The sequence below is a fragment of the Salmo salar genome, chromosome ssa23, assembly GCF_905237065.1.
Source record: "Salmo salar chromosome ssa23, Ssal_v3.1, whole genome shotgun sequence".
NCBI classification, from domain to species: Eukaryota; Metazoa; Chordata; class Actinopteri; order Salmoniformes; family Salmonidae; genus Salmo; species Salmo salar.
This window is the reverse complement of record NC_059464.1, coordinates 3,945,903-4,009,675: the sequence shown is the minus strand read 5'-3', so window position 1 is coordinate 4,009,675 and position 63,773 is coordinate 3,945,903. Positions and strand designations below refer to the sequence as shown.

The 63,773-nt window shown below is 44.3% G+C and overlaps 1 protein-coding gene and 1 long non-coding RNA gene across 2 annotated transcripts; one reads left to right on the top strand and one right to left on the bottom strand.

Moving 5' to 3' along the window:
- Positions 1 to 5,660: 5,660 nt before the first annotated feature.
- Positions 5,661 to 37,123, bottom strand: LOC106583932 (rho guanine nucleotide exchange factor 18-like). Its single transcript, XM_045705889.1, has 15 exons — positions 36,714 to 37,123; positions 35,818 to 35,930; positions 33,580 to 33,720; positions 33,021 to 33,271; positions 21,379 to 21,501; positions 21,052 to 21,169; positions 17,212 to 17,466; positions 17,029 to 17,105; positions 12,385 to 12,563; positions 10,856 to 10,926; positions 10,464 to 10,649; positions 7,814 to 7,935; positions 6,521 to 6,568; positions 6,105 to 6,290; positions 5,661 to 5,876 (listed from the first exon to the last, which is right to left on the bottom strand). Exons 1-15 carry the CDS (start codon positions 37,121 to 37,123, stop codon positions 5,661 to 5,663), a joined length of 2,496 nt encoding a protein of 831 aa, XP_045561845.1.
- Positions 37,124 to 49,022: 11,899 nt separating this feature from the next.
- LOC123729849 (uncharacterized) lies at positions 49,023 to 51,502 on the top strand. Its single transcript, XR_006761519.1, has 2 exons — positions 49,023 to 51,240; positions 51,338 to 51,502. It is a non-coding gene; the product is annotated as an uncharacterized lncRNA (long non-coding RNA).
- The last annotated feature ends 12,271 nt before the right edge of the window (positions 51,503 to 63,773 follow it).

Sequence of the window (63,773 nt, the reverse complement as noted above, 5' to 3'; positions counted from 1 at the left end):
TGGCGACTAGTATGAAGCGAGGGCCAGCCAACGAGAGTGTACAGGTCGCAGTGGTGGGTAGTATATGGGGCTTTGGTGACAAAATGGACGGCACTGTGATAGACTGCATCCAATTTGTTGAGTAGTGTGTTGGAGGCTATTTTATAAATGACATCGCTGAAGTCGAGGATCGGTAGGATGGTCAGTTTTACGAGGGTATGTTTGGTAGCATGAGTGAAGGATGCTTTGTTGCGATTCAGGAAGCCGATTCTAGATTTCATTTTGGATTGGAGATGCTTAATGTGAGTCTGGAAGGAGAGTTTACAGTCTAACCAGACACCTAGGTAGTTGTAGTTATCCACATATTCTAAGTCAGAAGCGTCCAGAGTAGTGATGCTGGACGGGCGGGCAGGTGCGGGCAGCGATTGGTTGAAGAGCATACATTTAGTTTTACTTGCATTTAAGAGCAGTTGGAGGCCACGGAAGGAGAGTTGTATGGCATTGAAGCTTGTCTGGAGGTTAGTTACCACAGTGTCCAAAGAAGGGCCAGAAGTATACAGAATGGTGTCGTCTCCGTAGAAGTGGATCAGAGAATCACCAGCAGCAAGAGCGACATCATTGATGTATACAGGGAAGAGAGTTGGCCCGAGAATTGAACCCTGTTGCACCCCCATAGAGACTGCCAGAGGTCCGGACAACAGGCCCTCTGATTTGAACTCTATCAGAGAAGTAGTTGGTGAACCAGGCGAGGCAGTCATTTGAGAAACCAAGGCTGTTCAGTCTGCCTATAAGAATGTGGTGATTGACAGAGTCGAAAGCCTTGGCCAGGTCGATGAATACGGCTGCACAGTAATGTCTCTTATCGATGGCGGTTATGATATCGTTTAGGACCTTGAGCGTGGCTGAGGTGCACCCATGACCAGCTCTGAAACCAGATTGCATAGCGGAGTAGGTACGGTGGGATTCAAAATGGTCAGTAATCTGTTTGTTAACTTGGCTTTCAAAGACCTTAGAAAGGCAGGGTAAGATAGGTATAGGTCTGTAGCAGTTTGGGTCTAGAGTGTCTCCCCCTTTGAAGAGGGGGATGATCGCGGCAGCTTTCCAATCTTTGGGAATCTCAGACGATACGAAAGAGGTTGAACAGGCTAGTAATAGGGGTTGCAACAATTTTGGCAGATCATTTTAGAAAGAGAGGTTCCAGATTGTCTAGCCTGGCTGATTTGTAGGGGTCCAGATTTTGCAGCTCTTTCAGAACATCAGCTATCTGGATTTGGGTGAAGGAGAAATGGGGGAGGCTTTGGCGAGTTGCTGTGGGGGGGTGCAGGGCAGTTGACCGGGGTAGGGGTAGCCAAGCATGGCCAGCCACAGAAAAATGCTTATTGAAATTCTAAATTATAGTGGATTTATTGGTGGTGACAGTGTTTCCTAGCCTCAGTGCATTGGGCAGCTGGGAGGAGGTGCTCTTATTCTCCATGGACTTTACAGTGTCCCAGAACTTTATTGAGTTTGTGCTACAGGATGCAAATTTCTGTTTCAAAAAGCTAGCCTTAGCTTTCCTAACTGCCTGTGTATATTGGTTCCTAACTTCCCTGAAAAGTTGCATATCACGGGGGCTATTCGATGCTAATGCAGTACGCCACAGGATGGTTTTGTGCTGGTCAAGGGCAGTCAAGTCTGGAGTGAACCAAGGGCTATATCTGTTCCTGGTTTTAAATGTATTAATTTATTTAAGATGGTGAGGAAGGCACTTTTAAAGAATAACCAGGCATCCTCTACTGACGGGATGAGGTCAATATCCTTCCAGGATAACCGGGCCAGGTCAATTAGAAAGATCATGCTCTGAGTACACATCCTGGTAATCTGTCTGGCCCCACGGCCTTGTGAATGTTGACCTGTTTAAAGGTCTTGCTCACATTGGATATGGAGAGCGTGATCACAAAGTCGTCCGGAACAGCTGGTGCTCTCATGCATGCTTCAGTGTTGCTGGCCTCGAAGCGAGCATAAAAGGCATTTAGCCCGTCTGGTAGGCTCACGTCACTGGGCAGCTTGCGGCTGGGTTTCCCCTTTGTAGTCCGTAATAGTTTGCAAGCCCAGCCACATCCGACGAGTGTCAGAGCCGGTGTGGTAGGATTCAATCTTAGCCCTGTATTGACGCTTTGCCTGATGGTTGATGGTTTGTCTGAGGGCATAGCGGGATTTCTTATAAGTGTCCAGATTAGTGTCCCGCTCCTTGAAACGGCAGCTCTAACCTTTAGCTCAGAGAGGATGTTGCCTGTAATCCATGGCTTCTGGTTGGGATATGTATGGTCACTGTGGGGACGACGACATCGATGCACTTACTGATGAAGCAGGTGACTGAGGTGGTTTACTCCTCAATGCCATTGTACGAATCCCGGAATATATTTCAGTCTGTGCTAGCAAAACAGTCCTGTAGCGTAGCATCCGCGTCATCTGACCACTTCCGTATTGAGCAAGTCACTGGTACTTCCTGCTTTAGTTTTTGCTTGTAAGCAGGAATCAGGGGATAGAATTATGGTCAGATTATCCAACTGGATTGCGAGGGAGAGCTTTGTAGGCGTCTCTGTGTGTGGAGTAAAGGTGGTGTAGAGTTTTTTTTCCCTCTGGTTGTGACATGCTGGTAGAAATGAGGTAAAACAGGTTTAAATTTGCCTGCATTAAAGTCCACGGCCACTAGGAGCGCCGCTTCTGGATGAGCATGTTCTTGTTTGCTTTTGGCCTTACACAGCTCGTTGAGTGTGGTCTTAGTGCCAGCATCGGTTTGTGGTGGTAAATATATGGCTACGAAAAATATAGATGAAATCTCTCTTGGTAGATAGTGTGGCCTACAGCTTTTTATTTTATTTATTTAACTAGGCAAGTCAGTTAAGTACAAATTCAGACAGACCCAAGTCCTTTCTCCTGCACAGTAACACATTGTTCAGAGCCTCTAGCTCAGGGCTGATGATTTTCCATATAATCTTTAGCTGATGCCAGGAAGTTGAGGGAGGGAGGGAGGGCAGGGAAAGTACAAGGGGGGTGAGGGAGAAAGGCCAGGTAGGGCAGAGAGGAAGGGAGGGGGATGAGGGAAGGAGGGCCAGGAGAGAGGAAGGAAGGTGAGGGAGGGCAGAGAGAGGCAGGTGTTAAAGCAACAAAAAAATACCATGACTGAAATTTAAGTCGATCTCAGATTGATTGTCTGCGGGGCCAAGTTGTCCTCACCTTTCATGTAAAAAAGTAATGACCATAATGGTTTTTGGGAAAGATGATAATTGTTATTATGTTTTAATAAAAAATCATAAAAAATGTACCCCGTTTTCTCCCCAATTTCATGGTATCCAATTGGTAGTTACAGTCTTGTCTCAACGCTACAACTCCCGTACGGACTCGGGAGAGGCGAAGGTCGAGAGCCGTGCATCCTCCAAAACACAACCCAACCAAGCCGCACTGCTTCTTGACACAATGCCCACTTAACCCGGAAGCCAGCGGCACCAATGTGTCAGAAGAAAAACAGTGCACCTGGCAACCATACACTGCGCCCGGCCCGCCACAGGAGTCGCTAGTGCACGATGGGAGAAGGACATCCCTACCGGCCAAACCCTCCTCTAACACGGACGACGCTGGGCCCATTGTGCGCCGCCCCATGGGTCTCCCGGTCGCAGCAGGCTGCGACAGAGCCTGGACTCAAACCCAGAATCTCTAGTGGCACAGCTAGCACTGTGATGCAGTGCCTTAGACCACTGTGCCACTCGGGAGGCCAGAGGAGAATTTTGTACATGTATTAAACTGTGAGTTTGACTAATTCCAGTCCTCTTGCTTAGGGGTTCCGGGGTCCTCGCCAGGATCATTTCTATGTAGAAGGACTTTTTGAAAGGACATTCTTCTCCAAATTGTATGAAAATAAAATTATGCTGACATATAATTTTCACCTCCAGAAATTAGTCCAATAACATATAGGTAAAAATGATGTTATTTTAACATATTGGACCATGCATATAACCCATGCATGTTCTATATCAGGAACTCAGTTGGGGTCTCAACTTACTGCTGAGTTAGAACAACAGAATACACAAGGTGCAATTTCCAAATTGGGTTGTGCATCAACAGTTTGCCTCTTGTTATGTCAGTCACTGACAGCCCATGTCAGCAAAAATGTTTTAGATTGGTAAGTTATTTTTTTATTTATCCCTTATTTTACCAGGTAAGTTGACTAAGAACACACACATTTACAACAACGACCTGGGGAATAGTTACAGAGTAGCGGAGGCGGGATGAATGAGTCAATTGGAAGCTGGAGATGATTAGGTGGCCATGAAGGTATGAGGGCCAGACTGGGAATTTAGCCAAGACACAGGGGTTAACACCCCTACTCTTATGATAAGTGCCATGGGATCTTTAGTGACTACAGAGAGTCAGGACACCCGTTTAATGTCCCAAACCAAAAGAAGGCACCCTACACAGGGTAATGTCTCCAATCACTGCCCAGGGGCATTGGGATATTTTTTTGACAAGAGAAAAGAACACCTCCTACAGGCCTCCATCACCACTTCTAGCAGCATCTGGTCTCCCATCCAGGGACCGACCAGGACCAATCCTACTTAGCTTCAAAGGCAAGCCAGCACTGGGATGCAGGATGGTATGCTGCTATCTAAACTTGCAGTAATCATGGTCGAATTACCAACCGGGGGGCCCCCATTGACTTTGTTAGTCACTCTCACTCTGATATATTAAAAACTGGAAAAAAATGTGGCGAATTGCAGCAAACTTGCTTTAAAACTGCAACATTACGGACGACGACACAATTTGACTTACAGTGATTCAGATTTTTTTGTAGCCCCCACCCCCATCAATGTTGCCCATACTATCAAATCCTGGAAGTGAGGGAGGAGACTGAGGGAGGGCAGGGAGGAGGTGAGGGAGGGCCAGGGGATGAGGGAGGGAGGGCATGGAGAGAGGGAGGGGGGTGAGGGCAGTGAGGGAGGGAGTCAGGGAAGGCAGGGGTGTGAGGGAGGGAAGGAGGAGCATGGTAATGGCTGAAGCACTTTAACCTGTCCCTCTCATACGACAGCAGTCTGGACATGCCTTATCTTTCCCAGGCATGAAATACACATTCACAACCACAATATCTGTGTGCCCTGTTCTGCTGTTGGCACAGGGAGAGGGTAAAGTGAACACTGAAACACAGAAGAAGTGTTTTCTTTGCTGGATGGGGTAAGAGGTGAGGGGGAAGAGAGAAGAGGGAAGTGTGAACTTCCAAAATGGCAGATCAGGGCCAACCACTCTTTTTAGGTTATGGCTTGGTGAATTTGGTTTTGTTCACTTGGTAGGTCACCAGACAACTTCAAAAGCTTTCATTGGGAACCACAATTGAGTTGTAGGGTTGAGCCATGTAAGCCATGTGCAGGTATGGATAGCACCGCAATTCACACGGATCTAGGGTATAAGTGTGTGTATGCGTGTGATTGTGTGTGTGTGTATGCGTGTGATTGTGTGTATGTGTTGGGGCGGCAGGTAGCCTAGTGGTTAGAGCGTTGGGCCAGTAACCAAAAGGTTGCTGGATCGAATCCCCAAGCTCACAAGGTAAAAATCTGTTGTTCTGCCCCAGAACACTGTTCTCCGGTAGGCCGGCATTGTAAGTAAGAATTCTTAACTGACTTGCCAGGTTAAATAAAATAAAAACATTGTCACCCACCTCGATTGTCTTGCTCCAGGCGTTCCTTCTTCACGTCGCGGGTCAACTCCCTCAGTCTCTCCAGATCCTGTTGGTACATCTCCCTCTGTCTCTCCAGCTCCTCTCTCTTCTCCTCCAGCCTCCTGCTCTCATCCTCTCTCTGCCTCAGCCTGTCCTCTGCGGCCTCTGCCTGCAACCGGTGGCACTCCCGCTCCCTCTCCCAACGAGCCTGGGTAGAAACAAGATTCAACTTGACTAAATGCAGACTGGAATAATACTGCATTAAGTAAAAGTCATAGGGTGAGTTTGAGGTCATCTTGTTTTGGTGGGAATTATCACGATCTTATTAATGTAGTTCCCTTTTACTAGTATTATGAGATTTAATGATCTAGATAGTGCAATAGTAATGAAGACGACCTGGAGGGCGACCATAAATCTAATTTTGACTGTGTCCCACCTGCTCCTGTCGGTGCAGTAATAGCAACTTGTGGAAGCTGGCCAGCTCCTCCCTCTGCAGGGCCAGCGTCCTCTGTTTCTCCTGCTCCAGGAGCACGTTGCCACGGTGACCGCCGGGGAAGGAGGCACGCTCAGTGAGGGAGGTGCGCTGCAGCTTGATGTGGCTGTCTTGCTGGGTTATGATGGCCTAAAGGGGGGAGACCGGTGGAGAGGAGGAGATACGTGGGTCAACTTCTGGAAAGCATGAGGCTTGTGGTCACAGTGTGTGGAAGACTGATTGTTCATGGCCCAGTCACACACAGACACACACAGGGCTGGAGCAGAGCCACATGCTGGTATGAGCATGTAAGTGGATGTGGAGAGGTAGTTACTGAGGGTATCTAGGGAAACATGAGTGAGTAGTGTTGTTTTGTTCACTTGCAGGCTGTAGAGTCTCTGAGACAGCATCAACACCAGGTCAAAGAACTAGGGAGACTAGTTCTTTAAACTCTAGGTTTAAACACTATGGGACTGTACACCTGTGAGAGTATGCAGGTCATGGAAGAACTGGGACATTTCCAGCTTTCAGGAATTGTGTACAGATCCTTGTGACATGGGGCCGTGCATTATCAAGCTAAAACATGAGGTGATGGCAGCGGTTGAATGGCACGACAATGGGCCTCAGGATCTCATCACAGTATCTCTGTGCATTCAAATTGCCATCGATAAAATGCAATTGTGTTTGTTGTCCGTAGCTTATGCCTGCTCATACCATAACCCCACCATGACATCAGCAAACCACTCGCCAACACAACGCCATACACGCTGTCTGCCATCTGCCCGGTACAGTTTAAACCGGGATTCAGCTGTTAAGAGCACACCTCTCCAGCGTGCCAGTGGCCACCAAAGCCGAACTGCAGTCAGGTCAAGACCCTGGTGAGGACGCTGAGCACGCAGACGAGCTTTCCCTAAACTTTTTCTGACAGTTTGTGCAGATATTCTTTGGTTGTGCAAACCCACAGTTTCATCAGCTGTCCGGGTGGCTGGTCTCAGATGATCCTGCAACCAGATGTGGAGATCCTGGGCTAAGGTGGTTACACGTGGTCTGCGGTTGTGAGGCTGGTTGGACTTACTGCCAAATTCGCTAAAACGACGTTGGATGCGGCTTATGGTGAGAAATTAACATTTAATTTACTGGCAACAGCTCTGCTGGACATTCCTGCAGTCAGTTTGCCAATTGCACACTCCCCCAAAACTTGAGACATCTGTGGCATTGTGTTGTGTGACCAAACTGCACATTTTAGAGTGGTATTTTATTGTCCCCAGCACAAGGTGCACCTGTGTAATGATCATGCTGTTTAATCAGCTTCTTGATATGCCACACATGTCAGGTGGATGGATTACTCTTTCATTACTAAGTAATGACAGCATAAAGTAGCTTTTGTTCTGTCCCCATTCAGAATAATGGGTCATCTAATCTATTTATCTGGAAATACTGGTACAGTTTGCTACCTAACTAACCGTTCAGGTTGAGAGTAGCCCTGAAGAACATTTCTGAATGACCTGGTGTGATGCTCTTATCACTGTTTAGTCAACATAAGCTACACTGGACAGGGAGTGTGTTGCCCTGGTCACCCTGGAACTTAAGTTGTGGCTGTCTGTCCTTTCAAGACATTTTCTCATCCATTTTTGCTGTGTTTGTTAACGTGAGTGAGTATGTGTGTGACCCACCGGTGGCTGCTCCAGGGCCTGGCTGGCCTGAATCTCCTTGAGCTGGGTGTCAGAGCGGGCTCTCTGGCTCCTGTCTCTGGCCTTGTCCCCTCCACTGTAGTTCTTCTTCTTCACACTGCCTTCTAACACCACAAACACACCACATACACACACACACACACACACTTGGATACACTATGGGAATTAGGGCTGGGACGATACCAGTATTGCAATAATCGTTAGCATCGTGGCAAGGAAACATAACACAAAGCGCACTTAACTTCTTTAGGAAAATAGCCCTAATGTTGGAAACAAACATCCTTATGATGACATCCCAAGTCACATTTAAGCTATAGCACACAATATTTTCTGGTATTGCATCAGCCCTAATGGGAATACAATGGTGATAGTGCACATGTAGACCAGGGCAGGCAGGTGGAGGGGACTTACTCTTCTGAAGGTTCTCCACTGGAGAGCGCGAGCGAGATGGAGGCAGGTAGAAAGAAAGATTAATAATGATGTTTTAAGAAAGAACAAGAGTAATGAGGACGAAGCTAACCCTACTATTTTTACAGTTGGGTACAGTTGCAATCTGTAATATAATGTTTTTTTTGGGGGGTGATGCCTGTTTTGTATGTTATTTTGGCATTAATACGTGTCACATATCAGTTTGCAAACAACGTCAATTTTTGGGGGGGTTAATAAAGCTGCATAAATGCTCCAAAATGCAGGTGTTTCAGCCTAGCTCAGTGCTTTCTGTGGTGATGGGGCAAGCCAGCGGAAAATACGGAGTGTAGGGGTTGGTAATGTTCTCTAGTTGCGCTGTGATTGGCTCAGTGTTCTGTCACTCAAGGGGACACTACGTCACTGACAAATCTAAGGGTAGAGCTCGAAAAGTCAATCACCTTGGGTGCTGCCATAGAGTTACATTAGAAGTGCCCATCCACGAAGGCTCAAGGTCATTGGCCACACATAAAATGATGTCAAATCACATTATATCTACAGCAGCTTTGATTGATCATGTCAACATCATATTTCAAAATCTTAGCTAGCAAGCTAGCAGTCATCATCATGAATCAGGTCGACAATCTACTGGCAAATCCTTTTTAATCCTTGTCATATGAAGAGAAATAATGAAGAGAAATTATAGATAAAACGTATCGGTATTCATCGGACACTGGACAAACATTACACAACAAGTTGGAAATTGCAAATTCAACAATGAGTGGTATGGAAGGAATCAGTGGCTAACTGCAAGCATTGTAAAGCAATCACTAGCCTGCTATTCAGTGGAGTGATGTGTGGTCCCAAGTCTTGGTTTAAGGGTCTCTTTTCCAAGCTTATAGGGATAAATATTCAACATTGGCCATGGTGTCAATCCAGCATGACTTCTGTCGGGCTCAAAACAGATGGAATCTCAGAACTGGAAAATCTGATTTCAGTGAGTTCAAGACAACTGGGAACCCGGGAAAAAAAACGGGCTCCGACTGGGAAAATACGTTTTGAACGGTCATCCAACTTGGAATTGCAAGTCAGGAACTAGGGCCTCTTTCTAGAGCTCTGACCTGAAGATCACTGACGTCATTCACGATTCAACCTTGTTTTTTTCCCAGAGTTCCCAGTTGTCTTGAAAGCACCATAAATCCAAAGAATGGCGGACTTTGATAACAAAGTTTGAGGACAAAATTTGCCCACGTACAACTGCCGCGCCACCTTCCTGAGTCCAAAAATGTCTTGTATGCTGCTGCATAAATTATGTAATATGCCAGGGATATATGTATACTGTAGCTAAGAAAGTAATACTAAGTGTATGTTGTGTAATAAGCTGTTAGTAGCCGATGTGCCTCACCCTAATAATTTGGTCCCGTTTCCCCTCCTAATTTCACCTACTGTTTTGACTTGGTGGTGCACATGTAGCCTATAGCCTGTTTTAGAGAAATGTAATCATTGAATATTATAAGAGCTTTCACTGTCTGCTTATATGCCCCCTTTATTTATCATACGGTTCTGACTTGGTGTACAGGGAGAATACTGTAAGAAGGCCCATGCACTTGAATTCTGTCGCTGTACATTTCAAAAGTGCTGAACAAATAATTATATTGACTACATCCGTCCTAGCTCGCTCATTAATGTCTTAATCGAAATTACGGATTGCCTCTTATCCGCTCCTCGTACCCTTAAGCCATAGTTTGTACATCTCAATTGTCAGTAGAAACCACATTTCTTTAAGCAAGTCAGCCATATCAGCAGTTTTTTTTTAAAGGCAGTAAATGAGGCTGAATTAACTGTTTTGCTGCCAGACAAGGCTCTGCTGGTAGCCAGGTGTAGCAGTGGTAAAGACTGCTGTTGGGACAGCTTTATTTATGTCCTAACAGTGTTTGGCCACCGTTTGTCACAGTTATAGTGCAATTAATGTATTGTTTAGTGTTGTGTAGTGGGTTTGCTGGCATGCATCTCAAAAGTAATTTTTTTTTTGTTTGCCCCACCAAGTTTTACATGCTAAAACTGCCACTGGTTGGGTGTCTGTATGTAACAAACTAATCTAATCAAAGTCTGAATGATTTGTGAATTACATTAATAATTTGTTGTCTTGTGTTGGATCAAAAACCTATACACTATAACAAAAGCCAGTGTATTGTATTCTGTACTGCACATGTTGTGTCTGTTGTACCTTCAGTGATGGTTCCCTTGAGCAGCGTCTCCCCCTGGTGGAGGTCTGAGGCGTCACCACGCAGCAGCAGATGGGAGCGTGAGGCCATATCCTCAAGACCAGCCACGGACTCTGCCATGTCTGCAAACAGCTGCAGCTTCTCTGTCAGACCTGCCACGATCTGGCCATCCTTCTGGCTCAGACTATCTGGGAGAGGAGAGAGGGACAGAAGAATAGAGTTCTCAATGATCAGATTCACCTAAATAAATGGAATACAAGGAAGATAAACATTGAGCAAATGTGAATGTTGTTGACTGGTGCATGAGCAAACCCTTATGGCCTAGCATCGACATTACACTACTTTACAAAGATAGGTGGTCTGTCTGACTGTCTGACGTTCCGTCGTTAGTTACCTTGGAACTCTTTGAATTTGGCGGCTCGAGCCTCCTCCTCCTCACTGAAGAGCCTCTCTGTGTGTCGACAACTAAGAGAGAGAGAACAGAGAGAAGAGAGAGGAGAATGAAGAAAGGAGAATAGAGAGAGGAAAAGAGTTAGCAAAAGAAAGAGCGAGTAAGAGTGAGAGCAAGAGGGAGTGAGAGAGAATGAAAAAGGGAGCAAGACAGACATACACTGAGAGTAAAAAACATTAGGAACACCTTCCTAATATTGAGTACCCCTTTGCCCACAGAACAGCCTCAATTCGTTGGGGCATGGACTACAAAGTGCTGAAAGTGTTGCACATGGATGATGGCCCATGGTGACTCCAATTCTTCCCACAGTTGTGTCAAGTTAGCTGGATGTCCTTTGGGTGGGGGACCATTCTTGATACTCACAGGAAAATGTTGAGTGTGAAAAACTCAGCAGCGTTGCAGTTCTTGACACAAACCGGTGTGCCTGGCACCTACTACCATACAACGTTCAAAGCCATTTACAGTTGAAGTCGGAAGTTTACATACCCCTTAGCCAAATACATTTAAACTCAGTTTCACAATTCCTGACATTTAATCCTAGTAACAATTCCCTGTCTTAGGTCAGTTAGGATCATTTTGTGTGTGTGTGTGTGTGTGTGTGTGTGTGTGTGTGTGTGTGTGTGTGCGCGCGTGTGTGTGTGTGAGACCCGTGTTCTGAAGGATCATGCCATCTCACCGGTTTTGACTAGATGGGATGCCGCTAATGTCAGAAGTGACTTTTCGCAGCAGATAAGGAGAATTAACATAGCAGGTTAGGAAAAATTCTCTCCAACGGGACTCGAATATGCAAGTTTTGACATCACACTGACATTAAGTACATTCCTTCTAGACATGACCCATCTCACAAACCATCCTATAACCCTGCGGACACATCCCCTCTCCTGCCAACTCACCACACCTGAACTCATTCTACTAATCACCCTTCCTCTCCCATTTCTCTGGCCAGCTTGTTTTACCTCTGTGTTTGTGGTGGGATGGGGCAGCACAATTCCTTTGCCTTTTGTTGGGAGTGAGATGACTAAAGTAAGTACATTATATTGTGTAGCAGTAATTGTACTGTAGAACCCATGTATATTTATGTTGTTTGCAAGCTCATAGTTTGACCTAATGTCTGCACTGGCCTAGTATGTTTTCTGTAGCATAACAAGTAATAGCCTTTGTTAGTCCTAACTTGAGTATTGGTGTATTGCTGGTGTAGCCTACTTTATATACTAATGTTATTAGTATATAATAACACATAGCACTGGTCAGACACTTATGCTAATGTAGTCTGCCCTTTGGTATTCCTTTCAGACCTACCACCTATATCACCCATTCCATAGCTCTATCCTAAAACAACCAGAACTGGGAAACCTAACCTTTGACCGTCCTTCCTGCATTCTTATAGATGCACCACAGTGTCACCATCACTCCTCAACCTAGCTTAAGATACAGTCCACCCTAGTCCTTTTCTTTAACCTGTGTGTGTGTACCTCTCCACTGCCTGGCGGAGGTGTGTCATCCAGGTTTTGCGCTCCTCCTTGGAGGCGGTGTGGATCTCGTACATCTCAGGCTCATTGGGGGAGGCACAGATTAGGAACATGGCCTTCTCTTCGTGGGCCACCTCCCTCACAATCAACTTCTGGAGGGAGATCACTGATGGCTTGTTGTCCTGAGGGAGATACAGAAGGCAGCTCAAAGTCAAATTGAAAGAAAATTACAACAGAAAGCTAAGGGAAAGGGGGATACCTAGTCAGTTGTACAACTGAATGCCTTCAACTGAAATGTGTCTACACATTTAACCCAACCCCTCAATCAGAGAGGTGCGGAGGGCTGCCTCAATCGACATCCACGTCTTCGGGGAACAATGGGTTAACTGCCTTGCTCAGGGGCAGAACGACAGATTTTTACCTTGTCAGCTTGGGGATTTGATCCAAACACACCTGACTCCAATTATAAACTAATCATGATCTTCAGTTTAGAATGCAATTAGTTTAATCAGCTGTGTTTGCTAGGGATGGGGAGTATGACACCACTCTGGCCGGCGAAGACTGGAGTTGCCCATCCCTCTTTCTAGACAGATATACAGACGACTGCTGTATTTACAGTGAGGGAAAAAAGTATTTGATCCCCTGCTGATTTTGTACATTTGCCCACTGACAAAGAAATGATCAGTCTATAATTTTAATGGTAGGTTTATTTTAACAGTGAGAGACAGATTAACAACAAAAATCCAGAAAAACGCATGTCAAAAATGTTATAAATTGATTTGCATTTTATTGAGGGAAATAATATTTGACCCCCTCTCAATCAGAAAGATTTCTGGCTCCCAGGTGTCTTTTATACAGGTAACGAGCTGAGATTAGGAGCACACTCTTAAAGGGAGTGCTCCTAATCTCAGTTTGTTACCTGTATAAAGACACCTGTCCACAGAAGCAATCAATCAGATTCCAAACTCTCCACCATGGCCAAGACCAAAGAGCTCTCCAAGGATGTCAGGGACAAGATTGTAGACCTACACAAGGCTGGAATGGGCTACAAGACCATCGCCAAGCAGCTTGGTGAGAAGGTGACAACAGTTGGTGCGATTATTCGCAAATGGAAGAAACACAAAATAACTGTCAATCTCCCTCGGCCTGGGGCTCCATACAAGATCTCACCTCGTGGAGTTGCAATGATCATGAGAACGGTGAGGAATCAGCCCAGAACTACACGGGAGGATCTTGTCAATGATCTCAAGGCAGCTGGGACCATAGTCACCAAGAAAACAATTGGTAACACACTACGCCGTGAAGGTCTGAAATCCTGCAGCGCCCGCAAGGTCCCCCTGCTCAAAAAAGCACATATACATGCCCGTCTGAAGTTTGCCAATGAACATCTGAATGATTCAGAGGACAACTGGGTGAAAGTGTTGTGGTCAGATGAGACCAAAATGGAGCTCTTTGGCATCAACTCAACTCGCCGTGTTTGGAGGAGGAGGAATGCTGCCTATGACCCCAAGAACACCATCCCCACCGTCAAACATGGAGGTGGAAACATTATGCTTTGGGCGTGTTTTTCTGCTAAGGGGACAGGACAACTTTACCGCATCAAAGGGACGATGGACGGGGCCATGTACCATCAAATCTTGGGTGGGAACCTCCTTCCCTCAGCCAGGGCATTGAAAATGGGTCGTGGATGGGTATTCCAGCATGACATTGACCCAAAACACACGGCCAAGGCAACAAAGGAGTGGCTCAAGAAAAAGCACATTAAGGTCCTGGAGTGGCCTAGCCAGTCTCCAGACATTTATCCCATAGAAAATCTGTGGAGGGAGCTGAAGGTTCGAGTTGCCAAACGTCAGCCTCGAAACCTTAATGACTTGGAGAAGATCTGCAAAGAGGAGTGGGACAAAATCCCTCCTGAGATGTGTGCAAACCTGGTGGCCAACTACAAGAAACATCTGACCTCTGTGATTTCCAACAAGGGTTTTGCCACCAAGTACTAAGTCATGTTTTGCAGAGGGGAGTATTTACTATTATATTATTATTATTATTATATTATTATTATTATATTATTAGTGGTAGTATTTATATAGTATTTACTTATTTCCCTCATTAAAATGCAAATCAATTTATAAAATTTTTGACATGCGTTTTTCTGGATTTTTGTTGTTGTTACTCTGTCTCTCACTGTTCAAATAAACCTACCATTAAAATTATAGACTGATTATTTCTTTGTCAGTGGGCAAACTTACAAAACCAGCAGGGGATCAAATACTTTTTTCCCTCACTGTATACTGAACAAAAGTAAAAACGCAACATGTAAAGTGTTGATCCCATGTTTCATGAGCTGATATAAAAATATCCTAGGAATGTTTCATATTTACAAAAAGCTTATTTATATAAAAAAAATCACATTTGTTTACATCAATGTTAGTGAGCATTTCTCCTTTGCCAAGATAATCCATCCACCTAACATTTGTGGCATATCAAGAAGCTTACTAAACAGCATGATCATTACACAGGTGCAGCTTGTGCTGGGGACAATAGAAGGCCACTCTAAAATGTGCAGTTTTGTCATACAACACAATGCCACAGATGTCTCAAGTTGAGGGAGCGTGCAATCAGCATGCTGACTGCAGGAATGTCCACCGTAGCTGTTGCCAGAGATTGAACTTCTTAAGGCTAGGCGTCCCGCTAACGGGACAACATCCGGTGAAACTGGAGGGCACGCAATTCAAATAAATTATGGATATTAAACATTTAGGTACATATCGGTTGAAAGCTTAAATTCTTGTTAATCTACCTGCACTGTCTGATTTGCAGTAGACTTTACAGTGAAAGCATGCGATTGTTTGAGGACGGCGCCTCACATCAAAATATTTTTCCACCGGCACTGGTTTCATAAATTCACAAATAGCGACTAAATATTCACTTACTTTTTGAAAATCTTCCTCTGATTTGTCATCCAAAGGGTCCCAGCTATAACATGTAGTGTCGTTTTGTTAGGTAAAATCCTTCTTTACATCCCAAAAAGTCTGTTTAGTTGGCGCCATTGATTTGAGTAATCCACTCGTTCAACATGCCAAGATAGGAATCTGAAAATCTAGCCCTAAACTTTGTTTCAACAAGTCAAAATATGTTTCTATTTAATCCTCAGATACCCTAAAATGTAATTAAACTATAATATTTCATACGGAAAGAAGTTTGTTCAATAGGAAAGCAATATTAGCAGGTGCATGTCCTCTTCATCGCACGCGCACGTACACGAATTTCCAAGTCTGTGTTCCTTTAGTAAAAAGCATTACTCTTACTCGTTTTGGAAGAAACAAGCCTGAAACCTTGAACAAATACTACTGACACCCAGTGGAAGCCATAGGAATTGCATACTGGGAGATAGATTTAATTATTTCCTTATATGTTCCATTGTAAGAGCATGGGCTCTCCAAAAAAAAATCTGGTTGGTTTTTCTTTGAATTTTCTCCTCCCATATCTATTGTGTTATAGTCTCCTACATTATTTTAACATTTCTACAAACTTCAAAGTGTTTTCCAATGGTACCAATTATATGCATATCCTGGCTTCAGGGCCTGAGCAACAGGCCTACTTTGCTTACTTTGGGCACGTCAGTCAGGTGGAAATTGAGAGACAAAAGGACCCTAGCCTGAAGAAGTTCTCTACCATAAGCAGCCTCCGTCATTTTAGAGAATTTGGCAGTACGTCCAACTGGCCTCAGAACCGCAGACCCCAAGTAAACACGCCAGCCCAGGACCTCCACATTCGGCTTCTTCACCTGCAGGATCGTTTCAGACCAGCCACCCGGATTGCTAATGAAACTGTAGGTTTCCACAACCAAATAAATTCTGCACAAACTGTCTTAGTGAAGCTCATCTGCGTGCTCGTCGTCCTCACCAGGGTCTTGGCCTGACTGCAGTTTGGTATCGTAACCGACTTCAGTGAGCAAATGCTCACCTTCGATGGCCACTGGCACGCTGGAGAAGTGTGCTCTTCATGGATGAATCCCAGTTCCAACTGTACCGGGCAGATGGCAGCCAGCGTGTATGGCGTTATGTGGGTGAGTGGTTTTCTGATGTCAACGTTGTGAACAGATTGCCCCATGGTGGCAGTAGGGACAAGGAACACAGTTGCATTTTATCAATGGTAATTTGAATGCACAGAGAAACCATGACGAGATCCTGAATTCCTGCTCTGGATTGATGTATACGTTAGTGTGTTCCAGTCCTAGCCAATATCCAGAAACTTCGCACAGCCATTGAAGAAGAGTGGACGACATTCCACAGACCACAATCAACAGCCTAATCAGCTCTATGCGAAGGAGATGTGTCGCACTGCATGAGACAAATGGTGGTCACACCAGATACTGACTGGTTTTCTGATCTGTAACCAACAGATGCATATCTGTATTCCCAGTCATGTGAAATCCATAGATTAGGGCCTGATGAATTTACTTCAATTGACTGATTTCCTTATATGAATTGTAACTCAGTAAAACCTTTGAAATTGTTGCGTTTATTTTTGTTCAGTATAACTTTCTGTCGAGTTAGTATGCCATATTTGTCAGTGTTTTCCAGAGTGGCAAAACTCAAGTTAGTTATGTTACATGGTGAAATTAACTGACAAAAATTATCGTCTCACCACAGTAGAGAAGACATATCTCTGGTCTTTCTCTTGGAGTAACAACAGGACATCTGACAGCAGCACAGCGAGAATATCTGAAATGAAAGGAGTTTCATTTTTAGACCTGTGTGAGATCAATGCAGACAGAAGAGGTCACTTCAGACTACGGAGATGCAGCCTGAGGAGAGGTAATCCTGTTACCTTTGAGTCTGCCAGAGGCAGCCTTGTGGTTGACGGTCCCATCGTGCAGCAGCCTGCGTCTGCCCAGGGCCAGGTCCTCTCCGCGGAACACATGGCCATCTTTGATCTTGCCCAGAGACTTGGGCTCCATCTTGTGGGCGATGTCTCGGAGGCGCGAGGCCTTCTGATGGAGGTTGACCAGGGCATCAACCTGGACGATGCAGTCTTTGATCAGACCCAGAGACCTCGTCAGCTCCTCATGCTCCTCTGTGCCCACTGGAGGGAGGAAAGAAAAGACCCAGGTCAACTTCAGACACACTGGGTCGATTGCAACGAACGGGCAAAACTTAACATGGTTGAGGCTGTTCTGAGGGCAGAAGGCGGTGCAACTCAATATTAGGAAGGTGTTCCTAATGTTTTTTTACTGTCAGTGTGTGTGTGTCTCTCTCTTCTCTATACTCTTTCTCTGTTTTCCACACACAGGTTCTTTGGGGAGTGGGGGGCGTGTGGTGCAACTGTATTAGGAAGGTGTTCCTAATGTTTGGTATACTCAGTGCTAAAAATCATCTCCTCATGAACCATGCGTCAGATTCACTCCAGATTTTGTATTTTGACTTATGATTGCACATAAAGGAAGATACTGTAGTTCCTACATGCTTGCTTTGTTATCCAACTGATATTGTGTCCTGTCATCTTGTGATCCACGTGCTGCTCGCAGCTATATTTGTATTACTTATTGTTAATACTGTCTTTGGTGTGATTATCAATGCACAAGCACCTTTTAACCCACTCCTATCCGCGGAGGCTCCGCAGAGGAGGAAGTGTAGGACCATCCTCCTCAGTGAATCTCAGAACTTAAAAGTCAAATGTTTCAAAAGTTCTCCTTTTTAGAAAAAACTATACTAAATATATTCACGTCACCAAATAATTGATTAAAATGCCCTGTTTTGCAAGGAAGGTCTAGAGTAGCCTCAACAGCACTCAGTAGGGAAGCACCATGGTATAGCCGGAGGACAGCTAGTTTCCATTCTCCTCTAGGTACACTGCCTTCAATACAAAACCTAAGAGGCTCATGGTTCTCAGCCCCTTCTATAGACTTACAAAGTAATTATCCTCTTCAGGATCGGACCCGTGTTTTCAATTTTAGCCTAAAATTACATATACAAATCTAACTGACTGTAACTCAGGCCCTGAAGCAAGGATATGCATAGTCTTGGTACCACTTGAAAGGAAACACTTTGAAGTTTGTGGAAATGTGAAAGGAATGTAGGAGAACACAATAGACCTGGTAAAAGATAATACAAGAAAAAACAACCGTTCGGTTTTTTGTTTTATTTTGTAAAATCTTTGAAATGCAAGAGAAAGTCCATGTATTATTCCAGTGCAGTTACAATTTAGATTTTGGCCACTAGATGGAGGCAGTGGATGTGCAAAGTTTTAGACTGAACCATTGCATTTCTGTTCAAAATGTTGTATCAAGACTGCCCAAATGTGCCTAATATGTTTATTAATAACTTTTCATGTTCAAAACTGTGCACTCTCCTCAAACAATAGCATGGTATTCTTTCACTGTAATAGCTACTGTAAATGGGACACTGCAGTTAGATTAACAAGAATGTAAGCTTTCTGCCAATATCAGATATGTCTGTCCTGGGACATTTTCTCTTTACTTACAAGCTCATGCGAATCGCATTAGCCTATGTTAGCTCAACGTCCCCTGGGGACCCACCGATCCTGAATAAGTTATCCCTCTAGAGTCTGACGGGGAAGGGGGTTCTAAGCTAACATATGCACTTTAAAAAAAAAAAAGATGGTCATACCAAGGACTATTTAGCTATTTGATTTGACATTTTAAGACCCCTTAAGTTATCAAAAAAATGTATTAAATTATTGGATGAAACATTGAATTTGGCATCATGCTATTAGCCAATAGAAACGCATTGAATAACAGATTCACTACGTGGAACAACAGTCCCATATCTGAGAGCTATAGTATTTTTTGTACATGTATTTATCCCATTATTTTCGGCACTAAACTATCTCCATATACTTCCATTCATTAATTATTATTTTTTTTTACTGGTACCGGGGACCTTCAGACGAGGCTTGTGGGTGTCCTAGAACCAAAACGGAGAACGCCATCCTGTACTTTGTAGGCCAAACCGTTTGAACACTACAGGCGTTTTTGTGAGAAGACCAGATTTTTGGGATGTCTCATGGTCTGACAAACACCGCTCTAGCACTGCCATCGGCAGATGCGGTGGATTGAGACGCAACCCATACAAAAAAAACATGTAGTATAAATGGATGGATTTAAAAATATATATATATATTATGTTAATCAAATTCACACTGGGGTGTGGAAATCGTAGTCTAAGAGTTATGGAGCACAAAATCAGTGGCCCGTGATGGTTGCAACTGAGATCAGCTGAGCGGGTGATATTTATTTTTTCATTAAAGGTTTAATGATTACCTTGTTAGTACGCTGGCCAGTGTTCATTGCAATAGGCCATCTCTGAACGTTAGGGAGAAATAATGCTATTCTTTCTATTCCAACAGTCTTTGAAGTTCCTGTCACAAAGACCTTAAGTTGAGGCTAGCGGAACGCCTCGCCAATATCCAATGGAAGAGCGTGGCGTGAAATACAAAAACCTCAAAAATGCAATAATTTCAATTTTTCAAACATACGACTACTTTACACCATTTTAAAGATAAGACTCTCGTTAATCTAACAGCATTGTCCGATTTCAAAAAGGCATTATGGCCCCTTTTCCACAGTGAAATAGGCTATAAAAAGCTGTGCTGTTATTCGACATTTTTATTGTGAGCCCTCCTAATTTGCGTGGATGAAATTTGGACACCCAATCTATAGGCTTCTGTAAGGCTTAACCTGCCGAGTTGATGTATGGGCTTTAGAATGTTTAATTAAAGTCTATGCCTGGGCTTTTCTCCGTTTTATTTTACAATTTGTATCATGTTAAATATTAGCCACCGTCAGTAATATCCACATACATTTATCACTGTCACTTTAGTGTTCATTTTCTTCCATTTGAAACTTAGATTTTGCATAATTCCATGCCGTTTACCTTTCATTCCTGAGGGTCGCTAGCATTAGTGGATCATATTAGGCTAACGAAACGTTGTGCAATAATTTGGGACATGGAGCCTATTTTAATCATTATGCAACCGAGCCCATACGTAGCAGGTCAAACCTGGAGCATGGTTCACAACGACTGTACCGTTGTCATACAGTTCCATGATAAGTGAGAATTAGGTTAGATTTATAGGACTACACTCATTATGCATTTGGCAGCATTGCCTTTAAATTGTTTAACTTGGGTCAAATGTTTCAGGTAGCCTTCCACAAGCTTCCCACAATAAGTTGGGCGAATTTTGGCCCATTCCTCCTGGCAGAGCTGGTGTAACTGAGTCAGGTTTGTAGGCCTCCTTGCTCGCACACGCTTTTTCAGTGCTGCCCACAAATTTTCTATACGATTGAGGTCAGGGCTTTGTGATGGCCACTCCAATACCTTGACTTTGTTGTCCTTAAGCCATTTTGCCACAACTTTGGAAGTATGTTTGGGGTCATTGTCCATTTGGAAGACCCATTTGCGACCAAGCTTTAACTTCCTGACTGATGTCTTGAGATGTTGCTTTAATATTTCCACATCATTTTCCCCCCTCATGATGCCATCTATTTTGTGAAGTGCCCCCCCCCGGTTGAATGAAATGTATTCAGAGTGCAAGGTAGTCACACCTGCAGAGCACGTTACGCGACTGAATAATGTAAGTCTGAATACCAAATACTGAGAAGTGGGTAGGAAAGACATAAATTCCTAAGTCGGGATCGGGTCTCCTTACCTTCTGTGTTCTGCAAAATGCGTTCCACCAGCACTGGGTACTTCGTGATGCGTTGTGTCACCAGGAGAATACACTCTGTCACTCCTAATCTTCTCACAATGGAAAAATTGTTGATTTTCTGGAAGAAAAAGCTACATATTCTATACACAGTTCATAGACCATGTAGTGTAATCTGTAAATATTTCTGGATACATACAACTGCTGAATGTGGATAAAGTCTCATATCTTCTTAAATGGCCCACTGTCATTAATGTTCCTTTAAGTTAGCACATAGTGGATTGGACAGGATTTGTCAATGTCTCTATTATCGTAGAACCAAAAACTTACCCGTATGAGGTTTTGGAACTTCTTGTTGTGTAGCTGCTCCTTGTAATAGCTGACAGCCTCTGTGTGGCGGCTACAGAAATCACCATAGCTCTCCTTCATCCGCTCCCCTATCTCACCTGAAAACTGGAGAGGAGACAAGGATGAGAACAGTCTCAGTATTGTTAGTCTTCCCGGGCTCCTCTGATCACCTTTCACTGACAAGTTTTTAATTGTAGGCATTTTTTATAGAGAGGGAGACAGATAGTAGGGGCATAGACTGAGTGGCCGAGACGGGACTCGAACCCCCAACGGCAGGGGAGCATATGCGATCCGGAGTTGGCAGCTCAGGCTTTGTTTACACAGGCAGCCAATTCTGATATTTTGCCACCAATTGGTCTTTGACAAACGATCAGACAACTTGCACATAATTGGGAAAAAGATCAGAATTGGGTACCTGTGTCAACATAGCCTTTGACCACTACACCAGACTCCGGCACTTTCTGACAGGTTCACTGAGTGCACAAAACATTAGGAACACCTTACTAATACACTGCTCAAAAAAATAAAGGGAACACTTAAACAACACAATGTAACTCCAAGTCAATCTCACTTCTGTGAAATCAAACTGTCCACTTAGGAAGCAACACTGATTGACAATAAATTTCACATGCTGTTGTGCAAATGGAATAGACAACAGGTGGAAATTATAGGCAATTAGCAAGACACCCCCAATAAAGGAGTGGTTCTGCAGGTGGGGACCACAGACCACTTCTCAGTTCCTATGCTTCCTGGCTGATGTTTTGGTCACTTTTGAATGCTGGCGGTGCTTTCACTCTAGTGGTAGCATGAGACGGAGTCTACAACCCACACAAGTGGCTCAGGTAGTGCAGCTCATCCAGGATGGCACATCAATGTGAGCTGTGGCAAGAAGGTTTGCTGTGTCTGCCAGCGTAGTGTCCAGAGCATGGAGGCGCTACCAGGAGACAGACCAGTACATCAGGAGACGTGGAGGAGGCCGTAGGAGGGCAACAACCCAGCAGCAGGACCGCACCTCCGCCTTTGTGCAAGGAGGAGCAGGAGAAGCACTGCCAGAGCCCTGCAAAATGACCTCCAGCAGGCCACAAATGTGCATGTGTCTGCTCAAACGGTCAGAAACAGACTCCATGAGGGTGGTATGAGGGCCCGACGTCCACAGGTGGGGGTTGTGCTTACAGCCCAACACCGTGCAGGACGTTTGGCATTTGCCAGAGAACACCAAGATTGGCAAATTCGCCACTGGCAACCTGTGCTCTTCACAGATGAAAGCAGGTTCACACTGAGCACATGTGACAGACGTGACAGAGTCTGGAGACGCCGTGGAGAACGTTCTGCTGCCTGCAACATCCTCCAGCATGACCGGTTTGGCGGTGGGTCAGTCATGGTGTGGGGTGGCATTTCTTTGGGGGGCCGCACAGCCCTCCATGTGCTCGCCAGAGGTAGCCTGACTGCCATTAGGTACCGAGATGAGATCCTCAGACCCCTTGTGAGACCATATGCTGGTGCCGTTGGCCCTGGGTTCCTCCTAATGCAAGACAATGCTAGATCTCATGTGGCTGGAGTGTGTCAGCAGTTCCTGCAAGAGGAAGGCATTGATGCTATGGACTGGCCCGCCCGTTCCCCAGACCTGAATCCAATTGAGCACATCTGGGACATCATGCCTCGCTCCATCCACCAACGCCACGTTGCACCACAGACTGTCCAGGAGTTGGCGGATGCTTTAGTCCAGGTCTGGGAGGAGATCCCTCAGGAGACCATCCGCCACCTCATCAGGAGCATGCCCAGGCGTTGTAGGGAGGTCATACAGGCACGTGGAGGCCACACACACACTACTGAGCCTCATTTTGACTTGTTTTAAGGACATTACATCAAAGTTGGATCAGCCTGTAGTGTGGTTTTCCACTTTAATTTTGAGTGGGACTCCAAATCCAGACCTCCATGGGTTGATAAATTGGATTTCCATTGATTATTTTTTGGTGATTTTGTTGTCAGCACATTCAACTATGTAAAGAAAAAAATATTTAATAAGATTATTTCTTTCATTCAGATCTAGGATGTGTTGTTTAAGTGTTCCCTTTATTTTTTTGAGCAGTATATTAAATTGCATCCCTTTTGCCCTTAGAACAGCCTCAATTTGTTGGGGCATAGAGTAGAGGTGTTGAAAGCATTCCACAGGGATTGTGGCCCATGTTGACTCCAATGCTTCCCACAGTTGTGTGAAGTTGGCTGGATGTCCTTAGGGCGGTGGACTATTATTGATACACACAGGTAACTGTGCATGAAAAACACAGCAGTGTTGCAGTTCTTGGTACCCTCAAACCGGTGAGCCTGGCACCTACTACCATAACCCATTCAAAGGCACTTAATTCTATTGTGTTGCCCATTCACCCTCTAAAAATGGCACACATACACAATCCATCTCTCAATTGTCTCAAAGCTTTAAAATCCTTCTTTAACCTCCCCTTCCTCTACACTGACTGAAGTTGATTTAACAAGTGATATAAATAAGGGATCATAGCTTTAACCTGGATTCACCTATTAAGTCTGTGTTTTTAAGGTTTTGTATACTCAGTGTATATCTTATTTTCACTTATAAAAGGGAAGGAGGCAGAGAGTGGAAGACAGTTATGTGGGAAAATTACTAACTTTGTTCTGTCTGTTTCTGATGTTAGAAGAAGCCAGAGTTTTTCCTCTTGTTTCTGAGTAACTTAGTCACGCAGCCAAAGACAGTGCTATCTGAGAGTGACCAGTTTTTGGTCCATCCTGTTCCTTTTTTATCTTTCAAGGGCACAGCTGTGTGGAGATACTAAGAGAACAGAGCCTAGCTTGAGAAGCAGCGACAATTCTATCAGCAGAAAGGAGTAACAAAACTGGTGTTATGACTTGTTTGTAGGCTCTCTCACACCTGCTAAACTGCCACGTAGACAAAGGTTATAGAAGTTGAGACCCAACTCTTGTCGGTTGGCTCTTAGCGCTGCACTGTTGAGTGGACTGTTATCTGCTCCAGATTTGCAAATAGTATAATAAAAAGTTGTTATTTTGAAGAATCTGCAGTCTCTTCCTTTCTGGTTAGAATTTCCACGACAATTCTTGGCGACTAGGATGGGATGGCTAACTCCGCTTGCTGATCGTTCCCGGAGACACAGAGGTTAATTGTGCACAGGGGCTACGTTAGGTGTGGCTCAGGGAGCCCACACCCCACTAAAAGGAGCAGAAGGGACCCCGCCTCGAACCCGGCAGAGAGCGTCAGTGGACGGATACGCCATCCCGAACAGACAAAATACATTTAAGGGTGAGACAGATTTTCTTTCAAACATCATAGAAAATCCTGTTCTGGGAACAGGTTGTGCACATGTCACATCCTGACCAGTATAAGGGTTAATTGTTATGGTAGTTTGGTCAGGACGTGGCAGAGGGTATTTGTTTTATGTGGTTCGGGGTGGTGTGTTTGTTGAAGGGCGTTTGATTTCTTATTTCCGGGTTTTGGTTTATGTTCTATGTTTAGTCGAGTGAGTGTATTTCTATGTTAGGTTAATGGGGGGGTTGGGACTCTCAATTGGAGACAGGTGCTTCCTCGTTGCCTCTGATTGAGAGTCCTATATATGGGTAATTGTTTGGTGTAGGTTTTGTGGGAGATTGTTTCTTGTCTAGCGTGTATGAGCCTGAGAAAACTGTTCGGTGATCGTGAGTTCGTTTTGTTATTTTGGTGTCCATTTTGAGTCTAATAAAAGTTCAAGATGAGCAACCACATACCTGCTGCATTTTGGTCCTCCTTTCCCGACGACAACTGTGACAGCACATTAGGTCTTTGTTGGAGCAAAGACACCCCTAGCTTTAAACTTTGTTGTAGAGTTATTTCTGATAGGGGAAGTCCTAGAATATTTAATTAGGAACTCTGTTGGAACAGATATCATTAATTAAAGGAGAAATTCTGGGACGAGTTGCCCTGTTGGAGCAGGGACATCTCTGACTAGGATCCTTGTAGGAGCAGGGATAACCTGGTCAGAGATGGGTGAGTTGTCACTGTGTGTGAAGAAGACCTTGTCTTAGTGACAAAGGAGGGCTCTACTGTGTGTGGAGAAAACCCTGTTTTATAAGAGGTATTCCCGGGTAAATGAGCATTAGTTGGCAAAGTACTTAATTAATATTAATTGATATGCCATGGTTTGCAATCATCAGATGTAAATGCATGAGTTATGTGGTTCTAGGACAGGGAAAGTAGCCACCCTTTGCCTTGATGACAGCTTTGCACACTCTTGGCATTCTCTCAACCATCTTCACCGGGAATGCTTTTCCAACAGTCTTGAAGGAGATCCCACATATGCTGAGCACTTGTTGGCTGCTTTTCCTTCACTCTGCGGTCCGACTCATCCCAAACCATCTCAATTTGGTTGAGGTCGGGTTTGTGGAGGACAGGTCATCTGATGCAGCACTCCACTCTCCTCCTTGGTAAATAGCCTTATACACAGCCTGGAGGTGTCACGTCCTGACCAGTATAAGGGTTATTTGTTATTGTAGTTTGGTCAGGACGTGGCAGAGGGTATTTGTTTTATGTGGTTCGGGGTGGTGTTTTTGGTAGAAGGGTATTTTATTTATGTATTCCGGGGTTTTGGGGCACTGTTCCTTATTTATGTATTTCTGTTTAGTCTAGTCAGTTGTATTTCTATGTTTAGGTTAATGGGGCATTGGACTCTCAATTGGAGGCAGGTGCTTTCTCGTTGCCTCTGATTGAGAGTCCTATATATGGGTATGTGTTTGGTTTAGTGTTTGTGGGAGATTGTCTCTTGTTTTGCGTGTGTGAGACTTACAAGACTGTTTGGTTGTTCGTGAGTTCTTCGTCGTTTGTTATTTTGGTGTTTTCAATAAATATCAAGATGAGCATCCACATTCCTGCTGCGTTTTGGTCCTCCTTTCCCGACGACAACCGTGACAGGAGGTGTGTTGAGTCATTGTGCTGTTGAAAAACAAATGATAGTCTCACAAAGACACGGCGGTTGGAACCAAAAATCTCAAATTTTTAGATAATGTCCACTGCCAGTCTAATGTATTGGCCCAAGCAAGTCTCTTCTTCTTATTGGTGTCCTTTGGTAGTGGTTTCTTTGCAGAAATTTGACCATGAAGGCCTGATTCACACAATCTCCTCTGAACAGTTGATGTCTGTTACTTGAACTCTGAATAATTTATTTGGGCTGCAATTTCTGAGGCTGGTAACTCTAATGAACGTATCCTCTGCAGCAGAGGTAACTCTGGGTCTTCCATTCCTGTGGCGGTCCTCATGAGAGCCTGTTTCATCATAGCACTTGATGGTTTTTGAGACTGGATTGACTGGCCTTCATGTCTTAAAGTAGTGATGGACTGTTGTTTCTCTTTGCTTATTTGAGATGTTCTTGCCATAATATGGACTTCGCCGTATTTGGCAAAAGACCATCTTCTCTATACCCCCATCTACCTTGTCACAACACAACTGATTGGCTCAAACGCATTAAGAAATAAAGTAATTCCACAAATTAACTTTTAAGAAGGCACACCTGTTAATTGAATTACTACCTCATGAAACTGGTTGAGAGAATACCAAGAGTGTGCAAAGCTGTCATCAAGGCAAAGTGTGGCTACTTGGAAGAATCTCAAATATAAACAGATCAAAATACATTTTAATACTTTTGTTACTACATGATTCCATATGTGTTATTTCATAGTTTTGATATTTTTACTATTATTCTACAATGTAGAAAATAGTAAACATAAAGAAAAACCCTTAAATGAGCAGGTGTTCTAAAACTTTTGACCGGTAGTGTACTTAGGGAAATAATTGGTTATGTGCATAAAACACATACAACATTTTGTATAGGGGGAAATACTATATGGGTACAGAATTCTAAATTACATAAAGACATATACAAATATTTTGATGGTGAAGAAATTCCCCCTTTGAGTTAACCCATAATTTATTTTAAGAAAGGAAGAAGTTCGTAACTAAATATTATTTGTTTTGTGTTTGAATAGACAAAGTTTCACAATGGGAGCCAAGAGAAGCAGGGGAGAAACTTGTCTGCCTGACCCGCTGGTAAGGTAATGGTGGATAAGTGGGGCAGGGACATTCTGGAACAGGTCCCGCTCTGGCACAAGCTAGCAGACTTTCCCTTGAAAAGTACATTAAGTGAAGTTTTGCTAGCAGAATGTAGAAAGAAGTTACAGGACTTAGAAGAAACCAAGAAAGGCAAGGCAAGTAGAATAGACTGGGATGATTTTAAGAAATGGGAAAGAGAAGCAGAGAAGGGCAGACAAGAAAGTTAAAGGAATAATGGTGAATGATAAGAAAAGGAGAAACAATGACTATCCACCTCCCTATTATACCTATGATTCCACTGCACCAGCACCCGCCCTGGTTGTCCAACAGCAGCCTGCTCAGCCGCCTTCCCCACCGCAGCTCTACCCCGAAACAAGACCTGATACGACTGAAGGACTGTCAGACCCCTAAGAGACAGCCCCAGAGCAGTAGGAATCTGTTCTACACACCACCTACAATGACTCCCATTTCACTAGAGGACTAAAGGCATAGATTGGAGAACTGTTTCCGCAAACACAGTGGCATCAGAACAGCAACCGATGACTACAACAGCCTCTTGAAGGCTGCCCTAATGAATGGACTTTTGCCAGCCCTTGGTAAACAGGTTAAGATGACCTGCATTGGCTGGGAAACTACTACCCTACAGACGGTCATTGAACACTGTAAACGCGCTGAGAGGCAGCAACTGTCTCAAGAAGATAAGACGAAACAGAGCATGGAAAAGGAGGAATGCACAGCTGGCATTCTCAAAGACAGGGCCAGCAGGCCCAGGGACGACCTCCAAAACGATTGACAGAGAGGAAAAGGAAGAGGTAGAAGAGGAGGGGGAGACGGTGCGGACGGTCCGGACGACAGCAACCATATTGCTATAATTGTGGAAAGAGTGGACATTTTGCAAAAGACTGCAAGAACGGATCGGGAGGGGGAGGTAACTGGTGAACAGGACCGCCACTGAAAACGACCCTTTACAACCCACACAGAGGCTGACGCGAGGATGAGACAGTTGACTAGAGGTTGACCGATTATGATTTTTCAATGCCAATACCGATTTATTGGCGGACCAAAAAAGCCGATACCGATTTTTAATAATAATGACAATTACAACAATACTGAATTAACTTTTATTTTAACTTAATATAATACATAAATAAAATCAATTTAGTCTCAAATAAATAATGAAACCTGTTCAATTTGGTTTAAATAATGCAAAAACACAGTGTTGGAGAAGAAAGTAAAAATGCAATACGTGCCATGTAAAGAAAAGCTAACGTTTAAGTTCCTTGCTCAGAACATATGAAAGCTGGTGGTTCCTTTTAACATGAGTCTTCAATATTCCCAGTTAAGAAGTTTTAAGTTGTAGATATTACAGGAATTATAGGACTATTTCTCTCTATACCATTTGTATTTCATATACCTTTTGACTATTGGATGTTCTCATAGGCACTATAGTATTGCCAGCCTAATCTCAGGAGTTCATAGGCTTGAAGTCATAAACAGTGCTGTGCTTCAAGCATTGCAAAGAGCTGCTGGCAAATGCAGTAAAGTGCTGTTTGAATGAATGCTTACCAGCCTGCTGCTGCCTACCACCGCTCAGTCAGACTGCTCTATCAAATATCAAATCATAGACTTAATTATAATATAATAAACACACAGATACGAGCCTTAGGTCATTAATATGGTCAAATCCGGAAACTATCATTTTGAAAACAAAACGTTTATTCTTTCAGTGAAATACGGAACCGTTCCGTATTTTATCTAACGGGTGGCATCCCTAAGTTTAAATATTGCTGTTACATTGCACAACCTTCAATGTTATGTCATAATTATGTACAATTCCGGCAAATTAATGACGGTCCTTGTTAGGAAGAAATGGTCTTCACACAGTTTGCAATGAGCCAGGCGGCCCAAACTGCTGCATATACCCTGACTCTGCTTGCACAGAACACAAGAGAAGTGACACAATTTACCTAGTTTAAAGAAATTCATGTTAGCAGGTAATATTAACTAAATATGCAGGTTCAAAAAAATATACTTGTGTATTGATTTTAAGAAAGGCATTGATGTTCATGGTTAGGTACACATTGCTTTTTTTTTCTTCGAATCCGCTTGTTAAATCATCACCCGTTTGGCGAAGTAGGCTGTGATTCGATGATAAATTAACAGGCACCTCATCGATTATAGGCAACGCAGGACAAGCTAGATAACTACACATGGTTGATGATATTATTAGTTTAACTAGTGATTATCTTAAGATTGTTTTTTATAAGTTTAATGCTAGCTAGCAACTTACCTTGGCTCTTTGCTGCACTCGCGTAACAGGTTGTCAGCCTGCCAAACAGTCTCCTCGTGGAGTGCAATGTAATCGGCGTCCAAAAATGCCGATTTACCGAATGTTATGAAAACTTGAAATCGGCCCTAATTAACCGGCCATGCCAATTAATCGGTCGACCTCTACAGTTGACACCCCTGGACAGCATTCAAAGATTATTTCAAGCCCCCGTAAGGAGCCAACGGTTCGTCTCTTCGTCAACGGTGAGTCAATTGAATTTCTAGTAGATACTGGCACTGCAATGTGTCACGTTCTGACCAGTATGAGGGTTATTTTGTTAGTGTAGGCTGGACAGGACGTGGCAGAGGGTATTTGGTTTATGTGGTTCGGGGTGTGTGTATTATGTAGAGGGTAGTTGATTTATGTATTCCGGGGTTTTTTGGTCACTGCTCTGTTAGTTTATGTTCTTTCTAGTTAGTCTGTTTCTATGTTTAGTTAATTGGGGTGTAGACTCTCAATTGAAGGCAGGTGTTGTCTAGTTGCCTTTGATTGAGAGTCCTATATATTAGGGTGTGTTTGTGTTTGTAAGTTGTGGGAGGTTGTCACTTGAATTTCTGTCTTGTGCCTTCAAGTCTGTCTTCGTCGTCCATCGTTTTGTTTTGTTTGTAGTAGTGTTTTCATTAAAGTTAATTATGAGCACTCAACCCGCTGCGCCTTGGTGCATTCCTGACGACCGTCGTTACAGAACCTCCCACCAAATCCGGATCAAGCAGTGGAGGAAGGAGCAACAGGTGGACTTATTGGAGCAAAGGGAATTTGAGTTGGACCAACGGGAGAAATGGACATGGGAACAGATTATGGCCGGAGAGGGCCCATGGAAAAATGGAGCGAAGACCGGGAACGCTACAGGGGAACACGACTAGCCATTAAGCCGGAGAGGCAGCCCCAATCATTTTTTTTGGGGGGGGGGGGGGGCACACGGGTAGTTTGGCAGGGCCAGGATTGAGAAGCAAGCCAAATCCCCGTGCTTATTGGGGGCAGCCTAGTATTAGTCAGGTCCCGTGCGTTGGAGTGAGGTGCACGGCGTTGAGGCCTAGTATTCACAGGCCGGTGTGCGCAGTACCTGCGCCCCTCATTTGTCAGGGGAAAGCGGGCATCCAGCCACGAAGGGTGGAGCCAGTACTGCGCTCAAGACCGCCAGTGCGCCTTCACGGTCCAATATATCCTGTTCCCGCTCCACGCACTAGCCCTAAGGTGTGTGTTTAAAGCTGGCATATCCAGTACCAGCACCACGCACCAGGCTTCCAGTGCGTCAGCCCAGTCCAGTACGTCCTGTTCCCGCTCCACGCACTAGCCCTAAGGTGTGTGTTTCCAGGCTGGCATATCCAGTACCAGCACCACGCACCAGGCTTCCAGTGCGTCAGCCCAGTCCAGTACGTCTTGTTCCCGCTCCACGCACTAGCCCTAAGGTGTGTGTTTTCAGGCTGGCATATCCAGTACCAGCACCACGCACTAGGCTTCCAGTGCGTCAGCCCAGTCCAGTATGTCCTGTTCCCGCTCCATGCACTAGCCCTAAGGTGTGGGTTTCCAGGCTGGCATATCCAGTACCAGCACCACGCACCAGGCTTCAGTGCGTCAGCCCAGTCCAGCACGTCCTGTCCATGTTCCTCGTACTAGCCATGTGGTGCGTGTCCTTAGTCTGGCACGTCCTAAGCCAGCCCCACGCACCAGAGCTTCCGACGACAGTGCCCCGGAGAGAGACGGCCCACTGTTCGGAACCAGGTGAGACGGCCCACTGTTCAGAGCCGAGTGAGTCTGGCTACAGTCCAGAACCAAGTGAGTCTGTCTACAGTCCAGAGCTCCTAGAGTCTTCCTACAGTCCAGAGCTCCTAGAGTCACCCTACAGTCCAGAGCTCCTAGAGTCACCCTACAGTCCAGAGCTCCTAGAGTCACCCTACAGTCCAGAGCTCCTAGAGTCACCCTACAGTCCGGGGTCGACAGAGAGGGACATCACTGTAGAGACACTTTATGAGGGGAGTGAGCCAGGGGTGGAGTGGGGTCTGCGTCCGGCTCCTGAGCCACCTCCTGAGGGGGGAGTATTGGGGTTGGGGGGGGGGTGTTGCAGGAACACCGTGGGTGACGGTGGCCACCCTCACTTCCCTCCCATGTACTTTTGGGGATTTATTAGTGTTTTGGGGGTTATTTGTTGTTGTTTTTTTGTGTGTGAGGTGCATCCGGGGTCTGCACCTTTGGGGGGGGGGGGGGGGGTAATGTCACGTTCTGTCCAGTATGAGGGTTATTTTGTTAGTGTAGGCTGGTCAGGACGTGGCAGAGGGTATTTGGTTTATGTGGTTCGGGGTGTGTATATTATGTAGAGGGTAGTTGATTTATGTATTCCAGGGTTTTTTGGTCACTGCTCTGTTAGTCTGTTCTTTCTAGTTAGTCTGTTTCTATGTTTAGTTAATTGGGGTGTGGACTCTCAATTGAAGGCAGGTGTTGTCTAGTTGCCTTTGATTGAGAGTCCTATATATTAGGGTGTGTTTGTGTTTGTAATTTGTGGGAGGTTGTCACTTGAATTGCTGTCTTGTGCCTTCAAGTCTGTCTTCGTCGTCCATCGTTTTGTTTTGTTTGTAGTAGTGTTTTCATTAAAGTTAATTATGAGCACTCAACCCGCTGCGCCTTGGTCCATTCCTGACGACCGTCGTTACACAATGTCTGTCTTAAATTCTAAAACTGTCCAATCCTCCCATGTGAAATGAATCACTCTTGTTTCTGAGTAACTTGGTCATGCGGCCAAAGACAAAGGGCCATCTGAGAGTGACCAGATTTTGGTCCATCCTGTTCTTTTCGTATCTTTCAAAGGGCACAGCTGTGTGGAGATATTAAGAGAACAGAGGCTAGCTTGAGCAGCATCACCTAGATATTAGCTAGAAAGGATTAACAAAACTGCATGTAATGTTCCCATCACGCTCTCAAACACCTGCTAAACTGCCATGTAGACAAACGTTATAAAAGCTGAGACCCAACTCTTGTTCGTTGGGCTCTTGACGCTGCACCATTGGGTGGATTGTTAATTGCTCCAGATGATCAAGTCTTGTAATAAAGTTGTTGTTTGAATAATCTAGTCTTTCTCTTCCTTTTGATTCGAATTTCCAGTCAAGGTAATTGGGATACAGCATCGGAATTTATTTTTCTTTACCTGCAAATACGGGAAAACTACAAGTCACTGTGTATGTAAGAGAGAGTGAATTAGAGAAAGTGTGTGTAACACTGTGTGTGTGGTGTCTCTACCTGTGTGGTGAGGATGTCAGCGAGTCTCTGTATGTTGTAGTTCTTGTCGCTGCCGGGCTGCGTGGCGTCTCGGCGCCGCTCTTTGAGGTGGGACAGGAAGTGTGTGTGTAGCTCCAGTAGGTTCTCCAGCCGCGGGAACAGACAGTCCAGACGCCGCTCATCCATCTGAAGGTGCTCTTTCAGCTCCCTCACGTACACACGCAACATGATCTTCAGGGTCCGTACGTGATGCATCTCTGTCTGCATCAACTCTGTTGGGACAAATAGACAGAATGACTGACAGACAGACAGGGGGTTCAACATCTAATTAGCCTTTTACAGGAATTTGCTTTTCATCCACCGGACTCCTTTATTGATTGTAGAGCCAGACAGAGATGGATGGAACAATTGACATTCAAAAAGAGTTGAGCTTCTCCCTTCTCATAATTCACCTTCTAATCCTCAACTTAACCACAGGTATAACTACAAAAACACATTGAAAGCCTACATAAAACACGACAAATATAACAAGATGTATAAGGCATCAAAATACAACAAAGATAGTGTATGACAAACTGACCGTAGATGACGTCCTGTCTCTTGACCATCTCCTTGGTGTGTTTCTTCAGGTACTGTTGGTCCACAGCCAGGCTCCATGACTCCACATCCAAGTCCTGGGCATCTGACTCCAGATCAGCTTGAACCGCAGAGTAGTATGCATCTGGGGGAGGGGCATGGAACAGGTTGAGGTTGAGGCTGGCTGCAGCAATGTGACTGTATGCTTGTGTAGCACAACTCCAATGTATTTCTAATGCATTCAATAGGTGATGTTCGTTAACCTCTCTGGGCTAGGCGGGACGAATTCGTCCCACCTACGCAACAGCCAGTGTAATCCAGTGGCGCGATTTTCAAATACCTTAAAAATCCTATTACTTCAATTTTTCAAACATATGACTATTTTACAGCTATTTAAAGACAAGACTCTCGTTAATCTAACCACACTGTCCGATTTCAAAAAGGCTTTACAACGAAAGCAAAACATTAGATTATGTCAGCAGAGTACCCAGCCAGAAATAATCAGACACCCATTTTTCAAGCTAGCATATAATGTCACAAAAACCCAGAAGACAGCTAAATGCAGCACTAACCTTTGATGATCTTCATCAGATGACAACCCTAGGACATTATGTTATACAATACATGTATGTTTTGTTCAATCAAGTTCATATTTATATCAAAAAACAGCTTTTTACATTAGCATGTGACGTTCAGAACTAGCATACTTCCGGGGAATTTACTAACAATTTACTAAATTACTCACGATAAACGTTCACAAAAAGCATAACAATTATTTTAAGAATTATAGATACAGAACTCCTCTATGCACTCGATATGTCCGATTTTAAAATAGCTTTTTGGTGAAAGCACATTTTGCAATATTCTAAGTACATAGCCCAGCCATCACGGGCTAGCTATTTAGACACCCGGCAAGTTTAGCCTTCACCAAAATCAGATTTACTATAACAAAAATGTTATTACCTTTGTTGTCTTCATCAGAATGCACTCCCAGGACTTCTACTTCAATAACAAATGTTGGTTTGGTCCCAAATAATCCATCGTTATATCCAAATAGCGGCGTTTTGTTCGTGCGTTCCAGACACTATCCGAAATGGTAAATCAGGGTTACGAGCATGGCGCAATTCGTGACAAAAAAAATCTAAATATTCCATTACCGTACTTCGAAGCATGTCAACCGCTGTTTAAAATCAATTTTTATGCAATTTATCTCGTAAAAAAGCAATAATATTCCGACCGGGAATCTCCTTTTCGGTAAACAGAGGAAAAAACAGAAAGACGGGGGCGGCCAGTGCACACGCCTAAGCCCACTGTCCCTTGATCGGCCACTTGAGAAAGGCGATAATGTGTTTCAGCCTGGGGCTGGAATGACGACATTCAGGTTTTTCCCGGGCTCTGGGAGCCTATTGGAGCCGTGGGAAGTGTCACGTTACCGCAGAGATCTTAAGTTTTGGAAAGAGATGTCAAAGAAAGCCAATAAATGGTCAGACAGGCCACTTCCTGTAAAGGAATCTCTCAGGTTTTGACCTGCCATTTGAGTTCTGTTATACTCACAGACACCATTCAAACAGTTTTAGAAACTTTGGAGTGTTTTCTATCCAAAGCCAATAATTATATGCATATTCTAGTTACTGGGCAGGAGTAGTAACCAGATTAAATCGGGTACGTTTTTTATCCAGCCGTGTCAATACTGCCCCCTAGCCCTAATTAAAGTCACATCACATGGTTTAGCAATATGTGCAATTAAATGCTAAAATAATAATTCTACGCTACGACCACTAACACATACTGATCTCCCGTAGTCGGGTTGGATGACTGTTTCTGTCTTGCTACTGTAGCAGCACTAGCTACATCACTGCTAGACAACCTGGGATAATCATGCAGTCTCTTCCACACATTCCAGCTTAATGAAACTGGGTGAGGTCCGATCTCTCTCCCAACAGCCCACGCTCTCTATATGCCAGCCATATAACCCGTCTCATAACCTAGGATAACAACAGGGTTGCATGACCTTCCTCCTGGAGAGCTACCCTCCTGAAGGCTTTCTCTCCAACCCTAATCTTGCACACCTGATTCTACTAATTGGCTCCTCGATAGGACTTTGATTAGCTGAATTGTGTTAGTTACAACAGGGTTGGAGCAAAAGCCTGCACACTCAGTAGTGGTTGTCCACTCCGGCTGTACGGTACTCGCTCTCATGTATCTAAGCTCTAAAGAGCAGCTCCCTCCCTAACCCACTCACCCTCTACGATGATGGAGTCAGTGGTGGAAGGGGTCAGGGACACCGCATACTCGTTGAAGCGCTTGATCCCGAAGCGGAGGCTGTCCATCTCGTCCATGTCCCCTGGGAGGGATCTGAAAGAGGAGCGCCACAGGTCCAGAGTGGAATACATACTGAGAGACTACAAGACTACTATACACTAATACTACAGACACAGCTACAATACAGAGGTCCTGAATGACATACTGGACTGAGATGTTACAACAAGACACACTAACACCAACACCCCCCCGGCATAGGAGAAAGACACAGCTACACTACACTAAAGTGGCATACATACTGTACATGCTGAGATACTACACGGACACTACTCAACCACAGGAGACAAAGACACAGCTACACTACAGCTAGACTGGCATACATGCTGAGAGAGACTATACTACCACAGATGGCAAAGACACAGCTACACACCTCCCGCAACCTGCCTGCCTGCCTGCAAGATGCCCCGTCTACGACAGCACTATGATAGAGCTTAAAACAGCCAGTGCTGTCTCAACTCAAATCAAAGAACTGCAAAATTCACTTGACAGTTAGCTGCAGCATGTCACCTATTAATAACACATCACAGACATGTAGAAAAAAATAAAGCCAAAACCAGCTTGCATGCACCACAACCACCAGAAAGGTAAAATGTATTTGCTTAAAAACTAACATTCAATTCACAAATGAAATTATACAGAGCAGTGGTATAGAGTCTATACAGATGATATAGGGCAGTGGTATAGTCTATAACTACAGTCTATTATGACAATGGTATAGCCTACATAGTGGCGGTCAATACACTGCTATTGACCAGCGGCTAGCTTATGTAGCCTGCTGACTGATTGGTCAGGTGGCTAGCTGTTGTTAGTACTAACCCAGAGCTGCTGTTGTGGTTGAGGTAGGCTGCAGCAGTGTGACTGTGGCTGGAGGAAGAGCTGCTGGAGGCAGCAGGCTGAGCACTGGGTCTCGGTGGGCTGAGGGTCATGCCTGGGACTTGCGGCGAGCTGGAGGGCCCATCAGGGGCCAGCGAGGACTTGTCCCCCTTCCTCAGGGCTGGGAAAAGACGAGAGAAGGATGAGAGATGGCAAAAGCGCTGCTTGCCCCAGTAACGCTGCAGCCAGACGTGAGGCAGAGAACCCTGCAGGAAGCGACAGGTGAGGTGGTCTCTGTGCATCAGCACCCGGACTCCCAGACGGCCAGACAGACCCCAGGAGGGCCCCCAGACATTGACCCTACTCCGGGCAGGTCTCGCCCGACCAACCCCCTTGTTAACCTCTAGCTCCATAGTGTCGGTCTGTCTCGCAGGAGTAGAGGTGATGCTGCTGCTCACACTAGTCACGGAGACTGATACACACATGGCTTTATATGCCCACCCGACTCCTGATTAAGTACATTCTAGAGATCACACATGCCCCTTTCCTTTTCTCTCTCTCGTTTTTTCTACATCTCTCTCGCTCTCTCTTCCCTTCCCCTCCTCCACCTCTCTGTTTCCAGCGAGGGCAGGGCTGGGGTGGGCTGTGTGATATTAGAGAGATCAGAGATCAACAAGTAGGAGGGGAGATGAGAACACAGGTGTCTGTCAGTCAGAGTCTTGCTGCTCTTCAGATGACTACCGCTACTGAGGATGAGCAGCGTAGACTCAACCCTCACGTGCTAGACTGCTGCTACTGAGAATGGGCAGTGTAGCTTCTGCACTTATCCACCAGACCGCTGCGACTGAGGATGAGCAGTTTAACATCTGGGTGATTCTCATGAGACTGGCACTTGACAAAAAAGAAACATTTTCCACCATAATTCCTCTTGGATCACTAAGATTAGGATCTGCATGTATCTATTTCATAATTATTACGTGGTATATTAATCAGATATTATGCATTTTACCAACATTTCCACAACTAGCACTGCAAAAATTATAATTACCACAGCTTTTGAAGTCCAAAAAAGTTATAAACAAATAAATGTACAATTTTTTTAAACATTGCTCACCTAATGAAAAAGCCTGAGTTACACATAACACTGAAACAAATATACACTGAACCAAAATATAAATGCAACATGAAACAATTTCAAGTTCACTGAGTTACAGTTCATATAAAGACATCAGTCAATTTACATAAATTAATTAGGCCCTAATCTATGGATTTCACATTACTTGAAATACAGAAATGAATCTGTTGGTCACAGATACCTTAAAAAAAGTAGGAGCGTGGATCAGAAAACCACTCAGTATCTGGTGTGATCCCCATTTGCCTAATACAGCGCGACTCATCTCCTTCACATAGAGTTGATCATCCTGTTGATTGTGGCCTGTGGAATGTTGATTGTGGCCCACTCTCCTTCAATGGCTGTTCGAAGTTCCTGGATATCCAGAGCATCCCAAACATGCTCAATGGTTGGCGTGGTTACACGTGGTCTGTGGTTGTGAGGCCGGTTGGAAATACTGCCAAATTCTCTAAAATGACAGAGAAATTAACATTAAATTCTGGCAACAGCTCTGGTGGACATTCCTGCAGTCAGCATGCCAATTGCATGCTCCTTCAACTTGAGGCATCTGAGGCATTGTGTTGTGTGACAAAACGGCACATTTTAGAGTGGCCTTTTATTGTCCCCAGCACAAGGTGCACCTGTGTAATGATCATGCTGTTAGGTGGATGGATTATCTTGGCAAAGGAGAAATGCTCACTAACAAGGATGTAAAAATTGCTAAATAAGCTTTTTGTGCATCCTCATTCTGAAGGCATACAGTGCATTCGGAAAGAATTCAGACCACCTTCCTGACAAACTTTCTTCTCCCCAGATTGCTCTGTTTGGCCGGGCGGCCAGCTGAAGGAGAGTTTTGATGATTCCAAACTTCTTCCATTAAAGCATGATGGAGGTCACTGTGTCCTTGGGGACCTTCAATTCTGCATAAATGTTTTGGTACCATTCCCTAGATCTGTGCCTCGACACAATCCTGTCTCGGAGATCTACGGGCAATTCGTTCGACCTCTTGGATAGGTTTTTGCTCTGACATGCACTGTCAACTGTGGTATCTTATGTAGACAGGTGTGCCTTTCCAAATCATGTCCAATCAATTGAATTTACCACAAGTGGATCCTAGAAACATCTCAAGGAGGATCAATGGAAACAGGATGTACCTGAGTCTAATAGGATGTACCGAATCTAATAGCGAAGGGTCTGAAGACTCATGTAAATGAGGTATCGTTTTTTTTTCATTTATTTTTCTCTTCTGAAAAACTGTTTTCGCTTTGTCATTATGGAGTATTGTGTGTGTAGATTGATGAGTAAAAAATGTATTTAATACATTTTAGCATAAGGATATAACGTAACAAAATGTGGAAAAAGGGAAGGGGTCTGAATACTTTCCGAATGTACTGAAAATATTAAAAAAGTATATTAACTTGTGCTCATCTAAGGACTTTTCCTCTAGATGTTGCATCATGAGTAGGGTTGTACATTTTGGGGAATATTCAGAGGTGGAAACTTTCCGTGGGAATAAATGGAAATATATGGGAATTAACAGGAATATATGGGAATTAACGGAAATATATGCAAATTGATAATACCATTTAAATGTATATGTTTTTTTGCATTGGATATATTTACCATATCATATGGAAACTGAAACATAAACCTTTTACCTTATTATAAGTAGACATAATTGCAAATTACTAAATCCTTCCAATAGAAAAAAAAATGTTTAGTTACGAATTGAACTTTAAATAAATGAGTTGACTCTTCACATGGGATGATTTCACTGAACAACAAAAGAAAGGGAATATTGAATGATCCCCAATGATCCATCTCATCTCCCAAAAACGTTTTCAACATACATCTGTAAAATGATAGTCTTCCATGTCTTCTCCCTGGACCTCCTCAATGTCCACCTCTTGAATATCAGACTCTGAGGCCTCATCTTCAGTGTCACTTTCCAACCTTGTTGAGGATGGCTCGTTGTCAGGCTCAAAAAGCCTCAAATTTGCCCGGATGGCCACCAATTTTTCAACCCTTGTATTGGTCAGCCTGTTGCGTGCTTTGGTGTGTGTTCCCAAATAAGGACCAGTTGCGCTCTGAGGCGGCTGATGTTGGTGGGATTTGGAGGATGATGGAGGCAACAGGGGAAAGAGCCTCAGATCCACAGTCTCTTCCACCAGGTGGCTGATGAGATATGTTGGCATGACTGCCATATTGCATCTCCATCTCAAAGCCCAGACTGCCAAGAACCTTGCCCTCATCCAGGCCAAGGTGGCGAGACACGGTAGTGATGACACCTTAGGCCTTGTTGATCTCTGCACCAGACAGGATGCTCTTGCCAGCATACTTGGGGTCCAACATGTACGCTGCGGCGTGTATGGGCTTCAGGCAAAAGTCTTCAGGCTTTTTGATGTATTTCAGAACTGCAGTTTTCTCTGCTTGCAGCAATAGTGGGCAGGGCAGTACGGATTTCTTCTCTTACATTTGCAAGCAGAGTCTGAACATCAGACAGGATGGCATTGTCTCCCTCAATCTGTGCAATGGCTGCTGCTATATGTTTCAGGAGTTTCAGGCTGCTTACCACTCTCTCCCAAAAAACATCAAACAGGATGAACCTCTTGATGGGGCTGTCCATATCAGCAGACTGTGATATGGGCATTTCTTGGAGAGACTCTTTCCTCTCCAGGAGACTGTCAAACATGATGACAACACCACCCCAATGGGTGTTGCTGGGCAGCTTCAATGTGGTGCTCTTATTCTTCTCACTTTGCTTGGTGAGGTAGATTACTGCTATAAATTGATGACCCTTCACATACCTAACCATTGCCTTGGCTCTCTTGTAGTGTATCCATTGTTTTCAGTGCCATGATGTCCTTGATGAACAGATTCAATGCATGAGCAGCACAGCCAATGGGTGTGATGTGAGGGTAGGACTCCTCCACTTTAGACCAAGCAGCCTTCATGTTCGCAGCATTGTCTGTCACTAGTGCAAATACCTTCTGTGGTCCAAGGTCATTGATGACTGCCTTCAGCTCATCTGCAATGTAGAGACGGTGTGTCTGTTGTCCCTTGTGTCTGTGCTCTTGTAGAATACTGGTTGAGGGATGGAGATGTAGTTAATTATTCCTTGCCCACAAACATTCGAACACCCATCAGAGATGATTGCAATACAGTCTGTTTTCTCTATGATTTGCTTGACTTTCATTTGAACTCTGTTGAACTCTGCATCCAGCAAATTAGTAGATAAAGCATGTCTAGTTGGAGGGGTGTATGCTGGATGAAGAATATTCAGAAATCTCTTCCAATACACATTGCCTATGAGCATCAGAGGTGAACCAGTTGCATACACAGCTCGAGTAAGACATTAATCAGCATTTCTCTGACTACGTTCCTCCATTGAGTGAAAAACACTTCTGATTCCAGGAGGACCATGAGCTGTTGCTGTCGATAAGGTGTCTGATTTATCATTTTCACCTCGAATAGAAGTAGAGGGACTTTTGTCAGAGGTTGGTTGTTGTGAGTGCTGAGGGAACTTTATGCACTTGGCCAGATAATTCTGCATCTTTGTTGCATTCTTCACATATGATTTGGCACAGTATTTTTAAATGTACACAGCTTTCCCTTCTACATTAGCTGCAGTGAAATGTCTCCACACATTAGATAGTGCCCGTGACATTTTCCTGTAAAGATTAGTAAAAAATTTGTAAAAAAAACCCGAATACAATTGCATGTACAGATAAATAGTCAAGCAGTTAGATTAAACAACTCCTTTGTAAGATAATAAATAATAAATTTGTGCCACATGGTAGCACAAACTAACTATCAGAAATTGTTAACAAGTTAGAAATGATTTAAACACACTTTGCTGTAGGCTACTATTTACTAGTTAACAAAAAAACATGTATGTCATATAAAATATATTCACCCCACCCATATTGTAATCAAAACATACCAGAAAGCATGTAGTCCTTGACTCAGACAGTGTAGTAGTGTGGGCTCAATGGCATCTCATTAGTGTGCAAGATCTTGAGAATCAGCTGTACATGTGATGGAAGAGTGCACTGCACATGTGATGGAATAATGCACTGTGCATGCAGAGGGTTGCAATTCCATTGAATTGTGGATAGCTTAACCAAAATATGCCACAATACCTAGAATTGCCTTATGTGTATCCCACAAAAAAGGTTCACTGTTATAAGCCAACTTTTTTGATGAATTTAAGCAAAATTAACTTTCCATAGAAAAATTCCAGAAATTTACCAGAAGGTTTCCGACCTTTTGCAACCCTAATCATGAGTGAATAAAACGATTTACACTTGAAAAAAGCAACTTGAAAAAGTGTGGCGGTAATGAGCAACATGTCCACAGACACTGTGCTTTCACATAATAAATATTATAGTTTAATGTAAACTTCAACTAGCATTCCATTTTTATGATTTATGGACAAACTACAGCAACATATTTTGTGTTTTATTCAAATAAGTTAGGTTTTTCGAAAGTAAAATAGTATAAATCTGGACGCATTTCGGTAATGAGAATTTGGCAAAATTTTTAAATGTATTCAAACTTAAACACTGCGCCATAAACTATGCATCTTAGTCATCAGAATGATCGTGGCTTGTTGCAGATGCATCATGGTTTTCTAACTCAATTTGCTACTGCCATTGTTAAAATTGGTTTCATGAGAATCACCCATCTACCAGACTGCTGCTAACATCAGCCCTCATCCACCAGACTGCTGCTACTGAGGATGAGCAGTGCAGCTTCAACCCTCATCCACCAGGGAACAAGTCTGAGTGATGAGATTTGTCTACATATTTTGCCATATCCACATTAAAAACAAAACAGAAATCGGAAATGGGAATGTAAAGTATGGAGCTTTTTTTCTGTTGGGGAGTTAAAGGATAACTATACTTTACTTTTGATAATTAGTCCACTGTTAAAATGGTCTCAGAAAGTTGTGCATGTCAGCAGCAACATTTAAAGGGCCAATCTGCAGTTGCTACATCCATTTATGGTCTTACAAATTAATGACGTGTACCCTTTGATTCTTGGGGAATATAACTTATGCCTCATGAGTGTAGTTCAAATGTCTCAACCCATCAAGTACCCAAAATATAAGCTTGTTTTATGGCAATGTTTGTACACAAAGTAAATCTAAACAAACACTGTATAGCCTCAAAACATGCTTAAAACTATAATTTGTATATCATGGATGGCCAGTCCTTGCATCCATAGCTCTGTCTATGAGTTTGAGAATGGCTACATTTCTCCAGTTCCTTCACTCACCTTTTTACCGAAGCAGTGGTGTAGAGTTGGCTTGTTAGTGTTCCTACTGCTGATTGCCCCTTTAAGATAAAGCACTTTCAGTAAAAAGCTAAAAAGTGTGATGCAAACACATCACCACACTTGTACTCCATCTTGAAAATGTCGTTGCTGACATGCACACTTAAGGACCATATCAGAGGCCAAATACAAATAAAAAAAACAAAAAAATATATAGTCTTTAATAAAATGATCCTTTAAGGGACAAAAAAAGAAAACATTTCAACTCATCAACTAAACATGATGACTAAACGTGTAACTGTCATGCAATATTTCATGGGAGGTCCTTCCAAAGAAAAAGGAGTAAACAACAACACTAACCCTGTGGCCACTAGAAGGTTCTAGGTTTAATGGGAATGGTCTAATATACTGTAGATGCCTGGTTCCCTGGAGACGTGATCTTCACTTCCTTATGACCTCTAGAGACTGTCGGCTTGCTTGCTAGCTCATTGGTCACACACACCTTCTCTATCTCACTCTCACAAACTGTGGCTTGTATTTTCCTCACTTTGCAGGTAGAATAAAAAAACTGACACATTAGCTAGGTTTCCATCCAATTGGCGACAGATTTTCATTCAATATTAAAAAATCTGCACAAAAACAATATGCACATTTTCACACCTGAGATGTCTTTCCATCAAATTGATTTCTTGTGGATAAAAGGCTGTGCGTGATAAAAGTAGAACACAAAAAAAATAAAAATGCGATAAAATTCCCATGCACCTGTCACGGTTGTCATAAGGATTGGACCAAAATGCAGCGGGAATATGTATACTCATCTTCTTTTGATTTGAAGAAGGAGAAACAACTAAATACGTATACAAAAAGAACAAACCGAAACAGTCCTGTCAGTGCAACAAACACTAAACAAGGAAGGAACTACCCACAAAATCCCATAGAAAAACACCCCTCTTAAATAGGACCTTCAATTAGAAGCAACTAGGAGCAGCTGCTTCCAATTGAAGGTCAACCCAACAAACACCACATAGAAATAGACATACTAGAACTAACATAGAAATAGATTAACAAGAACATAACCCAACAAACCCCGAAACACTCTAAACAAACACATCCCTGCCACGTCCTGACCAAACTACAATAACAAATAACCCCTTATACTGGTCAGGACGTGACAGCACTGAATACAAAATACAAGTTAAATGGGTTTCTATCGCATTCAACTCGACTGATGGTTTTGTCACAATTTGTTTTTACTTTATACAGCGAATGTGCCCACTCTCGAATTGGCACGTGGGCTCCAGCCAACAGCTCGCAGATACAGTGCAGATATAGACTACATGATGAGATTAATTTTGGTCAAAAGAACAAGTGGTTTTTATTTGTCAAATGGCAGCCAAGCATCGATCATCATTTCACCAGAATAAGACTCTCGATATTTATTGGAAAGGAGTATCAAGCTCATTACTTTGCACTTTCGCCACCCTGTGAAGTTCATAATAACTTATTTCATCTGTAGCCTAATAAATTGCATGCTTTCCCGAGCCGTAGTGCGAGGACCACACAACATAGTTTGGTTTGATAAGGTCAGGGTGTGATGTGGGGTGGGCAATCTAGTTTTTCTATTTCTTTGTTTTGGCTGAGTGTGGTTTCCAATCAGAGGCAGCTGTCCATCGTTGTCTCTGATTGGGAACCATACTTAAGCAGCCCTTTTTCCCTCCTTGAGTTGTGGGATCTTGTTTATGTGTAGGTGCAGGTTATGCACTCCATGACTTCACGTTTCGTTTGTTCTGTATTGTTTTGGTGAGTTTCCTTTATTATACATGTGGAACTCTACGCACGCTGCGCCTTGGTCTCCTCATTCTTATGACGAGTGTGACAGAAGATTAACTGTGGCTCAGTTGGTAGAGCATGGTGTTTGCAACGCCAGGGTTGTGGGTTCGATTCCCACGGGGGGCCAGTCCAAAAAAAAAAAAAATGCATGAAATGAAATGTATGAGATGTATGCATTCACTACTGTAAGTCGCTCTGGATAAGAGCGTCTGCTAAATGACTCAAATGTAAATGTAAAATGTAGAAGATCCCACCACAAGAAGACCAAGCAGCGTGCGCCGACGGGGAAGACGAGGTGGACATGGGAGGACATCCTGGATGGCAAAGCATCCTGGACGTGGGAGGAGAGCAAGGTTGGAAGGGATCGCCTCCCATGGGAACAGGTGGAAGCAGCGAGGGAGGAACAGCGACGAGATCAGGAGGCATGGCAATGAAGGAAGCCCGAGAGGCAACCCCAAACATTCTTTGGGGGGGCAAACGGGGAGTTTGGCAGAGTCAGGGTGGAGACCTGAGCCAACTCCCTGTGCTTACCGTGGGGAGTGAGTGACGAGGCAAGCGATGTGGTGATGCCCACTGTGTTGCCAGTGCGCACACACAGGCCGGTGCAATCTGTGCCTGCGCCCTGCAGTTGTTGAGCATCCAGCAAAGACAGGTTGTGCTAGCCATACACTCCAGACCTCTGGTGTGCCTCCACGGCCCAGTATATCCTGCACTGGGTTGCCAGTGTGCCTGCACAGCCCAGTTCGTCCTGTGCCAGCGCTCCACCCTTGCCGGGCTAAAGTAAACATCCAGCCAGGACGGGTTGTGCCAGCCCTAAGCTCCAGACCTCCAGTGCGCCTCCACGGCCCAGTATACCCTGTGCCAGCTCTGCGCACCCGTTCTCCAGTGCGTCTCCCCAGTCCGGTGAGACCTGTTCCAGCTCCACGAAAGAAGCCTCCAGTGGTGATCCATGGCACGGAGCCTGTAGTGATGATCCATGGCCCGGAGCCTGTAGGGATGATTTATGGCACGAAGCCTCCAGTCATAATCCATGGCACGAAGCCTCCAGTGATGATCCATGGCCCGGAGCCTCCAGTGATGATCCATGGCCCGGAGCCTCCAGTGATGATCCATGGCCCGGAGCCTCCAGCGATGATCCATGGTGCGGAACCTGTAGCGATGATCCATGGCTCGGAGCCTACAGCGAAGTCCCCCGGGCCGGAGCCTCCAGCGGCGGCCCGCAGTCCGGAGTCTTCAGCGGCGGTCGGCAGTTTGGAGCCTCCGGCGATGATCCACGGTCTGGTTCCTCCGGCAACACAGAAGCGGGGGGATCAGCGGGCGGAGTGGGGGCTACGCCCTGAACCAGAGCCGCCGCCAAGAATAGATGCCCACCCGGACCCTCGCCTATAGGTTCAGGTTTGCGGCCGGGAGTCTGCACCTTTGGGGGGGGGGTACTGTCGCGCCCTGACCTTAGTGACATTTATTTTCCTCTAGTTTGGTTAGGTCAGGGTGTGATGTGGGGTGGGCAATCTAGTTTTTCTATTTCTTTGTTTTGGCTGAGTGTGGTTTCCAATCAGAGGCAGCTGTCCATCGTTGTCTCTGATTGGGAACCATACTTAGGCAGCCCTTTTTCCCTCCTTGAGTTGTGGGATCTTGTTTATGTGTAGGTGCAGGTTATGCACTCCATGACTTCACGTTTCGTTTGTTCTGTATTGTTTTGGTGAGTTTCCTTTATTCAACATGTGGAACTTAACACACGCTGCGCCTTGGTCTCCTCATTCTTACGACGAGCTTGACACCACCTTGTCTAGCGTATTTTGTTTTGTCAATATTTGGTAAGTTTACAGACAAATTAGCTGTTTCCATCAGGTCTGTCGTGACGTACTTTACTCGCACAAAAAGGTTGGATGGAAACCTGGTTTGTGTCCCAATTACCTTGACCATCTTCCTCTGCCTCCTTCCGGGGTTTTAAAAAGGATAGTGCGGGCATTGAAGAAAGCACCAAAGCCTCCCACTGCACAGACAGAAGATTTATAAAAGTGCCAATATGATCTAGACCTATTAATAAATGTTACCTTTATTTTACCAGAGATTTTTTTTTCAACAATAATTAACAGCGGTAATTTGCCTATGTAGTCTGAACGTTTAACCTAATGACTCCAGAACAAATACAATTTAATCAGAATTCCTTCTGGGGTTTAGTGATTTACTGTTTTCCCCCATTTCTTTAAAAGTTTCTGTTTTGAAGGGTTTCTTCCGACAAGGAATCAAGAACTCCCACTTTTGTAATCTCGAATATGAAGAAAAACTTGAAGCTTTATTAACTTTTACTTAAGTGAAAAAAGCCCCATGCCTGGCTGCCTGTCATTAGCGGTCATCATAACAACCTTGGCACTCCACTAATCCACCTCCCACTGGAGCCTGGATGAGGAGCTGCAGGACACCTTTAATTTGACTCTCAGGGACCTGTAACATCCTTATCCACTCCTTCTTTACTCCATCTCTGTTCCTTCTTCCTTGTCCATCTCTTCTCTTCCCTCTTACCCTCTTTTCCTCCTTGTTGTCACCCCTATTTCCTCCTTCATCACTTACTACCCTGTCCCTTCCCTCCTCCTCCTCTCCCTGGCATCCAGACAAAAACAGGGATCGGCTCGACTGACCAATCACAGGGCAGCATGGTGAAGGTAAGCAAACAGAGGCTAACTGTCTGCATCACAACCAGTATAAGACATGTCCTGGAGACCACACATTTGCCATGTCGAGGAGGAGAGGGGAGAGATAATGGCGAGATGGGGAAGAGGGAATGGGGGCTGAAGGCTTTGATGTCCCATTTAGATCACACTTGACAGGCTATATAAGGACTGAAGTAAAGATAGAGACAGTGGAGGGTATGGAATAAGACCATGAGATAGAGATCATGTTGATGGGTTTCTCTGCCTATTAAAGATGGAAAATCTACATTATGTGTGTGATCATTCCAGTGCTTCACCTTTGAAGGTCAAAGTGTGTGTGTCAGTTTTGCTCAACTAGGTTAGGGGATGCTGTTGCAGAGGTCCAATGCAGATAATCTTTCTATGAGGAGAAAAACATGGGATTATCTAACAGTGGGAAAAAAAACTGACCAGGATAAATTGGAGAGAGAGAGAGAGAACATTTTTACTGATTGCAAAGCACATGACATTGGCCAAATCAGTTCAATAATTGTCTCTAGTCTAGACACATTGGTTTATTGGTTAGAAGTGCTCTGTGACTCTGTAGGGTGAGCATGCATGCAGGAAGAGATCATTAGAACACATACCGTGGGGAATAGCACAAGGACGCTGTCATTGGCGCCCATTCAAAAAACCTGGTATAAGAAAGTGGATATTTGTCTAATCGGTCATCATTTATGTGTTCTAACAAGCCCACAATGTGGTTACTAAAATCAGAATTTTATAGATTTGCCTGTTTTTGCAGCATAATATTTAAAAGTGGTCCTTTTTTTGTTAACCGCTAACTCCCATTCAGATAAGATGGTAGCATAGCTAGCCAGAAATTGGTGTTGGAAGTTAAGTGTAATGCAGTTGATTGTGAAGATTACATGAACATGTATTGGGGATGACATGCATATAAGCATTATACTCCGTTTTTTTTGCCAAGGGCTAAAATAGAAGTCCTTTCTATTTCTGACGCAGATCGTGCTGCAAGTCCTGCCTCTCCCATCTCCTCATTGGTTTATAGAAGCAGGTACCCATGTGCCATCTCCTCATTGGTTATACCCAAGTGGGTGATTGAAAGACGAACTGTGTTGCCGGTTGTCGTGGTAATACTATGAAAGTTTAGATGCCAATCACAATATAAGTTCAAAGATGAAAAAGCCTGGAAGGAGGAGAGATGACTAGAAACGATTCAGTTTGCCGTTTTATGTGTGGATTAATTGTCGGAGTAGAGGACCTTGTGCATTTCAGGTAAAATAACAACCTCCTATATCCCAGGACAAATTAACTAGCAAGAGCAAGCTAGCTAAATTGGACAAATTAGCTAGCAAGTGCAATCTAACTAGCTAAATTGCCATAAATGTTTAATGCTTTTCGACCTGTCCCCAAATTAATATAATTGGTTCAGAGTTTGTTTTGATATTTTAACCTGCGTGTCGTGATCGCGTTTGGTGTGGTAGGACAAAATAAATATATGCACGATGGCGCACGCGTGCAGCCGGTTTGGATATGAATTGGGGAGAAAAATAAATATTTAATTACTATGTAGTTACAATGTAAAAACCTTTGCAGTCAATAGGTGAAGTAAGGAGACAGGAGAACATTGTTCAGTTTGACTTTTCTGTAATGGATTTAAGAAAGATTCATATTCAATTAATAATTTCAGACTCTTAGCAATAACTACTTTAGTGAGTAAAACAAACACAGGGTAGCAAAACTACCTAGTAAGTAGCTAGCTAAGCCCTGCAACAATGTCAACATGTTATCCAACTCGGTCAATAAACGTTACAAAATTGTAACGTTAACAGAACTGCAGGAAAGCAGTGCTTGGCAGGCAGGGGCAAAGTACGCGGTCTACCGGTGTCCTAACTAGTGGTGTCGCCCCCACCGCCCGTCTGTGTACCGGTGTCCTAGCTTAAAAATGTACAATTTAAAGTATAAAGAGAGGTTCCTGCAGATGCATGATGATTTTGTAACGTTTATTGGCGTTGGAAATGTGGAAAATGTGTTGACATTTTTCCAGGGTTTAGCTAGTTGCTAGCTAGCTACATTAGTGAATGAGTGCATGGGGGAACGTTAGCTAGCTTTGCCACCCTGTGTTTGTACGTTTTACTCACTAAGTCTGCAATGGGGAATTACATTTGAATGGTTTGAATATTAACCTTTGTTAAATTCATTAAAAGGGATACTTTTGGATTTTGTCAATGAGGCCCTTTATCTACTTCCCCAGAGTCAGATGAACACGTGGATACCATTTTTATGTCTGCATGCAGTTTGAAGGAAGGTAGCCTGGCGGGTAGGTGCGTTGGGCCAGTAACCGAAAGATTGCTGGATCGAATCCTGAGCTGACAAGGTAAAAATCTGTCATTCTGCCCCTGAGCAAGGTAGTTAACCCACTGTTCCCCAGGCGCCGAAGACGTGGATGTCTATTAAGGCAGCCCTCCGCACCTCTCTGATTCAGAGGGGTTGGGTTAAATGCGGAAGAAACATTTCAGTTGAATGTATTCAGTTGTACAACTGACTAGGTTTGCCCCTTTCCTGGGTAAGTACATTGTAAATACATGTTTATTCTTTGTAATAACAGAGTTGGTTGATAAAGGTTGTTTTATTGTAAGTACAATGCAACTAAAAGGGTTATACCTAATACTCTTGTCTCCTAACTTCTTGTTAGCCTATTTCTGCAAAATTGTTGTTACATTGTAAGTACATAGTAATTCAAAAGTTATTTCACTTTACATTAATTTGATTTATGTTGCTTGCTCCTAAGCCAGTACATTACAGTTACAAGCAATGTAACTGATTGAAGTTCACTCAACTTTCTAGAGCAGTAATCACAGCAGTAATGACCAACCAGTCGGCATTACTAGTCGATCACCAAACATTTCTGTAAAAAACCCAACAAATTATGCCTCGTGTTCCTATTTTTTTGTCTCAGGCAGTTGACAGTAGGTGCATCCGATTCAGCTGTCTTTCGCACCGTGTAGGCGAACTGTTGCCATTTTGAACCATTTAAATTGTCTTAATGTACAACGTCTGCCTTCTCGGCGGGCCCAGAGAGCAAATCAAGTACACCTCTGGCCAATCGGATGGCTCAGATTACGGTGTCTGCAGTAATGTAGCAGGCATTAAAGAAAGCTACAGCAAAATTGGTACTGTGATATTTCCAAATGTTTAAAACCAAGACTAGAGAGAGACTGTCAACAAATACAGCAAATAGCATGTTTAAGTCCTTACTCAGCACTGTCAACACTTTGTATTCAACACTTTTATAAGCCATAAAATTCTTGCATTCTTACTATTTCCACTCAGCGCTACAACAAGCAGTGCAGCAGTAATGAATGAGTAGGAAAGTGTATCTTATAAGCTTGCTTTGTTCTTATTAGCGGCTGTAAGGATCAGCTGTCAGGAATCCCGCTTCCTGAGTCTGTTTTCTGCCTGAGCTGACTGTTTTTTGTTTTGGAGTCTGTTTCCTGAGGTTCCTGAACGCACCCTGTCTGGTTGCTGGGCGACGAAGCTAGGCGGGAGAACTCTTGATTACCTGCATCTCATCAGCCATCTGCACACCTGGTCCTGATCATCACCTCTTCATAAGCCCTGACCTGACATCCATTCCCTGCCGGATCGTTAGCAATGAACAGTATGTTGTGTCAGCGTATCAGCCTCATGTTACCAGAGTTAGCTTTGTTGTTCTGTACTTTTTACCTGTTACTCACCCCCGTTTACTCTGTCTACAGTCACCCTCCCGGAACATTCAACTCCCTGGCCTGGCCGTCGGTGGTTTCAGTGACATCATTGGATCTGCCTATTCACTCTCATCAATTCACCTGCGCTGCCGCTCCGTCTCCTGGATTATTCTATTTTCACCTCGAGACTGTAAATAAATACTCACCTTCATTTTACTCACCTTGTCCTGGTCTGCTTCTGGGTTCAGCTTTAGAGAATCGTGACATCAGCGATGGCTAGAAGGTCAGCGATGGCTCAGCGATGGCTAGAAGGTCGGTGACTTCGACCGCCGTATGCCGCCCGAACAAGGAGAGGGACCGGAAGTCGTGACAGCGGCTTGGATCTTTTTTAATATAGAGGAATATTTCACTTTCTCTCTTCATAGGAGTAACAACATAAATTTGTGGATGAGGCAGAAATAATGCAGTGGGACTCAAGTTTCCAAAATCAACTGGAAAACGGTGTCCCTTTTTGGTCAATGTCAGTGGAGGAAAGAGAGTAGGGATGTTGAGAGGCGGACCCCCAGTCTGCTGCTCCCTCCCTCCACTGAGACTGACCATCAGATGCAGGCACCATCAGCCCAGAAAATAAAATAAAAAGCTAATTATTTAAATGTATGCTCAGTCAGCTGTGCCTCACAAATGTTGAAATAGAATGTTTTTTAAATGGCCCGAACAACAATGCATTGGCAGGGCAATTCAAGCAAAGCCAATACGCAGTGATAATGTATTGGGCCTATAGCTTACTACACAAACCTCATTGCTACAGTACTGTTTTTAATTGGTTAATGTTGCATAGGCTTGCATTTTTTTTATGTAAAAAAAATATCTGAGCGGTAGATCTCGGCTTGCATTTGGCCTTAGAATGTGATCTTGACTCAGAATGTGTAGAGTTTTTCCTGTTAACACAATCAACGTTTCCTTTTACTGTGGCAATTGTGAACACAATATTATCCACTTTCAATGCAACACAACGAAACAAAACAAACTATGCAATTTTGTTGTAGGCAGAACGCATCGAAGTAGGATTCTATTGCATCTGTGCCATTTACTTTGAACTGGACTGTTTTTACAGCATGAGCGGTCATAAGTAGATGCGTTTGTTTTGAGATCAAAGCGAGAGCTGCATGTAGCCACGTGCACATTTTGTTCATATCCTTTGCTAGTTAGTGAGTTATTAGCCCAGTTATAGATCATGTGTAGTCAGCAATAGGGGAGTGATTGCTTCCTACAAGAGCACAAAATGTGTACATTTCTAGGCATCTTTGAAAAGCGAGTCAGGTAAAGAGTTTTTGTTGTCTTAAAGGGGCTGTGTTTTTTGAGACAGGCTTGAATAAGCTAAGTAGACAATAGGCAGAGGGTAGCATAATTGTCTGATTCTCTGCAATAAATGGTATGTGAATACTAACGCATTTTATTTTGTATAATGGTTTTTTGCATCAAACAACGCAACAATTTCAGCCACCTCCTTGTCTGAAGGAGGTTAATGTCAAGCCCTGTATGTTTTTTTTCAAAAGTCTCATGGAATGTAGGCCTACATTGAACACCACACACTGGCTGCTACTGTAGGCTGAATGATCGAACAACTATTTCCATGTTAAAATTACATGGGATGCATTTTCTTCATTGTTTTTTATGGTAGGCCACTCTGGTAGGCCTACATTATGATTAAATAGCCACAGTTGCCTACATGGTCACTGTTAAAACTGTAACTTAAAGCTGGTACTGCCTCAGTGTTCACAGTAAATGCGCGCTGGAAGTTGCACAGAATTTTCACAACGTTCAAGTTTGCACTTAACAGACCTGCAATTTGTTCAGTGCCAATTTTTGGGGGAGGGAACATACAAGTGTATCCTTTGTAACATCATTGTAGTTCCATAACATTTGATTCAATATACACCCTTTGGGCCGGGTTATAACATGTAAATAAACTACTGAAAACAACCTGTAGTTAATAGCAAGGTGTGCCTTGTTACAATTGTTGTTACCAGGTCCTAGCCTATTTACATAATTAGATTGAGATGGTATCAACCCTGGGATTACCTGTGGATTTGACGGTAGTGGTACTATGCAGTTACATGTAACAAGGTCACAATTTGCTTGCCGTTATTAATGTGGTAATTCACAGCTGACTTTCAAACATAATTAAGTTATAGTGGAACAAGAAAATGTAATAACATTAGTAATTACACATGTGGAATAAACTTCAGAAAATGGATGTATAATTTCCGTCCTTATTCCAAATGTGTATTAACTGATACTAATAAACCCTATTACCATGTAATTACACAGTAATGCCTGTTACTACAGTTATTACTGTGTAGTTACATAGTAATAGGGGAAACTTAATGTAAAGTGTTACCAAACAATCTAAAAAGAAAGTTGAACATCTACTGGCCAGCACTGGAGTAACACTGAAGTAACCTATGGGCAGTCTTGGGGACAAAAGACACCTTGCCGACCAGTGGTTAAAAGCAGAGGGTAGCCGTCCTATATATCATACTGAAAGTGCCCTCTGGGCACAGTGGAAAGCGTGCTTCCAGAACGGAACCTTGGCCCCCTGATTGAGACAGGTAACCAAACCAACCATGTTAATCTTGGCATTCTCTTCACTTAGAAGTTCCTTTATAAAGCTAGCAAGCCCACCTAAACAAGTAGGCTGGAAATCAAATTAACAACTAAGGCAGACTCGGCTGGGCTCCTGATCTATCGTTTTTAAATAACCCTTCATTAATGGCGAACCCCATGGGTTTAGACCAAATACAAGGTTTCACATTTTGGAGCCTAGGCTTATGGATAGGGAAAAAAACAAGACTCATCACCTGATGTCAATCAACGCAGCCGAGTGGAGAGGAAGGCTGGTGGTGAATAAACAAGATTAATAAAGAGAGTGATTAGAGAAGAGAGAGGCCTAGATAGATAGAGGTAAACAACCAAGCTTAATGCAGCCATTAGTGAGGCACAGGCTTTGTCTGCACCCTGTGGGAGCTCTCAACACTAGTGAGCTCTTCCTGTGCATTAGACTAGGTAGCAAATGTGCGTGTGTGTCACGCCCTATATATTAAGCAGCACGCAGCACACACCAAATGGTTGTTGTTTGCGTTAGTCTTCAGGTTAGTGGGCATGCTCACAGAAAAGTAGGGTTTATGTTCATGTTGACATGCTGCAAACACCTGGGGTGCATTCAGCATGCTATGTAGAACGAACATGCCTCTCTGACATTTAGAATAAGGAATCACGTCAGGTTTATTTCAGCCATTTCTATCTACAACGCTCAACATCGTTTGGCTACTGAACTTGGCCCAGTCATGCTCAAGCGCACAGGTTTTACATGACTACATGACCTGACCAGGAAAACTCTGGGTCCTACTCATGCTGCAGTTTCATTCATGTTCACATCACATATGCTGCTATTTGACTATAACACCAGTGTATACACCCTTATGTTATACTAGGGAAATTGTGTTTCCATAGCTAGGGGTGACAGGGGTGACAGTGAGGACTTGTGAAGAGCAGAATCTGCATAATCAAAACAGTTGCTTTGTGAGGTGTAAAGGTTCACATTTAGCCATTGTTATGTAAATGCAGGCTGGAAATTACTAGTGGTCTGGCTTTGTCCCCAAGTGAGAGCAGGTCTGCCAGTGCCATGGCCCTGTGAGACACTAGTGCCGGCCCGCATAAATGAGCTCTCTCTCTGCCTAGCCAAGGACAGGAGAGGAGGTGGAATAAGACAAGATAAACAAAGGAAAATAAAACTGGCTCCTAAGCCTAGTGAAATAACCTTCACACAATACTTTGTCACCCTAGGCCAGGCCTCGTCGGTCGTCACGCAAAAATGTGTCCAAATGTTGCCCTCCAAGCTCATCACCAAGCTCAGGACCCTGGGACTGACACCTCCCTCTGCAACTGGATCCTGCACTTCCTGACGGGCCACCCCCAGGTGGTGAGGGTAGGCACATCAGCTACGCTGACCCTCAACACGGGGGCCCCTCAGAGATGCATGCTTTGTCCCCTCCTGTTCACCCACGACTGTGTGTCCGTGCTCAACTCCAACACCATCATTAAGTTTGCTGACGACGGTGGTAGGCCTGATCACCGACGAGGAGACAGCCTATAGGGAGGTCAGTGGCCTTGCAGTGTGGTGACAGGACAACAACGTTTACCTCAACGTCAGCAAGAAAGGAGCTGATCGTGGAGTACAGGAAACGGAGGGCCGAGCACGTCCCCATCCACATCTGTAGTGGAGCGGGTTGAGAGCTTCAAGTTCGTCAGTGTCCACATCACTAAGGAATTAACATGATGAACACACATCAACACAGTCGTGAATAATGCACGACAATGTCTCTTCCCCTTTCAGGAGGCTTATAAGATTTGGCATGGCCTCAGATCCTCAACAAGTTATACAGCTGCACCTTTGAGAGCATCTTGACTGGATGCATCACTGCTTGGAATGGCAACTGCTTGGAATCCGACCACAAGGTGCTACCGAAAGTAGTGTGTACGGCCCATTACATCACTGGAGCCGAGCTCCCTGCCATCCAGGACGTCTATACCAGGCGGTGTCAGAGGAAGGCCCTAACAATTGTCAAAGACTCCAGCCACCCAAGTCATAGACTGTTCTCTCTGCTACCGCACAGCAAGTGGTAGCAATGTACCAAGTATGGAACCAACAGGACCCTGAACAGCTTCTACCCCCAAGCCATAAGACTGTTAAATATACTGAACAAAAATAAAACGCCTGTCACGTCCTGACCAGCAGAGGGACCAATTTTATTAGTTTTGGTCAGGACGTGGCAGGGTTTTTGTGTGTTAAGTGTTGTGTTGGTGATTGGACTCCCAATTGAAGGCAGGTGTGTTGAGTTGCCTTTGATTGGGAGTCCTATATAGTAGTGTGTGTTTTTCTTTGGGGTTGTGGGTAGTTGTTTTTGCACTGCGTTTTGTGAGCCTGCAAAACTGGTCCTGTTGTCGTGAGTACTGTTTATTGTTTTCCCTGTGGATGCTTTGCGTGTTTCATTAAAAGAATATGAGTATCCACATTCCCACTGCGCCTTGGTCTTCTCTCCACTACGACACATGTGACAACGCCACATGGAACAATTTCAATGAGTTACAGTTCATATAAGGAAATCAGTCAATTAAAATAAATTCATTGGGCCCTCATCTATAGATTTCACATGATTGGGCAGGCGTGCAGTCATAAAAAAGCCCTTTTCCCCTAGAAAAGGGCTTTTTTACAGACAGAAATACTCCTCAGTTGTCTCTCCTCAGATGTCTCTGACAATCCCGTAGGTGAAGAAGCTGGATGTGGATTTCCTGGGCTGGCGTGGTGATCTGCGGTTGTGAGGCTGGTTGGATGTACTGCCAAATTCTCCAAAACGACGTTGGAGGCGGCGTATGGTAGAGAAATTAACATTCAATTAACTGGCTCTGGTGGACATTCCTGCAGTCAGCATGTCAATTGCACACTCCTTCAAACTTGAGACATCTGTGGAATTGTGTTGTGTGACAAAACTGCACATTTTAGAGTGGCCTTTTACTGCCCCCTGCACAAGGTGCATCTGTGTAATGACCATGCTGTTTAATCAGCTTCTTGATATGCCACACCTGACAGGTGGATGAATTATCTTACAACGGAGAAATGCTCACTAACAGGGATGTAAACAAATCTCTGCACAACATATTTAAGAAATTAGCTTTTTGTCCTTATGGAAAATCTCTGGGATCTTTTATTCCAGCTCATGAAACATAAAACCAACACTTTACATTTTGCATTGATATTTTTGTTCAGTGTAATTTACATTGAGGCATCTTTTACCTAGCTTCAAAGTAACCTAGCCAAAATTATTTTATGAAGACTTCCATATGCCTTTCAAACCAGTAGCCTATTTCCATCATGTTCTATTGGTTTTCAAATCAACTGTCTTTCAGGTTGTTGCTGAGTGAGTAAGTGAGTGGGGTGTGTGTGTGTGTGTGTGTGTACGTGCGTTGAGAGAGCACCACAACTATTGGCTGAGTCACATGAGCGAGAGGAGCGAGAGCAGCACGCTTGCACATCTTGACAACTTTTTTCCAGTTGTAGGTAGGCTATTTAGATTGACATTATGGAGACACCCGTGTCCAACCCTTTTCCCATAAAACATTAATATGCCATCAATGAATAATGGAGACAAAGCGCTGGAAAATGACTTTGGGCACTCGGATTTGGTTTAAACTGCATTCTAATGTTGACTTTGCCTAAAGAAAACGGCATCAAGTGCTTTATACAAGCTAACTTCTTGGGTCTCGGGGCTGCCCGAGTGGAAATTTGAAAGGGAACTCACTGTGGTTCTTTTTATGGGGAAAAGTCCTCAATGAAACTGACATTAGGCCAGATGTGGAGAATGATACATTTGCCACTGTAGACCACCAGGTAGCCCATTAATGTATATGCCATTGTAGGCTGCCATTTGATACAATAAATAGTTTGAAATGACAATTTCACTGGAGTCATTGCAAATCAATTTGTGCCACTTGTGTAGCCTACCTGGAGCGGACAAACCAATTGAATAGCCTATAACTTCAGTTTATTGTTGTAGCCTTGTGTTATAATGCAATTATTAATGGAAATGTTTTCTTAATTTAATTGGAAATTATCAAGCCGTTAGAGCAGTTGTTACAATGCATTAGATTGATGGTAACAGTAGTCAGATTAGGCTACAGGTAAACAAATTCTAAAAAATAAACACTTGTTGACCAGCGCATTCAATTCATATACATTACCAGTCCAAAGTTTGGACACACCTACTCATTCAAGGGTTTTTCTTTATTTTTACTATTTTCTTCATTGTAGAATAATAGTGAAGACATCACAACGATGAAATAACATATGGAATCATGTAGTAACTAAAAGTGTTAAACAAATCAAAATATGTTTTAGATTCTTCAAAGTAGCCACCCTTTGCCTTGATGACAGCTTTGCAAACTCTCAACCAGGAATCACCTGGAATGCATTTCAATTAACAGGTGTGCCCTGTTAAAAGTACATTTGTGGTATTTCTTTCCTCTTTAATGCGTTTGAGCCAATCAGTTGCGTTGTGACAAGGTAGGAGTAATATACAGAAGATAGCCCTATTTGGTAAAAGACCCAGTCCATATTATTGCCAGAACAGCTCAAATAAGAAAAGACTAACAGTCCATCATTACTTTAAGACATGAAGGTAAGTCAAGCCGGAAAATTTCAAGAACTTTAAAAGTTTCTTCAAGTCCAGTCGCAAAAACCATCAAGCGCTATGATGATACTGGCTCTCATGAGGACCGCCACAGGAATGGAAGACCCAGAGTTACATCTGCTGCAGAGGATAAGTTCATTAGAGTTCCAGCCTCAGAACTTGCAGCCCAAATAAATGCTTCACAGAGTTCAAGTAATAGACACATCTCAACATCAACTGTTCAGAGGAGACTGCGTGAATCAGGCCTTCATGGTCGAATTTCTGGAAAGAAACCACTACTAAAAGATACCAATAATAAGAAGAGACTTGCTTTGGCCAAGAAATACTTGCAATAGACATTAGACCGGTGGAAATCAGTTCTTTGGTCAGTCCAAATGTGAGATTTTTGGTTCCAACCGCCGTGTCTTTGTGAGACGCAAAGTAGGTGAACGGATGATCTCTGCACGTGTGGTTCCCACCGTGAAGCATGGAGTAGGAGGTGTGAAGGTGCTTTGCTGGTGATACTGTCGATGATACTGTCGCTGTCACATCTGCTGCTGCTACGCCCTCTGGTGTTCATCTGGTGTCTTCTTGATCTGCAGTTACTTCCCCTGTACACTCTCTCTCTCTCTCCCTCTGCGTGATTGTGTGGTTGGAGACAGGTGTGCTGGAGTCAGAGCAAATCCCTACCAGCTGCAACTTGTTCCATAATCAAGACCTCTACAAATACTCAGTCCTGCCACTCCCACTCTGCCAGATTGTAATCTCTGCTCAGTCAGTTCATGATTCTAGCCATTTATGATTATTCAAGACCCTGTTACTCTGCTGTGCCTGTTTCCCTGCCTGACACCGTTTATCTTCTCATTGCAGTCACCGCTCTGTCTCCTGTTCCACATCTCACCACCCAACTACCTTGCTCTAGATTTTACTCACCACCACTTCCTTGGATTCCCCTCAGGACCTGTTTACCATGTTCTACTCAGCTAACTCCAACCTCAGTCTCCACATCTGGTTTTTCTGCAACTCATCCGAGCTTCCCCGGATCTGCACTCCATATCTCCCTGTGTAACAATAAATATTTTGGTTCATTCATCCCCGTTTCCTCATTGGAGTCTGCTCTTGGGTTCCCTTGTGTCGCTCTGCTTAACAGATTCAAGGCACACTTAACCAGCATGGCTTCCACAGCATTCTGCAGCGATACACCATCCCATCTGATTTGCTCATAGTGGGACTATCACTAGACCTCCCTCCTTCTTCTTCACAAAAAATAAACTCGAGGAGGCGGGTGAAGTGGAAGACCGAATGTACCCCTGACGCAGGGATTCAGAGACATATGCTTCCATAGCCTCCATCTCCGCCTGTGAGAGGGGATACACGTGACTCCTGGGAAGTGCAGCATCGACCAGGAGATTTATCGCACAATCGCCCCGTCGATGGGGTGGTAATTGAGTCACCTTCTTTTTAGGAAAGGCGAGAGCCAAATCGGCATATTCAGGAGGAATGCGCACGGTGGAGACCTGGTCTGGACTTTCCACCGTAGTAGCACCAACGGAAACCCCTAAACACCTCCCCAAGCACTCCCACGACCACCCCGTGAGAGCCCTCTGTGGCCAAGAAACAGTGGGGTCATGATAAACTAACCAGGGTTGGCCTAGCACCACGGGAAATGCAGGAGAGTCAATAAGGAAGAGACTAATTCTCTCCTTGTGCCCCCCCTGCGTCACCATGCCCAGAGGAGCGGTGGCCTCCCTAATCAAACCTGACCCTAATGGTCAACTATCTAAGGCGTGAACGGGGAAGGGCACAGCCACGGGAACAATGGGGATCCCTAAACTATGAGCGAACGATCTATCTATAAAATTCCCAGCCGCGCCTGAATCGACGAGCACCTTATACTGGGAATGCGGGGAAAACTCAGGAAAAGTGACAAACACAAACATATGTGCAACAGAGGGCTCTGGGTGAGAATGGTGCCGTCTCACCTAGGGTGACGCCAGAGCGCCCTGCCTGCTGCCTCGATCCCCAGAGGAACCAACCCGGCACAGACCGGTAGTGTGACCTCTGCGGCCACAGATGATGCACGAGCTGGAACCCCCTCCGGTCTCCCTGCGCACCGCCCCTCCCAGCTCCATGGGTATAGAAGAGGGGTGTGGGGGGATGGAACCAACAGACCCCAATCTGGACGTCCGCGGGTAGCCAGCAGGTTGTCCAGCCGGATGGACAGGTCCAACAGCTGGCCGAACGTGAGGTTGGTATCTCTGCAGGCCAACTCCCGACGGACGTCCTCGCGCAGACTGCAACGATAATGGTCGAGCAGGGCCCTGTCGTTCCATCCCGCGCCGGCAGCCAGGGACCTAAACTCCAGGGCGAACTCCTGGGCGCTCCTCGTCCCCTGCCTCAGATGGAAAAGGCTTTCACCCGCCGCTCTACCCTCGGGCGGGTGGTCGAAGACTGCCTGGAAGCGGAGGGTGAACTCCTCAAACTGATCCAACGCCGCATCTCCCTCTCCCCACACGGCGTTGGCCCACTCCAGGGCTTTCCCGGTGAGAGACGAGGGCGGACACCCTCTCACGGCCCGATGGAGCCAGGTGGACGGTGGCCAGGTATAGGTCTAGTTGTAAAAGAAACCCCTGGCAGTTCGCAGCCTTCCCATCGTATTCCTGGGGCAGGGAGAGACGAATCCCACTGGGACCAGGAGAAGGAGAGGCGCTTAGTGGAGACCCGGTTGTGCTGGTGGAGGAACTGGGAGAACTCCCTGTCTCTCCCAGCAGTCCATTGTCTGGACAACACAGTCCATGGCGGTGCCAAGATGGTGGAGCATTGCTGCGTGTTCTCGGACGCGCTCCTCCACCCCTATACCTGGGGTACCTGTTCCTGCTGACTCCATAGTGTTGGTCTGGAATTCTGTAACGTGCTGCGTACTGGTGGCAGAGAAGTCAGGCGCAGGAGAGCGAAAACTGATTTACAACGGTGTCGTTTAATAAACATAAAAACAGAACAATGAATGAATGAATGGGTCAAACAAAACCCGGTATCCACCAGCATAACGTGCACAAGCACTACAAGAAACAACTCCGGACAAGGACATGGGGGGAAACAGAGGGTTAAATACACAACATGTAATTGATGGAATTGGAATCAGGTGTGAGGAAGACAAGACAAAACCAATGGAAAATGAAAGGTGGATCGGCGATGGCTAGAAGGCCGGTGACATCGACCGCCGCCCGATCAAGGAGAGGGACAAACTTTGGCGGAAGTTGTGACAATAGACTACCTGCCTTTCGCTAAGCAAACCATGGCAAAATTGAATTACAGTCAAAAACCCCGATTTTCTGTAGCCTATGCTTATTGAAATGACAAGTCAATCTTGCAAATGGGCCATTTATAACGGTTTGTAGTCTTAATATCTGGCACATAATAACAGCACAATTGCCCGAAAATAGCCCATCATTAGGTTTTTGGTTCATCCAAGTATTTCTTGCTCAGAGATTAAGATCCTCTGTCCAACTTTCATTACTCAAACTCACCTGTCGGATTACTATAGTTATGCACATGTGCAAAAGGGATTTATTTACAATTATTAACCTGGTTTGAGCTCTGAATGCTGATTGGCTGAAAGCCGTGGTATATCAGACCATATACCACAGGTATGTATTGGGGATTTTCCAGTACATGTGTTATGCATCTTAGAGTAGTAAGCAGAATCAATATAGGCTTAACCATTATGTGTGTGTTGGGGTCATTAAGCTAAGGGAAGACATCAACTAGTCCCTTGAGGTTCATTAGACATGCACTCTGAAGCCATTAATTCATTATTGTATTTATTTTTAAGTTCTAGTCTATTTGTAGCAGCTTGGATCAAGGCGGTGACCCGATCCTGTAGGTTCATGCTCTACAACATTCGCAGAGTACGACCCTGCCTCACACAGGAAGCGGCGCAGGTCCTAATCCAGGCACTTGTCATCTCCCGTCTGGATTACTGCAACTCGCTGTTGGCGGGGCTCCCTGCCTGTGCCATTAAACCCCTACAACTCATCCAGAACGCCGCAGCCCGTCTGGTGTTCAACCTTCCCAAGTTCTCTCACGTCACCCCGCTCCTCCGCACACTCCACTGGCTTCCAGTTGAAGCTCGCATCTGCTACAAGACCATGGTGCTTGCCTACGGAGGTGTGAGGGGAAGGGCACCTCCGTACCTTCAGGCTCTGATCAGTCCCTACACCCAAAGAAGGGCACTGCGTTCATCCACCTCTGGCCTGCTCGCCTCCCTACCTCTGCGGAAGCACAGTTCCCGCTCAGCCCAGTCAAAACTGTTTGCTGCTCTGGCACCCCAATGGTGGAACAAGCTCCCTCACGATGCCAGGACAGCGGAGTCAATCACCACCTTCCGGAGACACCTGAAACCCCACCTCTTTAAGGAATACCTGGGATAGGATAAAGTAATCCTTCTAACCCTCCCCCCCAAAAAATATATAGATGTACTATTGTAAAGTGGTTGTTCCACTGGATATCATAAGGTGAATGCACCAATTTGTAAGTCGCTCTGGATAAGAGCGTCTGCTAAATGACATAAATGTAAATGGATCAGTTTCATTTGGGGACTTTTATTTTGAAAGCCAACTGCAAATCCGTATTGTGGCTGGCTTCACACATGTCCGTTCTTTTTAGCCGGGGGGGCTTGGAAATGGCGGCGAGTATTGCGAACGAAATGTAAGAAATGGAGAAAAAGTTGTTGAAACAACAGCTGTGCTGGAATGCGAACAATCTGGGTGTCAGTTCTGATGGTATGGAGCGGGTGGATGAGGGTCAAGGACCGAAATGGTCGGCAGTGGAAAGACATAGGAAGAAGAGAGATCATGATACAGAAAGCAGTGAAGCGTCTAGTAAAGAAAGCATAAAGAGGGCCAAGGTAGGAAGCAAGAGTAATGATGTGTTGGGAGTGGAAAGTGGTGTTTGATGAGCCCACAGGGCCTCGCTTACACACTATCCGACTAACTAATGCCGTAGAGAAAGAGGTAGGTGAAGTGAAATTAGCTTGGTTCATTGGAAATGGTAGATTATTAATATTGTGTGGTAGCCAGGCTCAGTAAGAGAAGATTCTAAAAATGGAAAAGCTTAATTGGTAGAAGATTAAAAGCCATGTCCCTGGTGCTTATGCTAGATTTGAGGGGAGTCGTTACTGGGGTCCCAATATCTATCTCCGCAGATGATATGAAAGAAAATGTGAAGGAAGGCAGAGTGATTGAGGCCAAAAGGTTGATCAG

Coding starts and splice junctions, on each gene's coding strand:
- LOC106583932 (XM_045705889.1), bottom strand. CDS start 37,123: ATGGAGCTAGAGGTTAACAAGGGGGTTGGTCGGGCGAGACCTGCCCGG. Junction 33,721..35,817: donor TGACTCCATCATCGTAGAGG/GTGAGTGGGTTA, acceptor CCCCTCCCCCAG/ATGCATACTACTCTGCGGTT. Junction 21,502..33,020: donor CTGACATCCTCACCACACAG/GTAGAGACACCA, acceptor TCTCCTCTCCAG/TTTTCAGGTGAGATAGGGGA.